The 59,224-nt window shown below is 37.3% G+C and overlaps 1 protein-coding gene across 1 annotated transcript; it reads left to right on the top strand.

Moving 5' to 3' along the window:
- Positions 1-5,680: 5,680 nt before the first annotated feature.
- Positions 5,681-32,765, top strand: YIPF4 (Yip1 domain family member 4). Its single transcript, XM_027113433.1, has 6 exons — positions 5,681-6,001; positions 21,149-21,302; positions 22,876-23,047; positions 25,042-25,119; positions 28,301-28,414; positions 32,362-32,765. Exons 1-6 carry the CDS (start codon positions 5,923-5,925, stop codon positions 32,497-32,499), a joined length of 735 nt encoding a protein of 244 aa, XP_026969234.1. The 5' UTR covers positions 5,681-5,922; the 3' UTR covers positions 32,500-32,765.
- Positions 32,766-59,224: the final 26,459 nt, after the last annotated feature.

Genomic DNA, 59,224 nt, shown 5'->3' with positions numbered 1-59,224 from the left:
AACGAACACCTATTACTTTTGTAGTAACAAATGATGTAAAACAGGATAGAAAGGGGAAGTGTAGAAATGTGGTTGTAGTTTCCACCCAAATATACCAAGTCTTAATCCCTGGAACCTGTAAATGTTGTATCTTTATAGACTTGATTAAACTAAGGGTCTTGAGATGAGGAGATAATCCTGGATTATCTGGGTAAGCACTAAATGCAGTCAAAAGTGTCACATAAAAGAGAGGCAGAAGGAGATTTGAAAGAGATAGAAAAGGAGAAGACAATGTGACCATGGAGGCAGATATTGGAGTGGCTGTGAGTCAAGGAACAGGGGCAGCCACCTGAAGCTAGAAGAGGCAAAGGATGGATTCTCCTCTTGAGCCTCCAGAGGGAGCATGGTCCTGCTTACAACTTGATTTCAGCCCAGTGATGCTGATTTTGGACATCTGGCCTCCAGAGTGTGAGAGAATAAATTTCTGTTGTTTTAAGCCATCCAGTGTATGGTATTTTGTTACAGCACCCGCAGGAGACTAATGCTGTAGAATATCATGGTAAAAGGAGCAAAATTATATCCACATTCATTCATGCACATCCTCCATGTGGCCCCATCACTTTCCTTTGCAAATGGATTTGCAGTCAGTTGTTTTCAATGAATTTAGAATGGATAACGTACTAAAAATCTTGGCATCTTGAAGAAGTTCCAAGAGCTATGTCCCTTGCCTTTTGCTTTTCCTCCTAGTCTCTTCCCACCCTTTACTCTCCTGGGAGTGTGGCAAAGTGGAAATGCCTAGGGCTCTGGAGCCAAAAGACCTGAGTTCAAGTGTGGGTTTCAAGTGTGGGTTTCATCTTGTTTCTAAAACAAGTCACTTAAGCTTCTTAGCAGTAAAGTGGTGGCTTAAGCCTATTAGCAGTAAAACAATCCCTAGCTTGCTCCAGGATTGTTTGAACATCATCTAGCTACTGTATCTGAAAGTACCACCTGAGTGCTATTTGGTGACTTTAAACATTTATAGATGCTCATGCTTTTCACTCTCAATTTAATGGGGAGGGAGGGGAAAAGTGACAATACTTTGCTCCCTGGGGGCCTGTAACTCCTAACTCTAATAATTGTTCTAGAATTTTGCTAGTCTTCTGCCCAAAAAGTCAGTGGCAGGGGAAGCTATTGAGCCAATTCATTTTTGGCAACTTCCTAGTATGCCTTAATAAAGGAGGGCCAAACCTTCTTGAGTAACTAACTCCTTTAGGAAGTAGGGGTATATCATGTCTATTATTCTCAGCTTTATATATATATATATATATATAAAATATATATTTTAAAACACTATATAATTCCCCATCCTCACTCCTTACAATTGGCCTGTCTAATAATTCAGATACACTAATATAAGAGAGGCTTTAGTAAGAGAAACTGAATGTGGGAGGACAGATTGTTGATTTTCAAGGTGACTGAAATCCTATCCTAAAATTAACATTTGAAATAGCTGGAGATATTTGTCAAGAAGAAAAAAAACTTTAAGGAGTTTTGATAGCTGTGTTCAGATGTCTGCAGGGGCGTGGCATAGGGAAGAAGGAGCAGGTTTCAGATGCTTATGACAAATAAATGTTATTTACAAGGAATCAATATTTCATTCAAAATGCCAAAGACTGCCAAAGATAAAATGCACTGCTTTAGGGTAACTGGTCATGCTTTTTGCTCTCCTTGAATTTTAAAACACCCTTCCAATAATTGGGGAGTTTCCCAAATTATGAAACCCACATTCCCAAAGCAAAAGCCAAAAACCCTTTTTCACAGCGTCCCTTGAAGTTAGTGCGTACTTACCCCCAGGGTTCTGCCAATTGGAAACCAATATGAGACTGCACTTGGAGCCAACATGGTGCTAATGTGAAAGCCATCCTGGTGAAATAGCGAAGAGATATCCAGCTTGTGGAAGCAGTAGCACAGTTGCTCCAGCTCTGGTGTCCTGCAGAGCCTGTGTCCAATGGCAGAGACAGTAGGGTTGCCAAGTGAGCAATCCAGCCCTGAAATCACCTGCTCTTGCTTGCACAACCTCCCAATCCTGGTTCTCTGGACCCTCCTGAAGATTCTGTGAGTTACCTGACATCCTCGATAAAGTTCTTTTCTGCTTAAACCCACTGACATGGGCTCTGTTGTACCTTTTCACATTGACTATTGTCTTAGCAGCTAATGGGCATGAATTCTTTAGGAGGTTAGTATTTGCTTTATGTGGGAAGTTGAATTAGTTCTGATCTCTATCAAATTTAAGATTCTCTGAATAAGAGTGGTAAGGGGATGACAAGTAGGAATCTGGGTAAGTAAATTTGATTAGTGTCCTATAAAAAATTTGTGATTACTTCTCCACCACAGGTGATTTAAAAATTTAAGCAAGAGTATACAGAAGACAGTTAGGCCAAGGCTTAACTAATATTCCACCATTAGTCATATAATAATTCCTTTAGGTAAAGCACAAACCAATCAGTCCATTTTTACAATGGAAATATTTTGGAATGAGTCTATGATGATTCTACTGCCTTTGATTTAGTGTATGAATTTCAAACTCAGGTGTGAAAAGATGCAAACTTTATTTCTCTATAAATCAAGCTGCTGTCTGATACAATCTCCATTTAAGTTGATGGGAGAATTCTAATCTACTCATTTTGAGGTCAGTTTCTCCAGTTCAGTGAGCCCTCAGTCTATCCAGATCTATAGTTTAGTCATATTCCAACTTAAAACTCCTGTTGACTTTTTCTTTTCCCTCTCTCCTTCCTAGGATGTAGTCTAAGTTCTGCCTCTAACAGCAATAAGGGGGATCAGAATCCTCTCCTCAGCTCAGTTCCTATGATGGAACTTGTCGCTGGTATACTCATCCTGAGTGTTACACTTGGCTTGGATGGTGTGTAATTTCTGTTTCCCAGTGTGGATCCCATCTGGTTGCCCGCTGCCAGGAGACTGCTAAGATATGGCTCCTTCCTCCTCTTGCTCCAAGTCAGCAGTTTACATCTCAGCCTTTGAATGCATGTTTTCCACCCCTGCCTTACACACTGTCTGTCTCTCTGCTTCTCCCATCTCCTCACAGAAGACTGGGAATTTCAGACTTCCTGAATGCTACAGGAAAGCCTCCGGAAACTAGGGAGTAGGGTCATCCCCGTCCCAACCACGGATGCTCTAGATATCTGGGTCAATGGACTCAGGACTATTGACTGAGAAAGGTCTTGAGAGAAAAAATGATCAGGCTTGCTGGTTAGTATCTAAAATAATTCATCCACCACATTTTATTGAGGATGGACCTGGATTAAGCTATTTATGTTTGAAAAGTGAACATACCATTTTCTAGTTTTTAAAAAGCTGATTCTGCAAAAGCATTTTTGTATGTAATTAATGAGATAATTACCTCTTGGCTCAATGAAGAAAATACAGCAAGCGCTGAATGGGATATATTTCTATACCATTTGAAACTAATTAAACTGCTTTTATCTTTATAAAATATTTTTAATTAAAAAAGTAATACATATTAATTTCAGAAAATTTGGAAAACATAGAAAAGCTTAATATAGAAAAGCACAGAAGCCACCCACGATAATAATCACTTGTGACACTTTGAGATGTTATACTTTCAGTTATATTTTTTATATTTCTGTATCTATATAATATTGGGAGCATATGCAAATTGAGATCACGAGCAGATCAAAGTGAAAGTGAAAAAACAGATTTTTTTCACTTCATAAAGAATTTTGAGATTGTTTTCCCCCATATCATGAAATAACTCTAAAAGATGATTCTCAGTGTATCATTTCATTAAATGGCTATCCCAAAATTTATTTACTCATTCTCATGGACATTTAAATTGTATCCAGTTTTGGACTTCCCTGGTGGCGCAGTGGTTAAGAATCCGCCTGCCAATGCAGGTTCGAGCCCTGGTCCAGGAAGATCCCACATGCTGCAGAGCAACTAAGCCCGTGCGCCACAGCTACTGAGCCTGCACTCTAGAGCCCGCGAGCCACAACTACTGAAGCGCAGGCGCCTAGAGCCCGTGCTCTGCAACAAGGGAAGCCACCCCAATGAGAAGCCTGCACACCGCAACAAAGAGTAGCCCCCACTTGCCGCAACTAGAGAAAGCCCGCGCGCAGCAACGAACACCCAACGCAGCCAAAAATAAATAAATTTATGTAAAAAAAAAATACCAGTCTCTGCTTCCCAAACCAAAACATCCACTACTGTGGACAGTTTAAGTAATTATTGTAACAAGAATATCTGATATGTCACTCCTTTGCTCTAATTCCTTTAATGGTTTCCCCCAACACTTCCATAAAAATATTTTTTAATCCTTCGAATAGCATGCAAGATTGTTCATGATTTCTTCTTTACCTATTCATGCAGTCTCATCTGTAGCCATTCTCTCCCACGTAAACTAAGGTCCAAGCAAACTAAATGACTTCCAGTTTCCCAAGTCCATTAAATGATCTTTGGAATGTTATGACCCAGGCTGTCAGCCCCCCACACCTCTTTGGCTGAAATTTTTTACTCATCTTTTAAGTACCAAGTTAATTGTTACCTCCCGTGAGAAATTTTTCAATATTCCCTTTTACACATTAATGGCCATGCCTTCCCATTGCTCTACCGCTGATCTATCATTTATTTCCCCAAGGCTGTCCTCATAATATACCCTCAAACTCTCCCTCTCCAAATTGGAAGTCACATTAATGTAGCTTGGATATTAAAATTAAGTATATCTATTTTAAAACTTCAAAAATTAGATGGATTTGTAAGTTTATCAGCAGACAGGACCTTGTAGTGAAAACAGCATTGGGGACTTCCCTGGTGACGCAGTGGTTAAGAATCCTCCTGCCAATGCAGGGGACACGGGTTCGAACCCTGGTCCAGGAAGATCCCACATGCCGCGGAGAAACGAAGCCCGTGAGCCACAACTACTGAGCCCATGTGCCGCAACTACTGAGCCTGCGTGCCTAGAGCCCGTGCTCCGCAACAAGAGAAGCCACCCAATGAGAAGTCCCCGCACCACAACGAAGAGTAGTCCCGGCTCGCTGCAACTAGAGAAAGCCCGCACTCAGCAACGAAGACCAAACACAGACAAAAATAAATAAATAAATAAGTTTATAAAAAGAAAGAAAGAAAGAAAAGGGCATTGGACTAGAATTCAGAAGATTTAGGTACTTCTGTTCCTTCTTCACCTTTTCTGGCCTCAATTACCTCCCTCATAAAGGAATGTGGCTTGACTACAGCCCTAGTCTTTGGGTGGCAATTTACAGTTTATCTTCTTTTTTATTAGTCCAATCCAGCCCCCTTCATTTCCCAGATGAGGAAACTGAGTCTCAGAGATGATATATAATTTAAGTTAAGATACTATACAATTAATTAATGACTAAGGTTAACGGAATCTTGGGATGGTGGACCGGTGCGGACCAATGCTGACCTCTAAAAACACTCCCTGTTCTAAAATTCTTTAACCCGCCCAGTTAACAAAAGCAGAGGAAATAAAGAAAAGCCAGAAGAGAATAGACTTAACGGAAACAAAAATCAGCTGGAAGCTCAAGCTTTCCACGAATTACAAGTGAACTTCCTGTCCTGGGTAAACTTCCGGAATCAACAACAGGGAGAGCCAATCAGAACCTTCCTCCGGGAGCCAATGGGCGAGTACATTACAAAGAGCCAATCGCAGCGACGCTGTCACTGTTATGGTCCTGTCAGGGCGCCGGCGTTGTGGTTTCTGGGCGGCAGCTACCGAGAGGACTTTGGTGGGGGACCCTCAGGGACAGCCCCCCGGCCAGCTGCGCTCGTCTCCGGCCTCGTTCCCAGCCTACATATCTCGGCTCGCGGGTCGCGCCGTCGGGCGCGCGTGCTGGTCGGTGCCGCGGCCGCCTTGGGGCCTGGGCCCAGCCACAGCCTCCTCCTCCGCCGCGGGCTCGGTGGGGCCGCGAGATGCAGCCGCCGGGCCCTCCCCCTGCGTATTCCCCCACTAACGGGGACTTCACCTTTGTCTCCTCAGCAGACGCGGAAGGTGAGACTGAGCCCCGTGAGTCGCCCTGGGGGACGCCGGGCGGACGCGGCAGTGTCTTTCTGGGGCCGAGGCGGTTGTGGCCCGGTGGGGACGGGCAAGAAGCTGACCCATGGGGGACTCGAGCCCTCTGCTCCCGCCGGGCCTTCCCAGAGGCCCGAGTGGCCGAGGGTGGGGTGTGGGGAACTTTCCAAGTGACTCAGTCAGCTTCTGGTTTTCGCTACACCGTCTGGTGGCAGGTTTTTCTGGCGAACTTACCCACCTCGAGGGCACCCACGGGACCCCAAGATTTTATTTCTAAAGTGACTTGGCATTGCTCAGAAAGGGATGGTTAGATTGGCCGGGCTAGGTGTCAAAGAATGAGAACGAGGAACGAGAGCTTGTTGCTTTGTTATTTATCAGCACATAACTTTTTGCTGAGATTAAATTAGGCGCTGCTAATACTAACTTCCCTCGAGGAGTTTGTGGGTTTTATGGAACCTGGTATCTTGCCAACGTTACAGTTTTCCTCCTATTTTATGGTGTTTGACCTCAATATTCAGAGAAGTAGACCCAGATATATTTGGGAACACCCAGCTGGATTACAAGAAGTTTCAGTTGCTTTCCAGATTTCCTTATGTACTGTTTTGAGGAAGCATTTGTGCTGGAGAGATTTTTCTACAGCACGGGAGAATTTGTTTTCCTCTGTACTTTACCAGACTCTTTGTAACTGAAATCTTTCTCTGCTACTTTTGTTAGACTTTGTATACCAGTATACCAGTAATTTTCCAGTGACCAGACTTAAGTGCTGGATATGGAAAAATAAGTTATACTTAACTATAGAAATTTCATTCTAGAGAAGGACCTAGTGTGTTTCCTGAGAAATCGAGTTTTGTAATGCATCAGTTAATATAGCTTGCTTTCCCTTTTTCTGTTTTGCTTTCCTCGTATTGGTTTTTGAATGGCGTTGTTTAAAAACAAAAATAGTACTGTAGTTTTGGTTATATTAAAATGCAAAATACAATTTTTATCATAGAGAACATAGCTGATACATTTAAATGTAATATGGAAATTTGGTGAAATATAGCAACCCAAAATATTTTAGTTTGTTTCATCTACATTTGGTAGCCTAGTGCTTGGGGAGGAATAACCAACCATAGTTTTCCAGACTTTAAGGAAAAATTGTCTGTATACACAAAAAATTGAGTATCACAACCTGATGTTTGTTCAGACTTATATATCTGTGTTTATAGTTCTAATACCCCCACTTCCTCCAGGAATTACCTTTCTTAAATATGCCTAAGAAATCTGACAATAATATAACAAGCTAATCCATTGACTCCATATATTAAACCAAGAAACCTGGAATAAGTAAAATCCGTAAGATTTATTCAGACTTCTCCGTATAGCCTCCAAGATTGTATAGACTCCCTGTATATCCAGGGATATACAGACAAGGATAGATATTTGTATAATAATACCCTCAAGTTTATAACATTATACAGTTTAAATTTACAGTATTTTAAGCAAACGGCTTGTTTGATCTTTCTAAGAATCCTGCTGAGCTTTTTTATTCCTGTGTTTTTTTTTTTAACATCTTTATTGGGGTATAATTGCTTTACAATGGTGTGTTAGTTTCTGCTTTATAACAAAGTGAATCAGTTATACATACACATATGTTCCCATATCTCTTCCCTCTTGCGTCTCCCTCCCTCCCACCCTCCTTATCCCACCCCTCCAGGCGGTCACAAAGCATGGAGCTTATATCCCTGTGCTATGCGGCTGCTTCCCACTAGCTATCTACCTTACGTTTGGTAGTGTATATATGTCCATGCCTCTCTCTCGCTTTGTCACAGCTCACCCTTCCCCCTCCCCATATCCTCAAGTCCGTTCTCCAGTAGGTCTGTGTCTTTATTCCTGTCTTACCCCTAGGTTGTTCATGACATTTTTTTTTCTTAAATTCCATATATATGTGTTATCATACGGTATTTGTCTTTCTCTTTCTGACTTACTTCACTCTGTATGAAAGACTCTAGGTCTAGTGAACCTGAGGCTTAGAGAAGTTCAGTAACCTCCACATGAAGGATCTGGAATTAAGAGCTAGCGTTCTGTTTCCTAAGATTTCTTTATACTAAACCATGATGAGTCTGACATATATTTTTGTAAACTGAAAAGTGTATCTGAAGTATAGAGTCCTGGATTTGCATCCTGTCTTTACCAATTACTATCTTTGTGATGTTGGGCAGGTTACTTAATCTCTCTTAACCTCAGTTTTCGTATACATAAAATGAGAATAATAATACCCAAGTGCTCAAACATTTTGCAAATGCAAAGCACTTAGTACACCTAGAAGAGTTAAGTGCTCAGTATTTGTTAGCAGTGTTGCTGCTGCTTTGGATTTCATTATTAATTATTAATATTTGGATTTCATTATTAATTCATTATTATTAATAATTTCATTATTAATTGCCACGGTTATTTTTTTACTGTTCTCTAACATAAACATTTGACTCTGCAACACCAAGTTTCTTCTCTAGTTTCTAAGCGTGTCACGTAAATTCTTGCTTTTCCCCTCTTACGGTGTTTATCTAACCATGGATGTTTTTAGCTTGTAGAGGTTTTATTGTATACCTTGCTTCTAGATTCTGTCCAAGTCTCTTTCTCAGTGATACTTATCGTTACTAATTTGTACATGTCCTTTGTTTTAAAATGTGCCTTGGTGTTTGTCTCCAAACCTATGTGTATCAAGGTCCTCATGCTTAGAATGCTTTTCTTCTTCTTACCCCAAGATGAAACTTTTTTTTTTTTTTTTTTTTTTTTTGCGGTATGCGGGCCTCTCACTGTTGTGGCCCTCTCCCGTTGCGGAGCACAGGCTCTGGACGCGCAGGCTCAGCGGCCATGGCTCACGGGCCCAGCCACTCTGCGGCATGTGGGATCCTCCCGGACCGGGGAATGAACCCGTGTCCCCTGCATTGGCAGGCGGACTCTCAACCACTGTGCCACCAGGGAAGCCCCCAAGATGAAACTTAAGGCTGAATTCAAATACTCCTTTCTTGCTGAAACTTTGCTTAACTGTTCCTCAGAAACAGAAATGTCCCTAATTTTTTCTATATCCCAGCACTTAGCACAGAACCCAGAATATTAACATCACAAAGTAATTGTTTGTTGAAGGAATAAATGATTTCTGCTTTCTTTTATCTCCTATGACATTGATACTTGGGACTATAAAACCTAGCACATTTTGGATGGTATAACTAAAAAGTTACTGGTTTAGAGCCAGAAGACTTCAGTTAAAGTTCTGACTCTTACAGAAGCTATGTGATATTGGCCAAATTACATAGCTTCTATAAACTCACATTTTCATCCATAAAATGAAAATCACACTTATAAGAATATTGTGAAAATTACTTAAGGTAACGTGTATAAAAGCAAGGTCCATGAGTACAAGTTAAAAGAACGTAGACTAAAAAAAAAAAAAGAACGTAGACTATGTGAATAAGCTAGTAAATGAATAAATAAATGAATAATGAAATCCAGACTTTATATTCAGCTCTGTGGTGTAAAACTACATCCAAAAGCAGTAATGAAATGCATGTGTATAAATGCAAGAATGTACCACCGCAATGAGAAGCCCGCGCACCACAACGAAGAGTAGTCCCTACTCACCACAACTAGGGAAAGCCCGCACATAGAAATGAAGACCAAACGCAGCCAAAAAAAAAAAAAAAGTAATGATACCATCAAGTATAATATAGACGTCTTTAAGACAGTCCTTTGACTTTATTTTGTGTCACACAAATAAGTAGTTCTTTGCCTGCTTTATTTCCACAGACCAGCAGCATTGGCATTACTGGGCTCTAGTAATGCAGAATCTGCCTTAATCATAATTTACATTTTGACAAGATCATCCTTAAGTGATTCATAAGCACATTAAAGCTTGAGAGGCACTGATTTAGAATATTATGAAAGATCAACAAAAAGAGGAGGAAATTTTTTGTAGCTAGAAGATCAGGGACAGTTTAATATTGGTCATATTTTGCCAAAATTTGAAAGATAGGTAATGTTTTGTATATGTAGGATGGAGTATGTCCATATGCAAGGGACTGTATATGAGGAAGTCCCTAACCAAGAAATGGCTTAATAAGAATGGGATTTTAAAGAATTCATCATACATAATAAATGCTATAAAAAGGAGGTTCAGGAACTTCCCCAGTGGCTCAGTGGTTAAGAATCCGCCTGCCAACGCAGGGGACATGGGTTTGAGCCCTGGTCCGGGAAGATCCCACAAGCTGTGGAGCAACTAAGCTCGTGTGCCACAACTACTGAGCCTGCTCTCTAGAGCCCATGAGCCACAACTGCTGAGCCCACGTGCCACAACTACTGAAGCCCACGCACCTAGAGCCCGTGCTCCGCAACAAGAGAAGCCACTGCAATGAGAGGCCCGTGCACCACAGTGAAGAGTAGCCCCCGCTCGCCACAACTGGAGAAAGCCCGCGCACAGCAACGAAGACCCAGTGCAGCCAAAAATAAATAAATTAATTAATTAATTGAAAAAAAAAAGAGGTTCAAAGGTGGAAGTGGTTAACTGCAGGAAGGGATCAAGGAAGTCTTCAGAGACAGATGAGGTACATTTTGAAGGAAAAGGAGTTCTTCAGGTTGAAAAAAGGGAAGAGCATTCACTTATAAATTATGCAAATGCAATAATTGGTCGAAGCAGTCCCTGTATTTTATACTTCTCAATCTTCACAGACCTAAAACAATGCTGATTTAGACCATGAGCCCCTTGGGGTTAGAAGCTGTGTTTTACTGTCTACCAGTATCATACCCACTGCCTAGCACAGAGCCTGGTATATAGCAGGAACTTAATAAATGTTCGATGACTACATGATACTTTTTGATGAAGATAAAGGTGTTGTGCTGCTAGAACTGAAGCCAACACTAATTCAACAGAAGTCCAACAAGTGGTTGGAAAGGGCGTGAACAGAGACAACTAACCAAGAAAGATGATCTAAGCCACCCAATAGCCATTTTCCCGTCCTCATATTTTTCTCCCTCTAATGATCATTTTATGTATATCAAAACATTCATCTTTCCTCCAAATCTTAAAGGAAACCTTTCTTCCTTTCCAAGGATAAGCCTCTACTAGTGCTTTTATTCGCATATCTTCTTGCCTCTTTTGGAACCTTTCTTTGTTTTTCTCTCTAGCATTTTTTATTTCTCCTCTGTTTCTTCCATCACGATCATCACTCACAGGTCCCCTCCTAATTGACAGAATTTTTAATTAAATCTACTACTTCCCTTTTTCCTTACTTTCACAGCTAAACTATCTCTTATTTCCTGTTTCCTCAGCATCCAGCAATTCCTACCATTCTGCTGGAACTTGACTTGCTTCCTATCATCTACAGAAGGACCTTCAGGAGTGTTTCCCAAAGGGGAAAGGTTGCATGACAAAAATTGGGTAAATAATGTGTTAAGCTAAGTTAAACCAGTTTCCTTAATGCAGAATTCCCAGAGCCTTTAATATGCCAATATTAGTTCTGAAACTCCAAATGGAGGTTGTAGTATGCAGGGTTTTCCAAACTTAGTGAATATCAAAAGCTTTTTGTAGAGGGCATCTCATAGGATCCAGATTCCACAGAACATGCATAAAGAAACACTTACCTATAAAGACAAGTTTAAAAATATTAGGGTTTTTTTGCCTGATATTTATTCTCTTAACACTTTGTCCCCAACCTATCTTCCACAACTTTTGAACTCTGTGCCTTTTATAAGCCTTGGGCTTCCATGCCTTTGTCTCTGCCCTTTCTTTTCCTTGGAATGATTTCTTTATTATTTTTAAAAATTTTATTTCTTTTTTATTGAAGAATAGTTGATTTATAATGTTGTGCTAGTCTCTGCTGTACAGCAGAGTGACTCAGTTATACACATGTAGACATTCTTTTTAATATTCTTTTCCATTATGGTTTATTACAGGTTATTGAATACAGTTCTCTGTGCTAGTAGGATATTGTTGTTTATCCATACTATATATAATAGTTTACATCTGCTAATCCCAAACTCCCAGTCCTTTTCTCCCTCACCCCTCTCCCCCTTGGCAACCAGTCTGTTCTCTGTGTCTGAGAGTCTGTTTCTGTTTTGTAGATAGGTTCATTTGTGCCATATTTTAGATTCCACATATAAGTGATATCATATGGTATTTGTCTTTCTCTTTCTGACTTACTTCACTTAGTATGATAATCTCTAGTTGTATCCACGTTGCTACAAATGGCATGATTTCATTCTTTTTTATGGCTGAGTAGTATTCCATTGTATATATGTACCTCATCTTCTTTATCCATTCATCTATCCATGGACATTTAGGTTGTTTCCATGTTTTGGCTGTTGTGAATAGTGCTGCTATGAACATAGGGGTGCATGTATCTTTTTTTTTTTTTTTAAGATTTTTTAATGTGGACTATTTTTAAAGTCTTTATTGAATTTGTTACAATATTGTTTCGGTTTTATGTTTTGTTTTTTTGGCCCCAAGGCATGTGGGATCTTAGCTCCTTGACCAGGGATCGAACCTGCACCCTCTGCATTGCAAGGCGAAGTCTTAACCACTGGACTGCCAGGGAAGTCCCAGCATGTATCTTTTTGAATTACAGTTTTGTGCGGATATATACCCAGGAGTGGGATTGCTGGATCATATGGTAATTCTATTTTTAGTTTTCTGAGGAACCTCCACACTGTTCCATAGTGGCTGCACCAACTTACATACCCACCAGCAGTGTAGGAGGGTTCTCTTTTCTCCACACTCTCTCCAGCATTTGTTATTTGTAGACTTTTTAATGATGGCCATTCTGACTGGTGTGAGGTGGTACCTCACTGTAGTTTTGATTTGCATTTCTCTAATAATTAGTGATGTTGAGCATCTTTTCATGTGCCTACTGGCCATCTGTGTGTCTTCTTTGGAAAAGTGTCTATTAAGGTCTTCTGCCCATTTTTCAGTTGGGTTGTTTGTTTTTTTGATAGTGAGCCTCATGAGCTGTTTGTATATTTTGGAGATTAAGGCCTTGTTAGTCGCATCATTTGCAGATATTTTCTCCCATCTTTGGAATGATTTCTTATTCCTTCTCTGCTCATCCACTTATCTCTCATGGCCAGATTCCAGTTCTACTTCCACATAGCCTTCCTGACCACCTCTTTGATAGCTTAGGTCTCTTTACTCCTATGGCACCTATGATCTGTTGGCAATAGGCATTGTCATTTACCTACACAAGAGTGTGTTTTACAGTGCTAGTAGGGTTTTGTATCATATTCAGCACTCCAAAAAGAAACCCTGTACCCATTTTCAGTCACTCTCTATTCCCTCCCTGCCTTCCAGTCCCTGGCAACCGCTAATCTACTTTCTGTCTCTATCGACTTGCTTATTCTGGATATTTCATGTAAATGGGGTGATACAATATGTGACCTTCTGTGACTGGTTTCTTTCACTCAGCATAATGCTTTCAAGGTTCATTCATGTTACAGCATGAATCAGTAACTCATTCCTTTTCTGGCTGAATAAAATTCCATTGCTTGGATATACTGTCAGTTGGATTTTGAACTCCTTGAAGTATCTCACTTCTTTATATCACTCTCAGGGCATTATAGAAATAAGTAATCCTTAAATATTTATTGGTGGATTAATTAACCAATGTTGAAAGTGAGAAAGGTACTAAAGTGAAAATGACTTATTGTTTGTGATATAGTTCCTTTTGCCAAAGGCCAGAAACTTGTCTCTAGTCTCTCTCTCACTTTCTCATATTCAGTTGGTCATCAAATTATTTCAGAATAGTTCCAGAATAGCTATGTAATTAATCTGTCCTTCCCTTTCTACTGACATTGCCTTAGTTCAAGTCCTTTCCATTTCTCATCTATACTTTTTGCTGACCATACTCCCTCCTCAAATCTCTCCCCCACTTAAATCAGCCCTCCACAGTGCAGCTAAGATTATGTTTACACAATGCAAATCTGATTTTGTATATTTACTTTATTAAAAACCTCTGATGTCTCTTCTTGATATAAGCTCTGTGGGGCTATTTGCCCTTATAGTAATTAATTCATCCAACCAGCACACATTTATTGGTTGCCTACTATGGGCCAGGCACTGTTATAGGTACTGGAGGTACGTGTTCAAAACAAAACTACAACAAACACACCTTAGTTCCTCCCATCAGCGAACTTACAGACATTATCCAAATAATCATACAAATACATTATTATAAACAGGATAAATGTTATGAAGGAAAAGTCCAGGGGACTATGAAAGGAACCTAATCTAGTCAGGGAGATCATGGAAAATTTCTTTAAATAGGTATATCTAGGGGACTTCCCTGGTGGTGCAGTGGTTGAGAGTCCGCCTGCCAATGCAAGGGGCACGGGTTCGAGCCCTTGTCCAGGAAGATCCCACATGCCGCAGAGCAGCTAAGCCTGTGCACCACAACTACTGAGCCCGCATGCCACAACTACTGAAGCCTGCTTGCCTAGAGCCCGTGCTCAGCAACAAGAGAAGCCACCGCAGTGAGAAGCCCTTGCACCACAAGGAAGAGTAGCCCCTGCTCGCTATAACCAGAGAAAGCCCACACGCAGCAACGAAGACCCAGTGCAGCCAAAAATAATAAATAAAATAAATAAATTTATATATTAAAAACAAAGTATATCTAGTAACTGAAGAATGGGTGGCATTTAATTATCTGAAGTTAGGGGAGACAGCCTGGTACAAAGTCCCTGAGGTACAAGGGATCCTGGTTCATTCAAAGAACTGAGAGGCTTAATATGGCTAGAACATAGGGTCACGGTGGGTAGGGAGGCAGAAAATTGTTCTGGAGAAGTAGATAGGGCATGTAGAGATTGTTAGATTTGAGCTGAAAAAGTAGTGGGAGGCCACTGAAGGATTTTAAACGGGAGAGTGAAAGATTTGCATTTTAAAAATATTCTTCTGCCTATAGGTGAGAATGGATTGGAAAGAGAATGACTAGGGAGAGGAGTTAGTAGACCATTATAGTCATACAGACAGGAGATGTTAGTTTGCACGAGCATGGTGCAGGTGGTAGAAATGGAGAAAAGTGGGCAGGTTCAAAAAATATTTAGGGGTAAAAGCGATAGAATTTAGTTGTGGTTGAATGGTGTGGGGAGCATGTGAATGAAGGAAATTGTCAAGGATAATTAAACTTCTGGTTTACAGTGCTGGATGGGATTAGTGGTACTATTCACTGAAATAAGAAACTGGAGGAAGACCTTAACTATCAAGAATTCAGTTTTGGAATATTGAGTTTTAAATGCTTTTGAAATAACTACAACGTTAAACTGACACTTGATTGTATAAGTCTACAGAAGAGGACTGGGCTCAATATATTGCTTTTTGAGCTCAGCCTTCCTCAGTGTTTTTACCTCTTTTTATGGTCTGAATGTTTGTGTCCCCCAAAATTCATATGTTGAAATCCTAATGCCCAGTGGGGAAGTGGAGCCTTTGGGAGGTACTTAGGTCATGAGGATGGGGCCCTCATAAATGGGATTAGTGCTCTTATAAAAAAGATTTCACAGATCTCCCTACCCGTTTCTGCCGTGTGAGGGCACAAGGAGAAGTCAGCTAGCCAGAAGAGAGCCCTTTCCTGACCATGCTGACACTCTGACTTTAGACTTCCAACCTCCAGAACTGTGAGAAACAAATTTCTATTGTTTATAAGCCACCCAGTCTATGGTATTTTGTTATATAGAAGCCTAAACAGACTAAGACACTCCTATATAAAAATGATAGTATATACAACTCATAATACTTTATTGTGATCAGTAATTTATAGACATAATAATGCAATAATTTTTGTGTTAATAGGCTTTTTTGAGTAAACAATAATTTTCTGTTACTCTGTTAAGGTGTCCATTTAGCCTACTTTGTGTGACATTCTCCCTCCCCAGGAAAGATGTCACTTCTAATATAATTTAGTAGTGTTGATAGAGGAATCTTTAGTTTTTCCTCTTTAAAAGTTTCCTACTTGATTTTTAAAAAATTATATCCAGATAGATATTATCACAAGTATCTTCTATACAATGTGCTCAAGAAGTACAATATATGATATATAATGGGTGCAAGAATAGCTTTTCTTCTGTGTTTGAAAATTGAAAATGACTTTTTAGTCAACCTTTCTTGGGAAGAAAACAAGGTAGTTAAGCAAGATTTATTTTTTAAAAAAATTAATCTATTTCTTTTCATAAATTTTAAACTTGTAAGGCATTACACAAATCCATAAGTGTGGTAAAATTGCATAGAACTATACACACATACACACAAATAAGTGCACTTAAAACTGGTAAAATCTGAATAAGGTCTATCAACTGTATCAGTGTCAGTGTCCTGGTTTTGATAGTACGTATGATGGTATGGTACCATTGGGGGAAACAGGGTGAAGGGTGCATATAACCTCTCTGCAACTTCCTGTGAATCTATAATTATTTCAAAATAAAACTTAAAAGACTCATAAGGCAAATAAAAGAAATTTCTGTTAGATAACTGATTTATGCCAAAATGGGATTTGATTTTTCTAAAGGTAGGCTCAGGAGATGTAATTGATTTTAATTAATATTATGTGCAATATGAAAATTAACTGGCAATATTGAATAGTAAAGCTACTGAAATCATAAACCAAAATGATATGAATAAAAATATAACCTAGGGGCTTCCCTGGTGGTGCAGTGGTTAAGAATCCGCCTGCCAATGCCTGGGACACAGGTTCGAGCCCTGATCTGGGAAGATCCCACATGCCGCGGAGCAACTAAGCCCGTGAGCCACAACTGCTGAGCCCGTGTGCCTAGAGCCCGTGCTCTGCAACAAGAGAAGCCACCGCAGTGAGAAGCCTGTGCACCGCAACTAGAGAAGGCGCTTCCGCGCGCAGCAATGAAGACCCAACACCGCCAAAAATAAATAAAAAATCAAAAAGTATATATATATATATATATAAAACCTAGGACACAATTTTATACAAGGCTTTAAAAGTTTTTCTCATGGAGTAACATAATCAACTCCAATATAGGTCTAGCAATTATAAAATCATTATATACTTGTGTTGGTTTCTTGAGCTCTTTCATTGGCCTATATACAAATTAAAATGTTTTTATAACTAAAATGGAACAGTGGAATTTGTCCCTTTAGTATGAAACATGTGCTTGTTTTATTTTGTTGCACAATAGTCAATTCTGGTTTAGATTTAAGCACACATGGATTTCATTTCATTTTCATTCAGATAAAATGGAATTATTTTTGTCCTTGCTCTTGGTTGCTTGTTAAGTAAGAAAACGCTTATTCATGTTATGTAAGAAGTTGGCAAGTACCAACAAAATGTTCATGTTCATTGCAGATTACTCTTCTTTCATAGAAATCTACAACTTTTGTAGGGGCAGATCAGTAAATCTCACCCTGAGTATACTCTCATACTACACTGACTGAATTCTTCAAAGTGAAGTTCTCAGGCTGAGGAGAAGATTCAGAGAAAAGATCCCTCACCCAGTAATACACTTGAGTTGAAAGGGAGGGAAGATTACTGTTAAGTTTTGTTCTGCAGTTTTTCCAGGTGGCTTTTAATAAAACTTGAAACTTACTGATATTCTTTCCTCTCTCTGAACCCAAACAGTAGTGGAAACATTTTTAAGATTTCTTTCAAAGATTATTTCCTCTTAAAACCATTTACATTTATTATTATCTTTATGTTATTTTTTACTTAGAAAATGACAAGAATATTATAGTGTAGTAAGAAAGGATTAATTTAAGATCAGTGTTTTATAATTCTGGACACCTGTCCTAGAGTTGACGATCAAGCAAGCTGGTTCTTACCGTGGTTTAATGTAAGACAGCTGTGCTCCTGGAGTGACCACCCCCCCCCCCTTTATTTTTTTTTTAATATTTTTCATTGTTTTCCGACATTATTTTTTACCTGTTAGCTTGATCACATGTTAGGCTAACTACTGAGTTTTTTTACTTTTCTGTTGCTTTTTTTTTTTTGGCTGTACGCGGGCCTCTCACTGTTGTGGCCTCTCCCGTTGTGGAACACAAGCTCCGGACGCGCAGGCTCAGCGGCCATGGCTCACCAGGGAAGCCCTTCTGTTGCTTTATTTATTTTATTTTTTTTGCGGTACACGGGCCTCTCACTGCTGCGGCCTCTCGCTTTGCGGAGCACAGGCTCCGGACGCACAGGCCCAGTGGCCATGGCTCACGGGCGCAGCCGTTCCGCAGCACGTGGGATCCTCCCGGACCGGGGCACGAACCCGCGTCCCCTGCATGGGCAGGCGGACTCTCAACCACTGCGCCACCAGGGAAGCCCAGTTGCTTTATTTTTAACACATGTAATTGTGTCTTGGGGGAACTGGATGGTTTGTCAGACTGCTGTTTCTAGCATTCGCCTACCATATGTCCATGATATTTTCCTTCTTTGCATAGAATGGAAAACACTACAAAATTATAAGCTAAAGGTGTCTTTTTGAGGTTCTGCATCCCTGCTATGAAAAACTCCTAAACATATACAATTCTTTCTCACAGCACTCCTTAGCACTATAATTTATATATCCTTTTTTGGTTTAGATTAAGGACTTTAACAGCAGTCTTTTCTAGAGGCCAGGAAACAGTTGTTAAGGTCCTTTCCTGCCTTATAATTCCAAAACCTTTAATGTCACTGCTCTACTAATGACTTCCTGATCTAAGTTTTCCTCTTGTTAAATCAAGAAAGGCACTCTTTGTACCTGTTGGAAGTAGAATTTTAGTTAAGTTTCAACTCTTTCATTTTCAACTTAGAGTATGACAAAGAAGCAGAAAGTAATTTTGAGAGAATATTTTAATCACAAGATTCTATGGCAATTAGCATCTATAGGGACTATTTTTAAGCTTTAAGTAGGGAAGGACAGTGAATTCAAAAGTACTTGCATTTTATCTCTAGATGAATTAACTAAACTATAAAAGCTTTTTAGAATCATGTAATGTTAAACCTGGAAAGAACTTTGAATAGGAAACTGGAGACCAGAAGGCATTAATGATTTGCTGTATTAATTAGTAGCTTAGCTAGGACTTAGCTTCAGAATGCAAACTTTATTATAATTAATTGCAGGAGTTGTCAGAACCAGATCGTTATGTGACTCATAATTGATCCACTCACTGATTGAAGTTTAAGCCAGAATTTTTTAATGGCAGTTCTCAAAAGCTAACCTAGAATTTAGGGTAATGTGCAAATTAAGCTCTTCGTTCTACTGTATAGGATCTCCAGGAAAGGAGAGTCTGTGTTGAGTGTTCTGGCTTGCTGTTGCCGAAATTGTTTTCTAAAGTATCACTCCAGTCTTTTGACTTCTAGTTAACAACATTGATGGTTGTTTACTAGTGCATGTTGTCTGGTCCTACAAATGTGTTTTTTTATTAATTCCTGTATGACCTCAAGCAAGTCCTTTACTAGTCCCAATTTTTTTTTGACCAGAAATTTTGACATATGTACTACTGTGATTATCTGTAACCTCTAAGGCACTGGTACAGACTGTGAGTGGAATTTATTTTGTAACGTAGATAACAGAGTCTCTTCACTACTTTTTTTTTTAATCTATGTAAATTTATTTATTTATTTATTTATTTTTGGCTGCGTTGGGTCTTCGTTGCTGCACGCGGGCTTTCTCTAGTTGCGGCAAGCGGGGGCTACTCTTTGTTGTGGTGTGCAGGCTTCTTATTGTGGTGCCTTCTCTTGTTGCAGAGCATGGGCTCTAGGCATGCGGGCTTCAGTAGTTGTGGCATGCGGGCTCAGTAGTTGTGGTGCACGGGCTCTAGAGCTCAGGCTCAGTAGTTGTGGCGCACGGGCTTAGTTGCTCCGCAGCATGTGGGATCTTCCTGGACCAGGACTCGAACCCGTGTCCCCTGCATTGGCAGGCAGATTCTTAACCACTGCACCACCAGGGAAGCCCTTCACTGCTTTTTAGAATTGACCTAAAAAAACCCAACAACCTTTATTTTGCCAAAACTAAAGATAAATGATGTAATTATATAAAGAAAAAAGTTAGCTGAAATAGTAGGAAACTCTTACTGGTCAGATTTATCCAAAACTAAGCATTAATATATGAGGCACTTAGCATAGATATTTAGTTTTAAAAGAAATACTGTATGAATAAATATATGAAAAAGTAAGGGAAGTTATCTGCGGTTTTCCTTTAGCAAATAATTATGTCTAATGGTTTGTATATATAAATATGTAATGCCTTTAAAGAGAATTTATACATCACTTTGTTCTGAAGCACATAATGTACATAATAATGAAGGGACTCCGAGATGATATCCTGTTGGGAGTTCCTGGGGGTCCAGTGGTTAGGACTCCGTGCTTTTGCTGCCGGGCCTGGGTTCAGTCCCTGGTCGGGGAACTAAGATCCCGCAAGCCTCGCAGTGCAGCCAAAACCAAACCAAACCCAACCAAACAAACAAAAAAAAGTGATATCCTGTAATATATTTTGTATATATCTTCCATTTAAATTTTAAAGTTACAGTTTTAAGTCTAGATTCTGGTACAAGGCTAGCTAGTTAGATGTGAAACCTTTCATGTGAATTCACCTCTCTTGTTTTCGTTTTCTTGTTGTAAAAGTAAAAAGTGGTTTTTAGATATCATTACTGAAAAAAAATTCAACTGAGTAACTTTTAAAGATTTTATTGGCTTATTCAGTGATACATGAAATGGGCAGCATTCCAATTTGCAGGTAGAAAGGAGCTCTGAGGAGCTGTACAAAACGAAAGACTTTAGGCAGAAGGAAGTGGGACAAGGAAGTTATACTAGCTAAAAGTGGATTAGTTATGGCAAGGTCACTTTCCTTTAGGAGATTGCAGGGGACTTTCAGGCACATTACTTCACTAGTGCTGACCAGGTGATTCCTGATTCACTAGTTTAAGGTTCTGTTTCTGGGAGAGGCCAAAACTGTAATTAAGTCTTGGTTTGGTGACATGATACTTAGCATAAGTGACTCCATTTTGGGCCTGCTGTCTTGTTTTTATCACTGTCAACTATAAAATACAAAGATTGTATACAGTAGCAGATGTTCATATGTAGAGATCTTCAAGTGATAATTATTTAATTGGATATATGCTCGTGTTGGTTAGGATTCACACATTTTACCTTGGTTTATAGTTTTGTCCTCTTTTCTCCTTAGATCTCAGTGGTTCAATAGCATCCCCAGATGTCAAGTTAAACCTTGGTGGAGATTTTATCAAAGAGTCTACAGCTACTACATTTCTGAGACAAAGAGGATATGGCTGGCTTTTGGAAGTTGAAGATGATGACCCTGAAGATAACAAGCCACTCTTGTATGTAAAAATAATATGTATTTTTTGGTTTTTTAGAGCTAGTCTGTGGGATGATTGTATTTTTTCGTATTGTTTAAGACAGGTATAGAAAATCTTAACCTTTTTGGTCAAAAGTTTTAGCTATTTTCAGTTTTACTGTTATAGTTGACCCTTGAACAACACAGGTTTGAACTGTGTAGGTCTACTTGTACATAGATTATTTTTAATACATACATTGGGAATTTTTTTGAGTTTGCAACAATGTGAAAAAACTCGCAGACGAACCATGCAGCCTAGAAGTATCGAAAAAATTAAGAAAAAGGTATGTCATGAATGCAGAAAGTATATGTAGATGTACATGTAACATATAAAATATATGTTAATCAACTGTTTATGTGATTGGGAAGGCTTCTGGTCAACAGTAGGCTTTTAGTTAAGTTTTGGGGGAGTCAAAATTATATGTGAATCTTTGAGGGTGGTACCCATAACCCCAACGTTGTTCCAGGTCAACTGTAACTAGTAAAACTGAAATAATGAGAGAATATTTTTAACCTACTGAATGGCAAAAGTTAAAAGAATCATAATCCTATATCACACACAAATATACTACAAACTGTTAGGACTTACCTGGGTCTATAGATATCTGAAGTGAACATACAATGTAAGTAAAAAAGCAAGGTGCTTGGGTGCGTGCTGTGGAAGTTCAGTTTAAGATTTCCAAAAAGATTACCCCTCCAAACTCTCTCCTATATAGAAATTCTAGAGCTACCACTGGGAGGACTATAGGGATACTTTCACTTTCTTCATAGTACTTGAAAATTTTTAAGTGATTATGTATCACTTGGGGAAAAAAGGTGAAGAATTTAACAATTTTGGAAAGAAGAACCTATAGCTTTGTAAAATCAAGGTATTACCAAGTTATTCTCTGTAGTAATTATTGGTAGATCAAGTGCTAAAACATCCTGTTTCTTAACTGTTAATATACCGAACTTCATCAAATCTAAGATGGTATGGATTATAAGATGCAGTTATTTCACGTTTATTGATAAAACAGAAAAAGTACCTAAGACAGCATAAAGCTAGGACATCAAAGGGCTATCTTATCTCCTTAGTGTAAGGATAAATGAGAAATAACCTACCATACAAAGAGAGACAGCAAGGAAGTTTGCTTGTCTGTTTGGCACTGGGTGGGGTGTTGGAAGAAAAAGTGTCTGTGAGAATATAGGATTGCAGTCTGATTTATCAGTACGGTCCCAAAAAGTCTCAAGCAGAGAATTTTATTTAAAGTCCCAAGTTGATAGTGCCTCCAGGAGACTGGCAAAAGGAAAGGCAGATCTTGGAAGCACTTGGCTTCACTCCAGACTGACAGCAGTTGTAAGACACCAGCTATTGTGAGATGCATCCCAACTTTAGAGATGTTGAAATGATAAAAATGTTCATCATGGAACCAGTGAAATGTGGTACTTCAAATGCAAATGTTTTGTTGATCTGTGGTGACTGTAATGTTATATTTAAACTTTTCTTAAATTCTGCTGCAACTGTCTCAGTATTCAGAAGTGTGTGCTTTTTAAGAATTCTTATTTTAAAATTATAGGGAAGAATTGGATATCGACCTAAAGGATATTTACTACAAAATTCGATGTGTTTTGATGCCAATGCCATCACTTGGTTTTAATAGGCAAGTGGTGAGAGACAATCCTGACTTTTGGGGTCCTCTGGCTGTTGTTCTTTTCTTTTCCATGATATCATTATATGGACAGTTTAGGGTAAGTATATCTTACTTTTCACAAATTCTAAATAGTTTAAGAGTTTTAAAATTGAAAATAGCCAAATATTAACTGTAATACTTCATGTTTGAGAAATGCTTTAGCTTTACCCATTATTTCTCACTTGTTTATCCCTACAAGCTGTTCTTAATTAAATAAGTGGGGAGTGCCTTGGATTAATGATTTCCAAACTCTTCTACATCATCATTCTCATAAAAAGTATTAGTATTTGTATGGCAAGTGGGTAAAATGGTTGGGACTGCTCCCAGCTGCCCATACCCTTTCTGATTTCTCCCAAGGATAAAGAGTTTGAAACACAATACTCATGTTCTTATCTTTTATTCATTTTTAGTTCTGTTTTTTAAAGTAAGCTTCTTAATAAATGATGACAAGAATTCCATCCGTTTTTGTTTTTATATAATACTTTGTCCTATTCTCAGAGGCTTTATCTCTATCATCAAAATATGGCACATGCATATCATTCCCTCATCCCTAGTTTAAGGCTTTAGGGGAGTAAAAAATAACTCTTTACCACAGAGTGATTTGGAAATGAATTAGTTTCCTTTTGTACTATAACATATTTCCACAAGTTTAGTGGCTTAAAACAATGCAGATTTATTCTTTGACAGTTCTGAAAGTCAGAAACCCAAATTGAGTCTTAAAGGGCTAAAATCAAAATGTCAGCAGGGCTGGTTCTTCTGGAGGCTCCAGGACAGTCTGTTGCTTGCCTCTTCCCATGTCTGGAGGCTGCCAACATTCCTTGACTTCTGGCTGCATCACTGCAATCTGTTTCCATTTGTCACATTGCCTTCTCTACTGTAGTCAAATATCCCTCTGCCTCCTTTTTTAAAGGACAGTTGTGATTACATTTAGTGCTCACCAGAGAATCCAGAGTGTTCTCTCCATAGCAAGACCCTTAACATTATATAATACTGGTCCTATTAGTATTTACCTTGGATCAGTAGTTCATATCAAGTATTCTGTTGCAAGTATAAGGACCATTGAAGAAGTTGAATGGGGGTCTGTTCTCCTACCCACCACCAACCCTTCATGTAGAACATCTCTATATGAATTTTATCTATTTTATACAATCTTTCATTTGAACAAAGTGTTCTAAGGCTAAAAACAGAAGATTCTTATCTCCATAGAATGCTTCTTTGTCATTACTTAATCATTCATTTATTTTTGTCAGTATGGACTCATGGATATTTATTTTATTTTCTGGACTATAATACAATACTGTCATTTATTTTATTGCTCAGATTGTTGCAGTTTTAGCCATTGGGAGCGCCTTCAGGTTAGCTTCTGTATCCTTTTGCCATATCCCCATCTTTTTTGAGTACTTCCTTTCTTTCTGACTCCACAGAGTGTTCTGGGCTCACCTTTTATTGTCCCTGTCCCAGCCCAGAATCAGTCATTTTTCTAGGGAGTCCTAGTGCCTTTTGGGGAATATTTAGAAACCAGGATCTGGGCAATAAGTGTGCTTATGTTGCTACTGGGTGTCATTATTTCTAGACCCCCCCAAGCAGACAGAACTTGGAAATATATGCATATATCATTACTATGTCAAGTCTCAGGAGTTAAAATTGTGTGAAGTATCGTCCACATTCTGTTACTTGGATAAATGTGTAATTAATGTAAATTTTAGAGACCTCTTGAGAAGACTGGTAACTTGTTTCACAGATGAATTTACCTTCCAAAATGCTATAAAGTAGGGGTTGGGAGTCAACAGTTTGGTCTTTCTTTGCAGTTCTTTTATTATATATCATAAAATACTAAGGTTTCCTTAGGCAATTGATCATTGCTAAATTTTCAGTTTGGATGTAAAATTACATTACACATTTATATTCTTATTAAGTTTTACCTGGGAACCCAAACTCTCTATGACCTGAAGTTGGGTATACCAAAATATATGGTAGAGGATTGAGTTCGTGGGAAATTATCAGCTTATTTGGTACACAGATATTAACTGCATGAATTTTTTTTCTCTTAAGGTGGTCTCATGGATTATAACCATTTGGATATTTGGTTCATTAACAATTTTCTTACTGGCCAGAGTTCTTGGTGGAGAAGTAAGTGGTTAATTTTGAAAATAGCCTTTGTTTTTTATGGTAAGCTTTATTTTTGATACTGCAGGTAGTATCAGTAGCTATGTTCATTGTAACTGCTTTTTGTCCCAGAATTGCTTTTAAGTTATGCTACTTCTTTTAAGGTGATGTAAATATTAGTATAAATGTTATGAGAAATAAAGAGGAAAGAAAATCCAATTTCACTCATAAATAATGTATAGCTTTTTAGGGAAACATGCAATTTATTCTCTGTTACAGCAGTTCTCAAACTTTTTGATCTCAGGTCCCCAAAGAGATTTCTTTCTGTAGGTTGTATTTATTGATGTTTACCATGTTAGAAATTAAAATAAATATTTTAAATATATATTTATTCATTTAAAACTAAAAGTAAACCAAATACATTTTGACATAAAAAATACATTTTAATGAAAACTATTTTTCAAAACAAAGTGAGAAAAAGGTATTGTTTTACATATTTGCAAGTAGCTTCAATGTCTGGGTTAGTGGAAATTGTATTCTAATATCTGCTTTCTGCATTCAATTGTTACGCTATATTTTGGTTAAAGTAAAAAATAAGGCCTCACACAGGTATATAATTTTAAAAGGAAGAGTATTTTAATACATGTTTTGGATGATTATGATTATTCTACTCTGATACTACATCAACACTCAACAAGTAATATTTTCTTAAAGGTTCGTTGTAGTGAGGAATCTCAAACCATATCAGTGAACTTTTTATACACTGTATCATTGAAATTCACTTTGGATGGATCTTTTTACCCATGCACGATCTACTAAGAAAACACTAGTTCCCTGAGCTTTGTAGATCTTCCAAATGTTGACTCGTTTTATTGTACAATGTCAGAAAATCACATTCATTAATATCACCACCTATTTCATCAGAAAAATCTGTATTGGAAAACTATCAAGATAAGAGTGTTGGATACAAGTTTTCCAAAATTCTACTTTTTGCTTGAGAGAAATTTTGTAATTTGGAAGAAATACTGTCAGTTTTCCTTGAAATAAGAGGCTCACTTCATTCATTTTCATTCATGTTGCCTGTCAGTACCTAACTCTGAATAATCATAGTTTGTCTTTCAGTTGTTCTTTCAAGTAAAAGTGGTATTCTATGGATAAAGCATCTAATTCAACTCTTCACTCACACAGTTGTACAAATGCTCTTCCTTGGGATAACCATTGAATCAAGATACAGAAGAAATGCTTTCTGTGTACTTCTCATTTTGTTACACAGAATATTAAAAAGACATATTCAAAGGTTGAGGCTTAATAAAATTAATCATTTTAACTGCTTCATTAAGGACATTCTTAAGTGAAACTGGCTTTTTTTCTTCTTTTCCTGTGAGTGTGGGGTAGTAAAGAACACAGTAACTACTAGTATGTTTCATGCCACCTTATTTGTGCTAAAGCAGCATGTTTTACCCATTGCTTTTGTTCTATTAGTACCAATATCAACCCAATTAAAAAGGCAAATAATATTTTATTACTATTATAAAAAACAGTTTTGTGGGTTTTTTTTTTTTTTTTTTTTTTTGCGGAACGCGGGCCTCTCACTGTTGTGGCCTCTCCCGTTGCGGAGCACGGGCTCCGGACGCGCAGGCTCAGCGGCCATGGCTCACGGGCCCAGCCGCTACACGGCATGTGGCATCTTCTGAGACCGGGGCACGAACCCGTGTCCCCTGCATTGGCAGGCGGACTCTCAACCACTGCACCACCAGGGAAGCCCTGGGTTTTTTTTTTTAAGTTTTATTTATTTTATTTTTTTTCTGTGCCTTGTGGCATGTGGGATCTTAGTTCCCCGACCAGGGATTGAACCTGTGCCCCATGCAGTGGAAGCGTGGAGTCTTAACCACTGGACCGCCAGGGAAGTCCCCTATTACAAAAAATAGTTTTGACGTTCCAGTCTTTAAGAAGAGTCTCTGGGACCCCCAGAGGTCCATGGGTCACACCTTGAGAATCACTGCTCCATTAAATTAGACTTTATGAATTACTATAAACCTAGGAATTCCAGCACTCTGGAATTCAACTCTCTGTGAAGAGGGTAAAGCACAAGGGATGCCAGGCAGAGTTAACTATATCATGTGGGTGCTGACTCATATCAGGCTTGCTCTATGAACACTGAATGCTAAATGCAGAACTCTTGAGCCTTTTTCTCATACTTGGTGGAAAGGTCTCCACCAAGCTCTTGTTCTTCTGCTTTCCAGTTTCCAAAATTAAGTTGCTCTTGTCCTGTCTTCTAATCTCCTGTTTATGCTTCTTATAAAAAGGAGTTTCCTTTTTTCCTTCCCTTTTAATGGAGTTTCAGGAAGGAATGGTATTAGATATATGCACTCAATCCATCATCTTAACTTAAAACTCTTGAATAAATGTAGAATAACATTTATCTATGTAATTTTATCACTCTGCTTATGAAAATTTAAAATAATTCTAACAGCGACATTTGTTTGCATATTATTTCTTACATTCTAGACAAAACCTCATATAATTTTTAGGTGAAAAAAGGTGTCACTAAATGTTTTGGTAATTTAGGACTGTTGATAGAGAAGTTAAAAGACCTAGATCTTAATTTGAACTCTTACCAACTAGCTTTGCTTTCCTGAACAAAGCTCTTTATCTCTCTGGAATCACTTTCTTCATAATGGGGACAGTAATACCACATAGGGTTGTTAGTGCCTTTGATCTTCACAATATGTGAAGCTCTATCACGGAGTGTGGCACACAGTAGCCACTAAAAAATATTTCTCTCTTCAGTCCTCCTACCTTCTCTCCCTTCCCTTCTAGTCTGCATTTGTCACATCTAGCTTCTCTAGACTTGAATTTTTCATCAAAATAAGATGGTGTGGTTCCTTTAAATAATCCTTCTACAACAACGGAAATAGTGACTAAGAGATATACTCAAGGTAATTGGATGTATAAGTCTGAAGCTCAAAAGAGAGAGGGCAGGAAATGTAGATTTGGGTATTATCAGAATTGATAATCACGGTGGGTTGTTGACCTTGTCCACGAATATGAGACTATATGATAATTTGAAATATAATGGGTATGATACTTTTTTCTTAATTCTCACCTTTATGTAAGTACAACAAAGTATATATGATGTTTAATAGTGGTTAAAATAAGTATCTTGATTTCTGTGATGTTTATTTAACATTTTGAAAATTCACAGGTTGCATATGGCCAAGTTCTTGGAGTTATAGGATATTCATTACTTCCTCTCATTGTAATAGCCCCTATACTTTTGGTGGTTGGATCATTTGAAGTGGTGTCTACACTTATAAAAGTAAGTAGTGTGTTATAAAAAGTAGTTTACTGTTTCCCAGTAAAAAAAAAAAAGTATACAGTTGTCCCTCCGTATCCATGGGAGATTCGTTCTAGGACCCCCCCGCAGACAAGAAAATCTGCAGATGCTTAAGTTCCCTGTACAAAATGGTGTAGTATTTACATGTAATCTGTGCATATCCTTCCATCTACTTTAAATCATCTCTAGATTACTTACAATACCTAATACAATGTAAATGCTATATAAATAGTTGTCTGTAGTGCAGCAAATTCAAGTTTGGCTTTCTGGAACTTTCTGGTATTTTTTCTTCCCCCCAAATATTTTCGATCCACAGTTGGTTGAATCCGTGGATGCAGAACCCACAGGTAATAAGAGCTGACTGTACTAGTTCTCTGGCTAAGAATCTTGTAATCTATAACTGTTTATCAAACAGTTCGTAGTGTTTTGGAACAGGGACCTTACTCACTAATTATACCAGTTGTATTTCTTTTATTTTCCCCTTTTAATTGCCATAAATTATAATGTATGTCTATGGCAGAATAAAGAACAAAGAGCAAATCAGACCTTGGGGTATTACACTCAGAGAATTTTTTAATTTAATGTTAAAATTTTCTTCTAGTTCATCTGACTTAGATTTTGTGGGAGGTATTTATTTAAAATTCCACTGGCTCAAAAGGACACCTGTACCCCAATGTTCATTGCAGCACTATTTACAGTAGCCAGAACATGGAAACAACCTAAATGTCCAACGACAGATGAATGGATAAAGATGTGGTACATATGTACAATGGAATATTACTCAGCCATAAAAAAGGAACGAAATTGGGTCATTTGTAGAGATCTGGATGGACCTAGAGTCTGTCATACAGAGTGGAGTAAGCCAGAAAGAGGAAAAAAATATCATATATTAACGCATATATGTGGAATCTAGTAAAATGGTACAGATGAACCTATTTGCAGGGCAGGAATAGAGACGTAGATGTAGAAAATGGACATGTGGATACAGGTGTGGAAGGGGATGGTGGGACAAATTGGGGGATTAGGATTGACATATGTACACTACCATGCGTAAAATAGATAGCGGGAATATTCTATAAAGCACAGGAAGCTTAGCTTGATGCTCTGTGATGACGTAGATGGGTGGGATTGGGAAGGGGGGTGGGAGGGAAGTCCAAGAGGGAGGGGATATAGGTATACATATAGCTGATTCACTTCATTGTACAGCAGAAACTAACACAACATTGTAAAGCAATTATACTCCAATAAAAAAAAAACCTCGCTAAAAATAAATAAAATAATATTCCACTGGGACTGGACATTTATTTAATAATTGTCACTCATATTTGAATAGTAAGTTCTTTACCAAATATGATATATATGGTTCTAATAAATTGGCTTTTCTGTGTTGCAGAGATCAGGACTTCTTTGTGCTGTGTTAAGCTTATATTAACATATGTACCCACTTTAAACATTTACTGATAATATTAAATATTAATGAGTAGTGATTGAACTTAAATTTTGGCATTTATTAATTTTGAACAACTTTTGGAAATAAATGACCACTCTAACACATGTATGTATATAACATAGTGAATATAATTTTTTTTCTTTATGGAAAATAGAACTTCGACTTAAATTTTTAAGTAGAGTAACTTTTATGAGTTTTGGTTTTACTTAAAGTTTATTACTGATTCCAATATAAAATTATTCCTTTTAGAATTGAGTAACTACAGGCTAATACTGACATTATATAAGCCTTGGGTATTGAGAAGAGTTGGATTTTGGAACCAGTCAGTTCTGAATTCAGATTCTGGTTCTGCCACTTACTTGCTGTTTGCCTTGGGGAGATATCTTTTAGTACCCTCCTGTGCAAATTGGGAGTCTTAACTACTTTTTAGGGTTTGTTACGGATTTTAAAGTATAAATAATGTCTAGTATAGTGCTTAACAGAGTAGGCAAAGTGGTAGCTGTTATTATTATAAATGTTAATCGAATATTTTGAGAACATCTCTGTATGTTTGAACTGTTTGAACACTTTAGAGACCAAGGAGAAGAGCTTTCTTTCCTCTAATCCTAAATATTTTTTTAATTGTCATTATTAGCACTTAGTTTAAAAATCTTACAGTACAAGAGCTAGCCCCATGCTGGCATTTAATTATCTAGCCTTAGTGAACATACCACTTTACTGAATCATTCAGGATCACTGCTTGTGTGTTGTTTTACTTGGGTTAAAGCATGTTTGAATGCTTCTGAGACTACTGCCCAAATTGCTAAAACTGTCCTCTGGTTATTTTTAGTCATTGAGTTCAACTGAAAATTGGTCTTAATGTTCTTTATGCAACATGTGAATGTTTTATTATAAAGCGGAAGAATCTTTTTTATATCATTAAAAGTTTAGGATACAATTCTTTTTAAACTTTAGATTTTCTTCCCCACATTTCTTTCCCTAATCACTTAATCTTCTGTGTGTAGCAATCTGTTTTACATGTTTCTTGTTTTAGTCCAAAGTTTGCTGAGAAATAATGTTGCAAAACTCGCATCACTTAACTCTAGCATTAGAATACAGTTTAATCTACAAGCACTCATTTTTTAACATTAAATCTCTGTAACTCTTACCAATCTTTAACCATTTATTTACAAAAAAATTTAATCATGCCATACAAATGCAATTTGATTATAATTTTACTTCATTTATTTCCCTATACCTTTTTGTAGGTTTAAAATATCTTGCAGGTTTTTTTGTATGTTTTTAGTTTAAAAAGCACAATATAAAATCGGACCATCTCAAATACATTTTCAGTCAGTCTGCCAGTATTTATTTTTTACCTCTGTACCAGTGGTTCTCAACTGATGGCGATTTTGCCCCCCTAGGACATTTGGCAATGTCTGGAGACATTTTTGGGTATCACAAATGGGGAGGGCTGGGATGGCACTAGTATATAGTGACTAGAAGCCAGGGATACTGCTAAACATCCTACAGTGCACAGGACAACTTCCCACAACTATTTTGATTAGTGCATGGTTGAGAAACCCTGGTCTGTGCCAGGTCTGTTTCTGTCATAGTTTCCCTGATTTCTACCGTTATAGTTCTTCCTTTCATTTTATTCTGTAAAATGCCTTCAGTGACTATATTGATAAGTATTATATAAATTTCTAGTTGAAATAATTTAAAATTAAGCACGTGCATAATCAGAAAACTCTCTTCCATTATGGTTTACCATGGGATATTGAATATAGTTCCCTGTGCTATACATTAGGACATCAACTATACTTCAATTTTTAAAAAAAGCAAAAAAAATTTTTTTATTATGAAAAATTTTCAAACAATAAAAAAAAAAGAAAACTCAACCAAAATGTTATGGTTTTCCTCCTTTCCATGTAACACTATATTCTTCTACCTTGTCCTGGGAAAATGATTTGATACTTAATAAATGTTGTGTAAAATTTTCACTTAATATGTTTTTCTACTTCTTGGGGGAAAAAAAGGAAAAATTTCTATTTTGTGAAGATCAATTAGTTTTCTTTCAGGAAACAAATATCTTTCAGCTGCCTATCCCTATAATAGTTTTTCTGAAAGTTGCCGTATCTTAAGTCACCAGGGACACTTGTTAAAAAGTCTGATAATTAGACCCTTCTTCCCTTTAAAGATTCTGATTCAGGAGAACTAGAATGAATCCCAGGATTCTGTTTTTTAATAGGCACCCAAGGTGATTCCTATGATTAGACAAGTTTGATAACAAAAGACTTCATTTGCAGAAGTCAGGGAGCAGAGCAAGGATGAATATTCCTAACAAGTTTTAAACATTCTCAATAAGTGTTACTGCTTCTACAATTGGTTGTTAGGGTTGTTTTAAAAAAATACTGTAAATGTTATTTTTATGATACCCAAAATGTTAATTAACTTGCTAATATGCTGCCTTTTGTCTTTTTTGTTTGTTTTTTTAAAGCTCTTTGGTGTGTTTTGGGCTGCCTACAGTGCTGCTTCATTGTTAGTGGGTGAAGAATTCAAGACCAAAAAGCCTCTCCTGATTTATCCAATCTTTTTATTATACATTTATTTTTTGTCCTTATATACTGGGGTGTGATCTAAGTCATATATGAGTAGAAAAAGACAATGTTACCTTTCTGTGTAGGCTGGGAATTCTTGCTTGAGGGGATTGAAAAAAACGTATTGCTGGTAAAATTTTACATGTTCCAGATGTAAAGGCAGTCTAAGGTCTTTTTAAAACAATATTTTTTTTTGTATTTAATTAAGCAATTGCAGTTACCTGAATATTTTTGGTCAGAATTCTGAATTCTGTTTGATTCATCATATTCCAGTGAATAAAATATAAAAGCATTGTGTTTTTAAGATTGTGTCAATATTCTCCTAAAAACTTGTGCCAAAAGCACCTGGAATGGTAATTATATTTCACTTGAAGGGTAAATATGACAGCATCCTGATAATCCAAAAGTGCAATTTTTTTCTTTAAAGGGTTTTCTCCTGCATTGCAGATCCTGTAGATATATATTTATATTTATATATATATTTATGAAGTAATTCTTATTATTCACAAAATGTATTTCTGAATAACCTAAAAATTAAGATATTTTAAATCTGATGCTTAAACTTTATTTAATTTGGCCATTAATCTTTTTATTTATAAATTTAATTTTGCTTTTAAATTATATATAATTAAAAAAATCTCATACATGCTTCAGTCAGTATGTCCTTGTTAAGAATTCTTAATAATAACAATTGAAACTAGTAACAGTTGCTGATGTAGATTTGGTTGATTTTAAGTGGTACTCCGAAGTCATAAAAGTTGCTGGAAAGAGACCATTAGAGTCTTGTGGTCCTGAACAATGTTATATGAAGTAGAAGAAAATAAAATGCTTCCCAGCTGTGTGTTTTGTTTTTATAACACCTTGTCCTGTATTACTTGATATTTTAACAAGTATCAGGTACTCTTTAACAAGAATACAATAATATTTACAAAAGGAGGTATTAAATTTTAACTAGAGAAATTTTTTTGGCAAATAATTTCATAGACTGTAGATGTACGTTTAATCTTAGTTTGTACAGTAGATAAAATAATTTATATCGATAAAATAGCAAATGCCTAATAACCATTAGCATATTATTATATTATCCTTTCTGGTCTCAGCTGGAAGAGTTAACTGCTGTCTTCAATATGGTAATGTGGCCACCTCTTGGTATGTATTCCTTTAGCAACCTAATCTGTCAGGAAATATCCAGCAACTCTGAAGTAAGCCTACAGATTAGCAAAATATCAAGCCCATCTCTCTTCCATTTCCCCTCTCCCCTCCCCCACCTGAAAAAGAAAAAAAAAAAGCTTATTTTAAGGAAAACTATGGAGCTACCTTTGGGCCAGAATAATGTGGAAAAATTACATAATGCTGGTTATTTAAATAAGTTTAGGAAAGCAGATTAGAAGCAACAGGATAGAACCTCTAGAACCTAAAATAATATGGAATAGTGAGGAAGGATCTACAGCTACAGAAGCAGCAACTGTAAAATGAACATTTGTCATACTTCAGGAGTTTCTGAGATCAGTACTTTATTATAGTAGATTATTATATTTGATGGTCATAGTGTTGACCCTGAAATCTTCCTCAGAAAGCTTAGGGGTCCACACCTGGCAGTAGAATTTTACTAAGCAATAAGTCAAGGCATTTTAGGACCAACTCCATCAAAAAGATGGTTTAAAAATTTTTTAAGCTATCATTTCTTTAAGATGTGAATAAAAAGTTCACTTATATGAATCACGTTTATTCCTGATGATGTAAGATAAAAGGAGATATTTGTGTTCTAAAAATAACAGCATTTAATCTTGGGACCTGTCCAATTTAGGATATATATAAATACAATTTATAATGTTTCAAGCTCAGCCAATGTCTTCATGTGCTAATGAGCAAAGCAGTTAAAACAGATTGTTAGTTTGAAAACATGACTTGTAAATGTGTGCAAGATACAGTACTGCTACAGCTAATAATGGTAAGCTGACTACAATGTCCTCTCCTTGAATTTATATATAATAATATTTTATGTCATATTGATTGTAAATCATGATTTCCAGCCTAATTATTAGTTCATTAGTGTTTTTAAAACAATTACCCAGATAGCCTCTTCTAGGTGTCTGTGTGTGCGTATACATGTTTTAAGTGTTTTTAGTTGTAGTAATCCTGATGAATGTTAATCCTCAAAAAAAAAAGAAAAGAATTATGAGACATTTACTTCTGTTTTAAATTGATTATAAAATAACTGAAATTTTGAATATAAATCAAAGTCTATATATAATTTTCTTTGTATTAAAATACAGTTTAGGGAGATTTGTAAAGTTTTATGAACCATTACTAAACCTGCTAATTTCTAAGGTCTATAAGACAGTTTTATATATATCTATTTCCAAAAATGCCCCCAATATTAATATATTAATATTCTAAATTAGTGAAAATTTGCATTGACTTGAAATGTGAGGTAGATATTTTTGTTTAAATATTGTTTAAAATTTAGTTCATTTAAAAAATTCTGATGTAATAAAACATTGAATAAAAGAATGCTTCTACAAACAATAAAAACAATATTTTTCATATTCAACAGAACAGTATTTTAAAATGATTGTTATTTATTTATCTTTTACATTTTCAGTACATATTTTAGCTAGTGTTAGGCTTCAGGAAATTGTGACACGTTTGTTAAGTTTTGTTAAAATGTCTTACTTCCATACAGTTTTTTTTGGTAATTGAACAAATTGGTTTTCTTGTTTTGTTCTTTGCAGCAGAGGAGAACAACACACATCTTGGGGAACCAGCCATAGGGTGTCTCAGAGTGTTTAAAAGGCCCTATTACAGGATTTAGGCTTGTGTTAATACAATTCATGGCAGTCTGAAATAAGTCTTAATAGAGCCAAAAATCACCCTCAGGTATTCTCTTCTCTGAAATTTTAGTCACATAAACAATATAAGTGTTTTATTATCTTTCATAAAAGGTTTCTTTAACTGAACCCTGTACCTAGTAGTACATTTTAATTTCCCTTTAGAAACTGAATTACAAGTACTCTATTCCTCATTTGTTTAATCTCCTGACAGTACTTTGTGTGTTTGAGAATCTGTTGTCACTTTTCAAATAAATTCCAAAATATGATTTTTGACATTAGTAAAGACTAGACATTCTTATATCTTTGCACTAGAAATCATTATATTTTCTGAAGAAAGTCTGCTTGTGAATACATTTTCTTTATAACAAACTTTCTTCCTGTACATTTTCTTTATAACAATTTTAGGCCCTACTGTGTCTTATGGGGTATAGTGGTCTGAAGAGAAATGGTTAAGAGAATACTTATTCCCTGGTGCAAAGCATATATTATTGCAGCTTAGGGTTAGGTTGCTCATTTGAAATTCTTTTGATATGCTGAGGTTGCAGTTTGGAGATTAATTTAAGGAAAGAATGTCAGGATGATTAAGATGGCATTAGTAAAATAATTTCCTATTTTACATTTTGTATTAGTAGTAACCATGGTTTCAACTTTTCTAATTTTCAGCAAGATATCCACAAGTTTTTACTTTGAAGATACTTAATTTGAAATTTGCAAGTGCTTGGAAAAAATTCCTGAAACATCCCTTCTGAACAGTTCGATGATATACTAATGCTGTCACTGAGATTTAAGTTAGATATTAATATGAAAAAAATTTTAATGAAATATTTTGAATTTACTTGTAATTAGAGTATATGAAGGTTATTAATGCCTATGGGGTGGGGAAAGTAAGCTTTCCTACCTGTAATAATTTTGTTAAATTAACACTTGGAATATAAGTAAATTAGATTTATCAGGAGTAGAAACCTTAGTTTTTCTATAATAGTTGCCACTGAGCTGTTTTTATTAAAAATCAAGCAAGCAAAAATATCTTACCAAAGTACTTATACAGGATCAAATGAAATTACACAGAATGACTGGTTATGGGAGAAATTTGTCATCTGGTAATAAAGAGAAAAAGCTAATATAAAAGTAGATCGGTGCTATTCACAAATAAGTGCTCACTGATGAAGATAAATGATTGAAATTCTACATTTTTCTTGGTTTTATAGTGATTCTTTTGTGGAATTAATCAGTTGCTATTTAAATATCACTTAAATTGTGTGCACCATTTGATAATGAAACAACCCATATGTTTTGTAATTCTTATGCTGAATTACACTCTGATAATTTAGTGTCTCCATAGAAAACAGTGAAAATATTCTTGTTGATGATGATGGGCCTAGGTACTAAGTCCCTCATACTCCATCTTCTGTGCTAAATGGGACTTAGGAAACTCTTTAGCCTAATACAAACTTATTTTCCAAGGATGGTACTGGTGATGGCCCCAAGAATGAAACGTTCAGAAGAAACAGCATTCGAATTGGGTAACTTGAATGTGAAGAGATAGTAGATATTCATCAGCTATTAATTGACCCCTTTCTATGTGCCAGGTACTACACTAGGTGCAGGAATACAATGATGTGCAACAAAGACCACACATGCACCCTAATGAGCCAGTATTTTTTGAAAGATAGACAATTAGTTTAACGAAGTGTAACACAGTTGCAACAAATGGAGAAAGGCCTGTGGTGGCAAGAGAGTGTATAACAGAGGAATTAGACAAGAAAAGCCTTGCTGAGGCAATGATGCTTAAGCTGAAATCCTTAGGGATAAGTAAAAGCTAACTAAGCAGAGAAGGGAGGGAAGACTGTTAACAGACAGAGGGAATAGCAGGTGAGTAGAAGGAAACGAAAACTCGTTTGGCTGAAGTTTAGTTGTTTGTGAAATTGAGCGGGTATATTGGTACCACACCATACCTGACATTCTAAGCTATGTTTTCTTTGTCAGAGCTTTTGATTAGAAATACGGTATCTGAAACATGTGCTTTTAAAACTAAGGCCAAGGTCTGCAATTCTACTCTTGATATATCCCAACAGAAATGCATGTACATATGCCACAAAAGACATGTGCAGAGTAACATGAAAAATTGGACATAGCATATCCATCAACATAAAATGGTACAATTATATGGTGGAATCTTATGCAATGAAAATGAATAGAGTCTTGTGCAAGAAAGTGACCACCAAAAGTCTTAATGCTTATCCCTAATGGGGAGGGAGAAGAGTTGTATTTGGAAAGACTCTTGAGGGACTTTAATGGGTGGTTTTTAATGATGTATTAAGCTGTATGTTTCATGTACTTTTCTGTATGTGTGTTACAGTGCATCCTTACATTGTTATAATTGTTTTAAGGTAGTTAAATTGCCACTTTGCATTTTACTCTTTTTCATGTATTATTATGCCATAGCCATCTTCATGTCATACAAACTTCATAACCATTTCTTCAGAGAAATCTTCCCTGAATCTTGTAACTGTCCAACCATGTGCCCCAGTTTATCTCTATCACATCATGGCTTATTTCCTTTGTAGTACTACTACTCTTGGTGTCTAGGTTTTGTTTTTATTTTTTTCATTCGTCCACTGTAATGTAAGCTCCATTGGGGCAGGGACATTTTCTGACACGTTCATCAGTGTATCCTCAGTACTTTTGTTGAATGAATACATGAACCTGGTCATTGAATCCCGAAATCATATTCGGATCCAGTGAATTTCAAAACCAATAGCTTAATTATAGTCTTTCATAGATTGTTAGAGTTAGGCAAAACTCTAGAGATCACTAATGAGTGTAATCATACGTCACTATACAGATGAGGAAAGTAAAGCCTAAGGAAGGCTTGTCTAAAGTAACACTGTTGACCGGCAGAGTTGGAATAAGAGCTTATGTCTTCAAACCCTAAGTCTAGTGCTCTTTCCATTACAATGTGGAACAACAGTGTTGCCAGTTAAGAGAGCAACATAGATAGTTGCCTTCAGCTCTAATCCATCATATAGATTATTGAAACACCCTTTCTTTCTCTTTACTTTTTGATCTTTTCCATTCCACTTTTAAAAATCCACTATTGGGCTTCCCTGGTGGCGCAGTGGTTGAGAGTCCGCCTGCCGATGCAGGGGACACGGGTTCGTGCCCCGGTCCAGGAAGATCCCACATGCCGCGGAGCGGCTGGGCCCGTGAGCCGTGGCCGCTGATCCTGCGCGTCTGGAGCCTGTGCTCTGCAACGGAAGAAGCCACAACAGTGAGAGGCCCACGTACCACACACACACACACACACACACAAAAATCCACTATTAGCTCTAGGCTTACAAGTGCTACACATTAATATTAAATAATTAAGGTTCAAAGGGCTGTTGTGAGGTTTAAGCGATCTAGTTAATATAAAGCATATAGAATCAGCCTAGCATTTAGTAAATAGTAGCTATTAAGCTGAAGTCATTTACATCAATGAAACGAGGGTTTCCAGAAACATACTCAATTATATATAGGAAGTTAGTATGTTAGAAGTTAGAGGTAGCGTGCCAAATTGGTATAAAAAGATGGATTATTAAATAAGTGAGATATTGCATCAATAAGAATGTATTTGTTTGCAAGAAACAACCCTATGATCAATGGCTTCAGTAAATAGGAGCTTATTTTTCTCATAAGTAATCCAAGAGTGTATAATACAGGACTAATATGGCAGCTTAATGTCATCAAGGACTCAGGCTCCTTTTATCTTTTTACTCTGCCATTTTTGGTGAGCGGCTTTCATCCTTGTCTCAAGATCGCTGCTTCACCTCTAAGCAGGAAGAAAGGTGAAGGTCAAATGGAGCATGTCAGTCAAAATTGCCTTTATTTAAAAATCTGTCTGGAAGCCACATTCAGTGACTTCCCCTTATAGCTCAGGACAGATCTGAATCACTTGGCCACCCCTTGCTGCAAGAGAGTCTGGGAAAGTATTTTAAGCTGGGCACAGTTGCTGCCCTAAACAAAGTCACATTGTGTTAGTAAGGAAGAATGGATGCCAGGTAGGTAACTAGCAGTGTCTAACAAAAATATTATAGGCCACTTAGAAAAATACAAGGCTAGATCTGTACTTCTTATGCCAAAGTAAATTACAGATATATCAAATATTTTAAAAACAAAGTCAGAAAAAAACGAATTTTTCATATACTCTGAGAAGGTAAGGCTCTCAAAGCATGACATAAAATACAAAAACCAAAAAAGAGATTAAGAAACTTGATTACATATCATTTAAAACAATTCTATAGGAAAAAGATGAACTACAAATTGGAGGGAAATATTTGTAAGACATGTAGACAAAAGGCTAATTTCCTTAATATAAAAAGAACATTTGCAAATTAGTAATTTTAAATGGGCAAAGGATATACATGGGCAATCATACAGTATATAATATATAATAGTAAAAGTATAAATTGATAAAATGGACAAGGAATATAAATGAGCACCTCAAGAGAGGAGAAATGATAAAGACCAACATATATATGTACAGGTGCACAAATTCATGGTTAAATACAGTTTAGACAACAACATTGGCCCTCCGTTTGCCAAAACTTTAAAAGATTGATAATATGCAGTGTTAATTGGTTGGGATTATGAGCAGATCTGATATTTAGCTGATAGACACCAGCATAGCTGTCTCAGTTAAAGTACTGAAATTTGTACCAGTGGTAAATAGTATTACTGTAACTGTCATAGCACTAAAATAAATAGATTGTGTAAATTCTAAGATAAGTTCATTAGTTCTTCTGTGACAGCCATTGATAACAGACCTTTTGTTGTAATGACATCTGAGAAACATTTGCAACATCTGTTAGCTTGGCCTGTGTAAATTATAGTAAATAATAGTAAATAATGTCACTGCCTTGTGCATTACCTACGAATCATTCCATGTTCTAACAGTTGTTACTGCTCCTAAATAGTTTAATTTTTTATTTGGTTTTACTGTTTTAGTGCATTGTAATTCTTAGGTGAAAAGTAAATACAGTGGTTTAATATTTTAAAATAGAAGAATTTATAACAAAATAATAATGAACACCCCAAAACTATTTGACAGTATCTGCTGTCAGTGTTGAACATATGCATAGCTTTTGACCCAGCAGTTTCATATGTTCACCAACACGTGAATTCACTGTGCAATGGAACTTGCTGCAGTGATGCGAGTGCTCTATTCTGTGCTGTCCATACAGTAGCTACTAGCCACATAACTATTGAGCACTTGAAATGTGGTTAGTGCAACTGAGGAAGTGATTTTCAATTTAATTTTATTCAAACTTAAAGAGCTACATTTGGCTAGTAGCTATTGTATTGGTCAGAACAGTGAGTGTTCATAGCAGTGCCATTAGTAATATCCAAACCTGGAAACAACCCAAATGGACAAATTATGGTGTTGTCACACAATAGACTACAATAAGATTGAAAGATGTATAACTACGTGTAAGATTACGGATGATCTCAAAAACCTAATGTTGAGCAACAGAAACCATACATAAAAAAATACGTACTTTATGATTCTATTTATGTAATGTACAAAAACAGGCTGTTGGTTACTCTTGAGTGGGAAGGAAATAACAGAGAAGGTATGGGTATTGGGGCTTCTGGGATGTTGGTATGTTCTATTTCTTTATCTGGGTGCTAATCATATGGGTGTGTTCAATTTATGAAAATTTATCAAGCTGTTGTAACATGTACACCTTTACATGTACACCATGTAACATGTACACCTTTACATGTACACCTTTCTGTAAAGGTATTGTGTTTGAGTTAAAAGTTGTAAATTGGAGAGAGAAAAAAACACCCAGAATGAGTGTTAGCAAAGTGTTGTTAAGCTTCTTAACATTCCTTTTAAATGCTTTAAATATTCATATTCTAAAACTGTGGAAGAACATGATAATGAACTATAGCTTGGAACATTTCTTAAAACGTCCTGAAATGTCTTTTGATATTGTGTAAGAATTAATATAAAATAAAACAAATGATTTTCATTTCTGAAATGAAAACATGACATTGCAAGTGACATGAATGTCGAATGCAGACACTCTTCAAAATTGTAGTGTTGAAAGTGCTAAACTAATATTTCATCCAAAAAGCCATCATGTTCACTTAAAGCTCATGGTTCAAACAAAGATTTGCAATCATCAGTGAGAAAAGAAAAGGATAATCATAAATCATTTTCAACAATAAAGAATTTGAAATAATGACTTCTGAGAATTTCACCTAAGAGTTTCAACTGATCAAACAAAAAATATTTTTAAATACCATTCAAATTGTTAACACCATCTACTATGTTGTTAATGTTAAGTATAATCAAAAGACTTTTAGACATGAAACGTTTAACAAAACATTAATACAGACTTATTGCAATTTAGATTTATGGTCTTATAAAACGTATCTGACAAAAACAGGAAAGAAAAACTTCAGTCGTTATTGCACAGCTTCAATTGTTACACATAAAAGTGTCTTAATTTACTTAAAAGGCAAAATAAGATTTAGATGCTGTGGAGCTAAAAGTAACATCTGGAGGAAGATATCAAAATTTATTACAGGCATTCAAGTGAAATGATTCCAATAAAAACTATATAGAAATTTTACTGGGTTTTGAACAGCCAGTACTATGGAATGCTAGGGGAAAAATCTGGAAATTTAGCCAAAGTTTTAGAAAGATTTCCAGATGTTTTAACTTGGCCCAAAGACACTAAATTCAAATATCTCCAAATGATGTAATAAAGATGTAAATAAATGAATCACTTTTAAGTATTTTCCCAGTAAACTATATATTTACTATCGTAAATTTGTGATAGCAAATAAAGGTAAAATTTTTCTGAGAAAGTTAAATAATATATGAAGAGCTTAGAATTGTGATAATGATAATTGGAATTATATTTTGGTTTCAGTGGCAGCCTGTAGTGCTAGAACTACAAAGGTAATTTGGAAATATTATCAAGCCTTGTATATTTTCTTCATTAGAGATTTTGAAATCAGAGCAAACATTTAGAATATGAAAATATTTTTAGAAATTTGTCCTTACTAAAAGGTTTTATTTTTATTTAGGTTTTCCAGAATAGAATGTTTTATTAATTAAGATTTATAAATTAATTTGACAGGAACTAAAAGTGATTGAAACTAAAAACGTGAAAAAGAAGCAATGGAAATACATGTGATATTGTGTGGTAATTATAACTCAATAAAAATTTTAAAAATAAAATATGGAAATATAATATGCCATTTGAGATAAAATATAAGGCCAATTCAAGTGAAACTATTATTATCTAATAAATTGATAACATTTTTATGTATTCCATTTTGTGGTGGTTAATATTATATGTAAACTTGACTGGGCCACGTGGAGCCCAGATATTAACATTCTGTGAGAATGTTTTTTGGATGAGATTAATGTTTAAATATAGACAGAGTAAAATAGATTGCCCTCCTAAGGTGGGTGGACCTCAGTCAATTAGTTGAAAGCCTGAATAGGACAAAAAGGCCTACTCTCCTCTCCCTGCCCCCAGTAAGAGAGAATTCCTCCTGGCTGACTGCCTCCAGCTGGGACATCTGTTTTTTCCCCCCGGCCTCGGACTCAACTCTTTCTGGGTTGAGCCTTCTGGCCTTTGGACTGGAGCTGCACCTTTGACTCTTCTGGGTCTTCAGCTTACCTGCTTACCCTGCATGTCTTGGGACTTGTCAGCCTTTATGATCTTGTGAGCTACTTCCTTATTATAATCTCTTTGCATCTCTATATATGTCTAAATGTATGTGTCAGTGAGAGTTTAGGCCTCACATTTTAAAAGAAACAAAAATATTTGTAGAGGGATTTTATTATTGCTACTGTTAAGTAGAACTTACAATATAATTTAGCCCTTTCTTAGAGGTCACTGAGATGTATTCAGCTTTTTGCTGTTATAGTAAATATCCCTAGACTTCTGGGCTTCTTGGGATCATAGATACGCTTTTTAAAGTGTTTGTCTCTGGCAGCTATTGTTTCTTTATGTTCAGACTTCGCATTGTATCCTCACATGGCAGATGGGACTAGGAACCTCTCTGGGATCTTTTTTATAAGAGCAAAATATTATACACACACACATACACACACACACACACTTCCTATTGGTTCTGTTTCTCTGGAGAACACTAATACACTTTCTTTTGTTCCTTATACATACTCTTAAAACATGGACATTCTATATAAGTAACTTCTTTGTAATCTTTTCTAAGTATACTTTAGTGCTCACTGATTTTCAGGAACCTATATAAGATAAAATAGAGTTATACTTACCTTTTTAAAGCATAGGGAATACAAGGTTTTCTGTAGGTGGGTTGGCATACATGTAAACAGCTTGACATAGAATATGGTTATCTGAAAGCTCAATTTCACTCACTTCTGAGTACTTTTTGGCTGTTCCTCAAATCTGGCTGTGGCCTAACTGGCATCCAGTGGGATTTTTCTCCCTCCGGTGGTCTGACCATTTAAGTCTGTCAGTGCAGTCTGCTGTGGGGTTTATTTTCTTGGAAGCTGCGTCACACCGATAACCCAGCTTATAGGTTCAGCTAATACTTCTTATACACTTATTTGAGAACCTAAGTTTCCTTGTTTTACCTTTGGTCTGGCCCATTGGTTTGGAGGTTATTTTTTTCCCTTGAGAAGATGGGAAAAAGAGACTCCTAGCTCTGTTTGCTTCCAATTATCTGCTAACAATGTACTCTCTTCTTTGGATTTGGACCTGTTCCTAATAGTCTCTAGCCTTTGCTTATTCTGCTTTCTCACATTAATGTGTAATCATTCAGGTACAAGAAACATCACGTTTCTCTGTTTTTCTAAAGTAAATTAAATCTAACCTGAGCTACCTCAGGGCTGGCTAAAGAACTTCCAATATGGGTGGGAAATGGGATTTCCTAACCCCTTCATTGGCTCCTAAAAGAACCCTTGGCCTTACCTGATGCCAAGGATGAGCTGTGGTTCATTGTTTCCATTGCATTGCTCCTTCTAGAGAATGCTATTGCTGGGGATGACACTCTATCTAGTAGACCGTTGCTCTGTGAGGATCACCAAGATTCCCTCACTGCCATCTCCCCACTGACCAGGCTGGCACAGCACAGGGACTTATGCTCTGCTCTCAAGGCCCCTGCAATTACACCAGCCTTGACCACCCTGGACATGGCCACATAAGAGAGACTTGTCTAAACATCTTAAGAAGATCCCCCAAACCCAATCACCTTCCCAGTCCCCAGGACCCCTCCTTTTTCCTCTAATCAGACTACTTTTTCCATCCCAGTACCAGTATCTCCCACATCCCTATTCCATTCTCAGCACCAGATTAATTCCTTTCCAACAAAGGCCTAGAAGAAATTATTTTCCCTGAGCCACTGAAATACGAAGGAGCCACAACAGACCCTCCCCTCTTCCTACACACACACACCAATGGAGAAGAGCCCAAATTCTAGAACATAAAGGCTTGATTGGAAAAGGGGTACTACCTCTCTATCATGATGAGGAACTATGTTCGTATCATGATGAGCCTACAGTCAGGAAAATAAGACCAAGGTTATTTATCTTTTAAATATACTATGAAACATTTCAGACTCATAAAAAGTATGCAGATTAATGTAACCAGCACCTGTGTTAAAAAAAATAAAGAACTTAAGAAATAAAGCGTTACTAATAGTTTGTACTCCATAATCACTTTTTCCTTCCTTTGTATCCCCCCAACCCCAACAAAAATGCCAACTCCTAAATTTGGTGATTTTTCGTTTCCATATATTTTATTATAATTTACATTTGTGTGTGTGTGTGTGTGTGTGCACGCACGCATGTGCAAGCATGCACGCATATGTTTGTGTCAAGCAATATATATAGGATTTCTTTGTTTAAAAATTTTATGTCAGTGGAATCTTTATGTATTCTTTTGCATTCTGCTTCATCTGTGGGGATACATCTAGCTGTAAATTTATACATTTCCACCACTGTAGAGAATTTACTTGACTGAATATACCACATGTTATTTACCCACTCTCCAGTGGATAGGGGATTTAGGTTGTTGCCAAATATTTGGTATTACATACAATGTAGCTATGAACATTCTTTCTCTTAGTGCCTTGTGCACACAAGTAACGTTTCTCTAAAGGAAATTTTACCTAGGAGTAGAATTAGGAGGTCCTAGGGCATGTGCATCTTCTACCTCAATATAAACTTCCAAATTGCTCTCCAAAGTGGATACAGCAACATACTCTTTTACCAGAACTTCCCTTTTGCTTCACATCTTCCCCAGTGTTTAACATTCTCAGAATTCTTAACTTGCCAATCTAATTGTACCCCATTATGGTTTTCATCACTGATTACCAATGAAGTGGAGCATCTTTTCATATATTTGTTGGCTCTTCAACTTTCGTTTTCTGTAAAGGACTCTTGTGAATGTTAATACCCTATGTCATCATCATCATTAGTAGTAGTAGTAGTAGTAGTTTACGGTATTGAGTTGTCTTTCTTGTATTGATTTGTAGGAGTTCTTTACTCAAGAAACTAATTCCTTGTCATTCATTTGCATTTGCAAATATAGTGTTCCAATCTGCAGCTTGTTTTATCACTTTGTTTATGGAAGTTTTGAATGTACAGAATTTTTAATCTTTAACATAATCAAATGTCATTTTCTTGCACGTATGCTTTAATTTTGTTTAAAAAAAACAACAACCTTTTCTATCGTACAGTCATAAGGATATTCTCCCTATCCTCAGCATTCCCTTGTTTAAAATTTTTGTTTTTCATATTTAGGGCTTTAATCTTCCTGTTTATTATTTTTATTCATGGTGTGAAATAGGAACGGATTGTATTATTTTCCATATAGATAATCAATTGTCCAAGCAACAGTTAGTAAATAATTCAACATACCCCCACTAACCTGCAGTGCATCAAGTTTCCACGTACGTATAAGTCTATACAGAGGTAATTTGTGGTGTGACTACCCTACCACACTATCCTTAGAGTTCTTATGTTTTCTATTCATCCGTGATCTTTTGGGTTTGTCTGTGTTCATCTGAGAGCTCCATTCATGGCACTTTGGGTGCTTTGAACACCTCCCCTTCTTACTCAGTGGAATCACTGGCGCTTATATTGTTAGAATATCATTTAGGTTCCCTGTCCCTTTGTATTTCCTTCAAGAATCACTGGCCTTGGTGTCACATGATGAATTTTAAAAATTTTCATGATATCACTCACAAAATTAGACAAAGTGTATGTCTAATTTATATTCAACCTTCTTCTTTTTGCTCTTACAAAATCTTCCAGGGATAAATTCACACTGGTGTCATGGCAAAGTCTGCCCTCCTGGTCAGAATTAAATTTGGCTTACAAGTCATTGTTAAAATTTTTGCTTCCTTCAGAGCAACAGAGTCATGAGCTAGGCAAGAAGAGCTCTCTGGATAGGTATTAAAAACTTTCCAATATCCCACCATGAGGTATTTCTTGATTACTTTTAAAGTAATAAATATCCTTTGACCTTATCAAAAAATCCACAGTCCTATTCATCCTCCACTTTAAAAAACACACTAATTTTCTTGTTTTGCATGCATACTTTGAAGTGTGAATAAGTAGCAGGAAATGGAGCCTCAGCTTAGCCTGAGGTGAAGTCTGATCACATACACTGGATAGATGGGCAGGCTCACCAGAAGCCTATTTCCACCACGGCCTGAAGATCCTCAAAGGGCAAGACTCAGCCTTAGGAAAGAGAGAACGAGGCATAGCAAGTTTGGTGCAGTTGCAGACCTTTAGTTTTCTGAGTGAAGAAGGAATTGTGTGTCGTCTCGCTTGGATTTGATTCCCAGGTGAGCAGTACATTCCCTACCTCTTCCCCAAGTAGAAAACGGGATATGACATTAAAGTCAAAGAACTCAATAAAAAATTTTAGATCATATTGGATAAACTTCCTTCTCAACCCTGGAAATACTTTTATCTTTAAATAGTCATGCTAAGGACAGGAATAAAGACGCAGACGTAGAGAATGGACTTGAGGACACGGGGAGGGGGAAGGGTAAGCTGGAACGAAGTGAGAGAGTGGCATGGACATATATACACTACCAAATGTAAAATAGATAGCTAGTGGGAAGCAGCGCATAGCCCGGGGAGATCAGCTCTGTGCTTTGTGACCATCTAGAAGGGTGGGATAGGGAGGCTGGGAGGCAGACGCAAGAGGGAGGAGATGTGGGGATATATGTATATGTATAGCTGATTCACTTTGTTATAAAGCAGAAACTAACACAGCATTGTAAAGTAATTATATTCCAATAAAGTTGTTAAAAAAAAATAGTCATGCTAATAGGGTAAGCCTGCAGCCAGACTGCCCAGGTTCCGATCTCAGCCTTATCATTTGGCTGGGAGACCTTTAGCAAGTTATTTAACGTCTTCTGTGCCTCAGTTTCTTCAATTGTAAAATGAAAATAATAGTAAAAGTGGTTGATATTTCATAGGATTGTAATGATGAGTAAATGTTAAAACAGAAATACCTTGGAGATAACTGCGGGTTCGGTTCCGGACCACCACAATAAAGGAAATATTGCAATAATGAGAGTCACGCAAATTTTTTGGTTTCCCAGTGCATATAAAAGTTATGTTTACACTATACTGTAGTGTATTAAGTGTGCAATAGCATTATGTCTAAAAAACAATATACATAGTTTACTGCTGGGACTTCCCTGGTGGTCCAGTGGTTAAGACTCCACACTTCCACTGCAGCGGGCATGGGTTCAATCCCTGGTGGGGATCCCGCATGCCACACAACACGGCCAAACAAAAAAAAACTTTATTGCTAAAAAATGTTAACAATCATTTGAGTCTTCAGCGAATCGTAGTCTTTTTGCAATTGTAACATCAAAGAACACCATAACAAATATAATAATAATGAAAAAGTTTGAAATATTGCGAGAATTACCAAAATGTGACACAGAGACATGAACAAATACTGTTGGAAAAATGCTGCGGTGATAGACTTGCTTGATGCAGGGTTGCCACAGACTTTCAGTTTGTAAAAAATGCAGTGTCTGTGAAGCGCAGTAAGATGATGTATTCCTTTATATGTATATGTATGCATGTATGTATATACACACAAATATGTAGGTATAAATGCCTATAAATACATCTATTTCCCATTTGTCTGTTCATTGAGCCTAGTAGCAGCAAGCACACAGCATCCAGCTGCTGGCTTTGAAATCCCATTCTCCATTAAAAAGAACCAAGACTTCTTGAAGAAATGCTTGATTCCAGGACTGGGACAGAGAAAATACAAGATGAGCCTCGAACATCTTTTTGAGCTATGTCAATTACAGAAGCCTGTTCGAAGGAGCTCTATTGACCAAATCTGTAACAATTTGAACATCAAGATAAAAAATGAAAGCAAAGGAATATAACCTATTGAATAAAGAGCAGGACCACAATGATAGAACTAGATAGACAGATAGGTAGATTCATAGGTAGACAGATAGGAAAAATAAGTTCATTTTTAAAGTAGAAAGGAAAGCCATGTAGAAGAAATTAAAAATTAGAAAATCATTATTTGGCAACCATAATAGTAAAATTACAGGTGCTAAAACTAGTGGGTGAAAGTTTGAGGATAAAAGAATATTTACATAGTCTCAAAGTATCTCTCTACAAGATACCTATTAACTACAAAGGGTGAACTAATAATTTGATGGTGGAGAAACCTGGCCGATAACACCTTAACCAATGTCAAAGACAGTATCACTAATATTTGGAAAAACCAATATCATATGTCTTTTGAAGCACTGAAAAGAACTCACCATCACTTCTGTGGTATTCTTGCCATATTGCATAGCCTGAATCTAATCATGAACTATCACACAAATCCAAACTGAGGAACAGTCTACAACATGAGTGGCCTGTACTCGTCAAAAATGTCAATGTGATTTACTGCAAAGAAAGACTGAAAAACTGTGCCAGACTAAAGGATGATAAAGAGCCATGACAATTGAATGTGCAAATTCATCTTGGATTTTCCTCTGATTTAAAGGACATTTTTAGGACAAATGGTGAAATCTGAATGTATGTAGATTAGATAATAGTATCATAATAATGTCAATGTCTTTGATTTTAGGAAAAACACTACACCGAGGTATTTAGAGGTAAAAATGACATAATGTAACTTATTCTTAAATGGTTCAGGAAAAAATTACATACTATAGACACACACACACATGGAGGGGGGAGGGAGAAGCAAATGTAGTAAAGTGTTAGCAACTGGTGAATCTGAGTGAAAGATATTCAGGAGCTCGTTGTACTGTTCTTGTAATTTTTCTGTCTGAACTTAAGTCAAAATAAGACATTTTATTTTGATAGATATGTTTATTGCCTTGATTACGCTGATGGTTTCACAGTTGTATGCATATGTGCAAACTTATCAAATTGTATAAATATGTGCAGGTTTTTGTATATCAGTTATACCTCAATAAAGGGGAAAACAATTTAAATAAATTTGAAGGAGCTTAGAATGAGGCCTGGCAAATAAGGAGTGTACATGTGTTTGCTGTTACTGTAAGGATAGATTAGAAGCTTAGGTTACATGAAGATATAAGAAGGTGAGAGTAAAGAATGTGAAGGTAGATGACATTTTCCTTAAATTTAGAAGTCCCAGGGATCTCAGGACTTGTGATGGTTTACTTTAGTGTCTAATGTAGCCTGGACTTTTTTTTCTCACTTGGAAAGAATCTAAAAGCATATGATCTTAAAGTGGAAAGTGAAAAATAGCTTTTTATTTGAAAAGAATGGAAAGATTTTGTAGGCAGATCATAAGCATGCCATCTGGTTAACTCAAGAGAAATCCTAAAAGCTTAGATTTCACATTTTTACCAGCCATGTATGGTTTAAGATAGACTCCCTAAGCTAAAAATAGCGAATCATATTTGTTCTGCTATTCATAAGTTAGTTGAAAATGCCGCTCAACTGCAGTGCTAAAAGATTCCATTTATCTCAACTAAGAATCGGAGGCCACTGTGCCTTATATTTCTCAAATCGAACGTTCATCGGTATGCAAGACAAATTCATCACAAAAGAAATAAGCAATGTTGGCACAGTAATAGTATCTCTAAAATAAATTTTAGATCTTTGAAAATAGGATCACACCCAATGATTCTCAACCAGGTACAAAGTCTGGGGACAGTTTTGGTTGTCACTGCTGGGAGTTGGGGAGAGGGTAGGGCATATTACTGGCATCTAGTGGTAGAAACCAGGGATGCCGCTAAATATCCTATAAGGCACAGGACAGACCTTCAACAGCAAAGAATTACGTGGTCCAATGTGTCAATTGTGCCAAGGTTGAGAAATCCTGCACTAAATGAACATGTTTTCTAAAATTTCAGATAAAGTGCTACTAGGGATGGAATAATGCTTCTAGCCCTGTCTTGATATAGGATATTATGAGCTAGCCTTGTGCCTGGTAGGTAATATGTACTTGATATGTATTTGTTTACTGAATCTATTCTATGTGTATTTTTATGGTTTTCCCTTCATTTTTGTAGGCACTAAAACTAGATCAGAATTTCATTACACCTGCTTCATAAATATCCCACCCTTGTCTCATAAAATAGCAAAGGAGAGATTTTTATACACGATTATACATAAACTAGGTTGTAGGAAATTGTAGAAAAGCCAATATTCATTAGAGGTTGAAAGAGAACCAATTTTTTTAGCTTCTAGTATTATGAAAGAATCTTGAATGTAATGAAGATATTTATTAGGAAATCTCATTTAAAAAAAAGTTCAAATGATATTAAAAACATGGATAAGAATTCAGCCCTGCAAGGGTTCACACGCTGTGCAAATCTCTAACGCTATTTAGTAAAGAAAAATTAGCCAGTCCAGGGGACTTAAAATGAAATGCCACAGCCCCCCTGCCATTCCTTCTCCATTCATCCCAGTTCTCCTTCTCTGGGGCAACTCGTTTTGTTTTCCAGGTAGTCATCTTTATAACTCTGAATAATATTCCTATGTTAATACTTCTTGATGTATCAGTTGTAGACATTTATTCCTACCTTTGAAAGGTAGGGACTTTACTTAAGCTACTCTCCCTTCTCTCCAATTTTAGTAGTTATATTATCTTCAATATAACTTTATTCTATTGGAAGTCTTTATGACTTAAGATAAACTCCTATTTCCTGTTCATCAGCTTTTTTTTTTTTTTTGTCTGCGTTGGGTCTTCGTTGCTGCGCTGGCTTTCGCTGGTCGTGGTGAGTGGGGGCTACTCTTTGTTGCGGTGCACGGGCTTCTCAACGCGGTGGCTTCCCTTGTTGCGGAGCACAGGCTGTAGGAGCGCAGGCTTCAGTAATTGCAGCACGCGGGATCAGTAGTTGCAGCATGCAGGCCCTAGAGCGTGTAGGCTTCAGTAGTTGCAGCGTGTGGACTCAGTAGATGTGGCTCATGGGCTCTAGAGCCAGGGCTTGGTAGTTGTGGCGCACGGGCTTAGATGTTAAGCGGCATGTGGAATCTTCCCAGACCAGAGCTCGAACCCGTGTCCCCTGCATTGGCAGGTGGATTCTTAACCACAGCACCACCAGGGAAGTCCCCATCAGCTTATATATATCAGGTGTCAGGTCTTAGTTGTGGCAGGCAGGATCTCTTAGTTGTGGCACGCTGGATCTTTAGTTGAGGCATACGAACTTCTTAGTTGCGGCATGTGGGATCTAGTTCCCCAGTCAGGGATCGAACCTGGGCCCCATGCATTGGGAGCACGGAGTCTTAGCCACTGGACCACCAGGGAAGTCCCTCATCAGCATTTTTTTATAATAGCTTTGTCTCCCCTGTAAGATGAAGCCATTATCACACCCTCCTTTCCTTTTCTCCTCCTGTTCTTCCACCCAACCTCTGTCAGCTTCACTTTTGCTTTCTGTATTTTAATTTTATGACAGCAAGGTTAATGACAACTACACTCTGTTCTGTAGCTATAAATAAATATGCAGTGTTTTGTCTATAACTGATTCTAAACTTTGAACGGCAGTAAGCAACATTTGCTTTATTATCACTATGTAAATATTACTCAGTGCAGCGGCAGGTGCTATGCCAGGACATTTCCTCCTTCATGAGTCCACTTTTTGACCCCTCTGCCACCTAAGAGAATGTCCCTTTCCTTAAATCCAGTCAACTGTTCAAAATCAAGCCACGTTTTAGTTTGCTTCATATCTGGACTGTGGCTTTCTTGTGAATTTTTCTGTTTTTCCTACAAATTCTAATTGCCTTTCTTTTTCCCTACTGAAAGAGGAACTATGTACCTCCTTTATCCATCTACAGCATGAAAGGCATTCTGTTCTCATTCTTGAATACATGTTCCTTGGGGCCCACTGATTTACGTCCTATGGAGACAGGTTGTTTCCAGCTCTGCCACATTTTGGCATTGTTCTTCGCTGGACTTTTGGTTGGTTGCTGTCTTCTTGTATCCCATGTCTTCATTGTTCTTGATTTTTGCCCTTGTTTTGCTGGCATACGTCAATAGATTTTCACAAGGATTTCTTCTTTTCTGATTTAGGACATTTTCTTGGTTCTCCTTTCTGAAAAAAATAAGTGATATGCACCCATTTGAATTTCTTCTACTTTAAATGTTCTTCCTTTTGAACTTACCTTCCAACTTCCTTCTTAGATTCCTTACAAGAGAAGCACAAGTATCCTCCTTTAAAAGGTAAGTGTATTATGAATTCTATAACTTGGAGCAATCATTGGTTCTCTGTATGGTGCAATCATTGGTTCCCTGTTTGGTGAAATAATCTAAATAATATGGAAAAACCTAATATGTATTTTGCAACATAAAATTTGCCAAATCGAGTGTGAGTTTGACTAATTTTGTCAGCCTGTCTTGATTTTATTTTCCAATAACATAGATTAACTCAATTTAAGTGTGTGGACATAATTATTGTCACTATATAAAGAGATCTAAATAATAACCACAGATTTTATTTTTTAATAATGGTCATGAGATAAAATTTTGTTTAGCCTAAAGAATTTAAGCATATTTTAATGTTTAAAGTGTTTTAAAAATACTGTTTCTTAGAATGTTAATTTTTTCTTGTAAATATAGTTTAGAATAGGATTGATTCAGGAAGCTAGGACTAAAGGCAGGTAAAGATTGAGGCTTTTAAAAGGGATCCATAATCCCAGGAGTCTTTTCTACAGTAAGACATGAGCTAGTTAAGAGATCTGTCAGAAGACATAATGGATAATATAAAAGTCTTGGACATCAGTGGAAACTAGAATCTAAAACCAAGAGATGGAACAGTAAAGATTCATGGAATAAATAGGAGGCAAGTTTCCTAGCTGCAAATAAATAATAGAGGTAAAGAGGTAACCCAATCAGCAAAGACACTACAGACCTGCATACAGAAATGATCTTCAAGTGTTTGACCACCAATAGGGAACAGTCAAGGACCAATCAGAATTGAGCCTGACCATGGCTCTGGAACCCATGCGTTGAGGACTCTGCTGGATAGAGCTTTGATCTTTAGTGGATGCATTGTAGGGAGGGTCGATGTGGCCCCCAGGTGGGAGGGGAAGTGTGAGGAAGCACTGGGGTATCCAGGAGAGTAGCTGTTTCAGTATTTTAACTACCTGTACAGCCATGCTGGTAAGTCCTGTCTCTTCGAGTTGGTCTCCAGGAGCCTGAAGTGCTTGCAGGGATCAGGGATCCAGACAGTGTTCTAACCATCTATTTAGGAACTCAGCTTCCAGGGTGTTAGGCAAAAATCAGAAACTGAGTCACAAGTGCAGAAACTCAGCTCCAGAGGGGAGATTATGCCAAAGGATGAGAAACTTGAAACAAATGTCAGAGCAGGATAAGTAGCAAAGTCAGATGGCTACTGATTTTGAGCTCTGTATATCTTATCAGCATGGGGTCAAGGTTGGAATCACAGTGAAGGACCCTGGAGTGGGGGTAATTAGAAAACCTGGATTGGAACGTGAAGGTCTGGGCAGAACATTTCAGTATATTATTATTCTCTGAAATCTTATTGATTGTACCAGCTAGGGTTCAGTGCAGGAAACAGAAACCATTGGAAGTATTTTAAGCATGAAGGGATTTATTATGCAGATTTATGTGCTTAGAAAATCTTTGAAAGGGCTGAAGGAGCAGGTTCTAGGCTGGGACTTCAGTAATGAGTCCTAGAACAATACCAAACTGACTCACCAGGCAACTGCCTTCTGAGGCCATTACTTTGAATGATCAAGTACAAGACCCCAACATCACGTATACATTCCAGGGTTCAGGAATCCAACATGGCTCCTATTGCCACAGTAACTGCACCCTAAACCCCAGGAAGCGGTAGAAGGAACACTGAAGGTGCTACCGTAAAAAAATAAAACCCCACTTTCCCATGACCTCACCTGAAGCAAGAAAATAAGCAAGAGGAACAGGAAAATAGCGTCTACCTCACTTTTGCCTTCCAAAGCTCACTCGAATGTGTTGAATTGGTGGAAGCTAATTCACATCCAGAGCTGTACCTGCAAAGGAGCCAGACCATAGATTTCAGTGTTCTAGCCTCTCCAGTCCGGGGAGGTACCCTGGAGAAGGGTACAATGCAGGCTGAGTGAACCAATCCACATTATCCACTAAAATGACACATCGACTTAAAGGTGCAAGGAAGTACACTGAGCAGAAACAGGAAGGACCACTCAGGGTGTCAGCTAGAGGCCAGGTGCTGTGCAGGGGTGCTGAATGCAAGATCAAACATTTCTCTATGGTGTTTACAATCACTACGGCCTTATTGGTCAGTCTTTTCTCCTTTCAAAATAATTATTTGAGGGACTTCCCTAGTGGCACAGTGGTTAAGAATCCGCCTGCCAATGCAGGGGACACAGGTTCAAGCCCTGATCTGGGAAGATCCCACATGTAGCAGAGCAACTAAGCCCATGTGCCACAAGTACTGAGCCTGCGCTCTGGAGCCCATGAGCCACAACTACTGAGCCCACGTGCCACAACTCCTGAAGCCCGTGCACCTAGAGCCCATGCTCTGCAACAAGAGAAGCCCCCGCAATGAGAAGCCTGTGCACTGCAACAAAGAGTAGCTCCCGCTCACCACAACTAGAGAAAGCCCGCACACAGCAACAAAGATCCAACACAGCCAAAACTAAATGAAATTTTATTTAATATTTATTTATTTAATAAAATAAATTTAAAAAGATTATTTGACAGTTTAATTTTATTTTGTGACTAGGTATTGCATCCATATGGTTCAACATTTTAAAGGTTCACAAGGCTGTCCCTCAGCTACTCAGTTATTCTCCTTATAAGTAAACAATCGTATGTATGCTTCCAGAGATATTTAATGCAAATACAAGCATATATGTGTATCGTATTCGTCCCTCCCACAGTGGTGGCCTTTACACGCCTTGGTCTGCACTGTATATTTTTCACTTCCCGATAGATCTTGGAGATTATGCTGTATCACCACAAAAAGAGCCTCTCCATTCTTATTTACAGATGCCTAGTGTTCCATTGTATGATTTTTAACCATTATTTAACCAGTCCCCCACTGATGGATGCATTGATTGCTTGCTTCTTTTGCTTTTACAAATAATACTTTGAGAAGTAGTCTTATACACATGCCACTTCACAAGTCTGCAGGCATATCCATAAGATATTCCTAGATGTGGAATTCCTGGTATTTTCATTATTTAATGAAGAACATGGACTAGAAATGATGAGGAAGACCCGGAAGCACTGAGACAGCTCTGCAGAGGAAGGTAGCCCTAGCGTGCTTAGGTTTGGGTCACCCTATGGTAGATCCTCTAAGACTTTCATGAGGACCTTGTGAAAACCAGGTTTTACTTGCATGTTTGTCCTTTAAGACTCCAATTTACTATGATCAACTGGTCCTCTAAAATTAAGTAATATTAGTTAAGTAAAATTCCCTTTTGTGCGACAGTTTAGCAGTATCTATCAAGATAAATAATACATGTACATTTCACCTAGCAATTTCACTAGAATCACCATAATATCTAGCAAGAGGGTCTGGTTAAAAACATTGTGATGCATAGAATCAGTGGCTTACTGTTAGTTGTATAGAAGAATGAAGAAGCTGTTTATGAACTGATATGGAAAGATTTTCTAGAAACATCCTGAAGCAAAAGAAGCAAGGTGCAGATAACTATGTATAGTATGCTTCTAATTGTATAACAGTAAAAAGAAGGACAACATATACTCATATTCGATAATAAATAAATATTTAAAATTTCTAGAATGATACGTACAAAACTAACAATGGTGGTTAACTGTTAGTGGAAGAGGAGGAAAAGCCAGGCAAACAGAAGACAGAAGGAGGTGGGGAAGGTGGGATGGGTAAGGAAGAGGGAGAGGGAGAGGAAATGAATTTTTAAAGACAAAGTGTAAAATAAAGTAAGCTTTAAGTAAAATAGTCCAGAAGGACAATATCCCGGGAAACCCAGTATTCCTTCAAAACCTCTGGAAATTCTTATGGTCCCCACATATTTCCTATTTGACTCTGTCTTTGAGTTCTTGCTTCTGCTGACTCTTTTTTTCTCTGCCATTTGACCTCCCACACAGTGTTGCCCCTTTGTTGTCCTGTGTTACAGCTGTGCCTCCTCCTGATTCATTCAGTTCCCAAAGTACAACCACAAGCCTTCACGGAGCACGCTTTTACTCAAGGGGTACGTGGTAGCCCATTATGGCCCAACATAGAGCCTCAGGTTGGATGCCGTTCTTAAAAGTCCCTCAGCCACTCCCTTCTCATGACTGCCTCTCCACAAAGAGCCTTGTAGTTGGGGACTTGTCTCCTTTTTGACATTCTCCCCTCTCCTCTAGTATCACTCCCCAAAGTCCTGTGAATTTCTTGAGCAAAGCAGTTTGGCTCTCTCTTTGCCTCTCAGTCCATCCCAGAGGGCCTCAATCAATCTAAAGCAACCTTTAAGGTGTGTGTGTGTGTGTGTGTGTGTGTGTGTGTTAACTTTTTATTTTGAAGTAATTTAGACACGCTAAAGTTGCAAAAATAATACAGAGAGTTCCTGAGTACCTATCACCCAGTTTTCCCTAATGTTAACATCTTGCATAACCATAGTACATTTATAAAAACCAGGATATTAACATCAATACAATACTATTAACTAAATGACAGACTTTATTTGGATTTCATCAGCTTTTCCATCAGTATCTATTTTCTGTTCCAGGACCCAATCCAGGATCCCACATTGCATCTTGTCATCGTGTCTCCTTAAATCTCCTCCAGCCTGTGACAGTTCCTCAGTCTTTCCTTGTCCTCATGACCTTGAAACTTTTGGAGAGTACTAAAATTGTGAAGAGTACAGTTCTTTTGTAGAACGTCCCTTAGTTTGGATCTGCCTGATACTTTCCTCATGATTAGACCGAAGGTGTGCATTTTTAGCAAGAAACTTCAAAGTGATGTCCTTCCCAGTAGCATGTCACATCATGGGGTTCATATATATATATATATATATTCTTTTTCCAATTATTTTCCATTGTAGGTTACTACAAGATACTGAATATAATTCCTTGTGCTATACAGTAAATCCTTGTTGTTTATCTTGAAAGGTACAATTTTATTAATTTGATATTAATGCTCAAAGGAAACAGTGTAATGAGAGGACAGATTGGGTCAGAGGATCTTGTGCTAGTTCTGGTTTTCCCAGGTGTCCCTCACTTTGTCCCTCTGAGTAGTAATTCTCAATCACAGGAGCCCCTCAGGCCTCTAGGGGAACTTCCTTGTCCCACAGTAGACCTACTGAGTTGGAATTGTTGCCATATGGGAGAGCAGGTCAGGGTAGATAGATCTGATTTTTTTTAAGCAAAACCATCAATTTGGACTTTTAATGTGAAATCTGAATGAATAGGTGAATGATCTCCTCATTGGTCTTCCTATTTCTACTCTTGTAGGGTGAGGCAAGTGAGGCACTCGCCTGAGGTGCAAAACTTATGGGGGTGCCAAAAACCTCAATGATAAATCATATTTTAATGAAGTATTTTTAAAAATCAAAATAAATGCAAAAAAATGGTGGAAAAGCATAAAAATTTTTAGTAAAGACAGGATCTGCACTTGCACAATCCTGTTGTATTTTCTTAAGCTGATCTCAGCCCTGGTTCCAAGAGAAACTTATTTACAAAAACAGGGAGCTGGACTGTAGGCCATAGTTGGTAGATTTTATTTTTTTAAATATTGCTTTTAAAGTATGACTAATCTGGATCACTGAGTGTTTTCGCAGCTCTTTAAATTTCGCATCCAAGGTCAGTGCTTAACCCAAGTGCCTTACCCAAGGTGAGTGCCGCTTCCTGGTTGAGCCTGGCTTGTGGGATCTTAGTTCCTGGACCAGGGATTGAACCCCAGGCTCTTGGCAGAGAAAGTGCAAGTGTGGAGTCCTAAGCACTGGAACACCAGGGAATACCCCCTGCTGTTACCTTTCAATTTACTCTTTACATAGCAGTCAGAGTGGTCTCTTTAAAGGTAAATCAAATCCTGTCACTCCACTGTTAAATGGCTTTCCTTTGCACTTAATGTAAAGCCCCAAATCCTTACTGTGGCCCACACCTACCAGCTCCGACATAAGCTGGCCCCTGCCTTCCTCTTGAACTTCATCTGTGCCATTCTTCCCACGGCTTACTCAGCTCCAGCTACACTGGTGGGAAAAAGCCAAATGCCCCAGGGACTTCATACAGCCTAGAAGATTCTCTTTTCCAAAATACTCCTAAATACTTTCCTCTTCAACTGGTATTTAGATGTTAGATGTCAGCTTGACTTCCATGTTTGTTGAAAAGCCTGATTTCACGCTCTAGTCACTTTTTCATAGCACTATAAGTTTTTCCTTCATACACATCACATTTGTAATCACATATTTTTTTGATGATGATTTGATTAATGTCTGTTAGCTCACTTAGTTGTAATCCCCAAGGAGCAG

The sequence above is a fragment of the Aethalodelphis obliquidens genome, unplaced genomic scaffold (genome assembly GCF_003676395.1).
Source record: "Aethalodelphis obliquidens isolate GAN/ISIS:26980383/991018 unplaced genomic scaffold, ASM367639v1 scaffold12, whole genome shotgun sequence".
Classification (NCBI taxonomy): Eukaryota; Metazoa; Chordata; class Mammalia; order Artiodactyla; family Delphinidae; genus Aethalodelphis; species Aethalodelphis obliquidens.
This window is presented reverse-complemented; position numbering and strand designations above follow the sequence as displayed.

Excerpts from the sequence above, each read along its gene's own strand:
- YIPF4 (XM_027113433.1), top strand. The coding sequence starts at position 5,923 with ATGCAGCCGCCGGGCCCTCCCCCTGCGTATTCCCCCACTAACGGGGAC. Across the intron at positions 21,303-22,875 it reads GAAGATAACAAGCCACTCTT|GGAAGAATTGGATATCGACC; the intron begins GTATGTAAAAAT and ends TTAAAATTATAG. Across the intron at positions 23,048-25,041 it reads CATTATATGGACAGTTTAGG|GTGGTCTCATGGATTATAAC; the intron begins GTAAGTATATCT and ends TTTTCTCTTAAG.